The sequence below is a fragment of the Lissotriton helveticus genome, chromosome 5_1, assembly GCF_964261635.1.
Source record: "Lissotriton helveticus chromosome 5_1, aLisHel1.1, whole genome shotgun sequence".
NCBI lineage: Eukaryota > Metazoa > Chordata > Amphibia > Caudata > Salamandridae > Lissotriton > Lissotriton helveticus.
In genome coordinates, this window is record NC_136065.1 from 1,854,635,380 (window position 1) to 1,854,707,468 (window position 72,089).

Consider the following 72,089-nt stretch of genomic DNA (forward strand, 5'->3'; position numbering starts at 1 on the left):
AGTTAAAAGTAGGGATATATGGAAAGAGGTCCCAAGGGGTTGCAATTTCAAACAATAAAGCATTCCGATTGGCTGAGAGGGCTTTTTCCCACATTGTCTGTCTTGTTCCTATAGGAACTAAATGGTCCTGAAGAAGCTTGTGCTCTGATTGGCTGGGTTCAACCTGAAGAAAAATGTTTGGGCTGCAGTTACAGGACATGGGGACTCATTCCCTGTGTCCTGAAAATAAATACACAACAAGGTGTAAAGGGGCTGGGTAGTGTTGCATAAACTGCAACTTTAGCGTAGTTCTATAAGGTTTGCTTTCCCAACACTGGGTGACACAGGTGAACTCAGTTCAATGCACCAGCGCTGAATGTGAAAGACAGGTTACTGTAGCCCTGCAGAACCCAATCCACTACATAATTGGAATAGAGTTATTGTTGTTGGGTTACTATCAATCCCTGCAAATGAATCAGGGTCACCGTAGTAACAGACACAAACCTATTTCCTCGTTCACAATATAACACACACTGCACTAAGAAGAATGAACAATTTTAAGTGGCAGCATTTATTACTACAGGAATAACCTGCTTCTCAGTACATCTAAAACAATGACACAGAATGCATGTTAGAAATAACGAGAATAAAATGCACATTTCTAACATGGTTAAAATGTCATCTAGAACCTAACAACCTAACATCTACTGCTATGTGCTATATTAAGAGAGCATGGAATGCAGAGCTACTTGCAGTCTAGAGTTTCTTAGGGAGAAGAGATGCACTGCATACGTTGTTAACAACAAAAGCCGTCTTTAATAGTGGAGGAGTGAAGACCGTGATGGCTGCGATGGGCAAACACATCCTGCAGTAGTGGTCTTCCGCTGGGACTTGACTTTATCTGCTTCAGGTGAGATGTAACATCTGCGAAGTGTGTTGGCAGCAGGTGAGACCATCTCTGTCTGTATTTTGTGCACTAATCTGGATGAAGACCTCTCCTGACAAGTGATCAGGTGTCAGTTTTTATCTGTGAATTTCTGTTTTTTATATTACACAAAGTAAGTTGGTATTATATATATATATTGTAGCCAGATAGTTCACTGCTGAGAGCTTTGCCAGTTGTCAAAGGCCCTGAACCCTAGGAATAGGCCAGAATCCCAAGCCTTCAGCAACCGTCATTGACCAAAAAGGGCTATAACTCTATAAGAACATTACACCCACTGAGAGTAGAATGTTCTAAATTGAAAAGGGAGAAACAGAAAGACAAACATTGGAACATTTGACCAGAAGGCTTTTACAGGCCATTATTAGCCTGGAGCCACTTTATTGTTTACAATGGAGCTCCCAACAATGCAATGTTTAATTTATATATAACTGGACTATATACTATCTGGCTACAAAATATATACATATTTATATTGTGAAAAGACTCTTGCAATTCTCCAATGAAGAACCAGAACACAAGAAGCGGGTCGAAATCAATTAATTCAGCACTCCAAGCTAAACACATCTACGTGTTTTGGTTTCTAATAGCCTTGACCATGTATAATATTTAAAAATAGCACGTATGCACGTAAGGGCATATTTATCGTGGTTTTTCATTGCCCCTATGCCACAAAAGGCAGTGCAAGGGTGATACAAATCCTGGAATGACATTTACCAAGCTACACAAGGCCACCTTTTGTGGCCCTGCATGGTTTGGTAAATATGGCGTAACACAAGGCAGCGCAAATCACTGCCTTACATTACTCTGTTCCAGGAAGGCATTACATGTTGGAGCTTGGTTGTTCCCACACATCCACCCATGGATCTTGGCGGTACATTCCCAGATTTACCATGAGTGGTAGAACTGGGAATGCGTTAAAATTGTATGCCTCCCCAGGGTAGACATAACAAGTAGAAATATGCTTATTTCTCCTCGTTTGTCCTCTTTCTGCATTCTGTAGCACAAATAGAAAGAGGAAAAAGCGTCAGAGGATTGTTGTTGTGCAGGAAGGTGAAGGTGTACACAAAAAGAGACCTACCTACAACTCAGGCAACCTTGCACTATGGTGCAAGGGTGCCCGCGGTGGCACTAGGCAGCAGTTTATACACCAGCACTGGCAGAGAGCAGGAATGCTCTGTATAATGTTAAATGCAGTGCATTCCTGCCCTCCCCCTTTTACACATTGCAGAGCTGCAAGTTGACTTGCTGTGTTGCGTGAATATTTGATAAATATACCCCAGAATGTATATATACATTAAGTCAGCCATTCAATGCAACTTTATCATAATTGTAAACTTGGCTTGCACCATTGTTTCGTAGGTGGATATAGGTGCCTAGCGAGGACACGCCCAGTGGGGCAGGACCTAGCTACTTTAAATCACCTGGAAAATTAAAGCGCACCATTCCTCTCTTCACCTCACGCCATGCCATGATGAAGGAAATCTTCCGAAACGCATTGGCAGGGTGGCGTCAACTTTACTGTGAGGAATAAAGAGGTGAAAATGAATACGTTGGCTGTGGTGTTTCAACTGCGCGAGCAATCACAGTTGGAAAATATATATATATAACCTGTGTGCCTGTTGCTTGGAACCAGGGGCCACTCCGTTGCACTTAGAATACTTAAGGCTGATGCTAGCACAACCTTAGTGTGTGGGGTGGCCAAATTTCTTAGTTGGGCTTGGCTGATTAGGCTGAAGGCTATTTGATGAGTTAAGTTCTAGCTGTATCTCTTTTTATATGTTTAAATATCCACAAAGCTGTCAACATTTAATACATTTTAAATTATTTATTGTAATATCAAAGGTTTTTATAAGTAATCTTTTTTAAAATGTATTGTTAATGAATTGTGTTTCTATATTTTAAATGTGCTTTTATGATATTATACATATCGAAATAAAGCTTTAATGATATATATATATATATATATATATATATTTATATATATATATATATATATACATATACATAGGAAAACAACAATATTCGTCATAAAGTCAGTCTTGTACTTCTAAAACTAGTTTTCAGGCAACCAGTTCAAACCATTTAGTGCAAAATCTAGTTTTAAAAAGGATTGCATTTTGAACTTTATCAATTTATCCTTACCATAACTGCAATAGTTGGTTTAATGACCAAGGGCATATTTACAAGCGCCTATCACCACAGGAACGTCACTTTATTTGACGTCCCTGTGGCGATAAGAGCTTTGGTTTATTTACAAGGCAGCTTTAAGCCAGTTCACATGGCTTAACGCTGCCTGGTAAATAAGGCCCCGATTCCATGTTATATTTAGCGTGGAAGGGATGGGCAATGGGTGTTGCGGTGAACACCCATTAATTTTGACACTGCCCCCTATTTACAAGGGAGGCGTAAATAGGAGGCAGTGACAGAATTAAGACCAGGGAAAACCTGCCTTATTTCTCCTCGTTTTTACTGTTTCCATGTGTGCATTAAGCAGCACACCTAGAAGTTTTAAAATGCCATTTTAGATTGTTTATGTGCAGGAAGGAGAACTTCCTGCACATAAACAATCTTCCCCTACAACACAGGCACCATTGCACTATGGTTCAAAGGTATCTGATTTGGCGCTAGGCAACTAAAATTAGCGCCAGCACAGGGGGAAACACAGGGCTGCACCGTATCCTTGTAAATACGCACATTTTGGAAGTATGGGAGTTCAGCGTTAAGCCAAGGTGGCTAACGCCACGCTCCGCCACTTCCTAGTGAAAATACGCCCTAATTGGTTAGGAGTGGTGTTAGACCGGTAAATCTGTCATATTTCAGGGACATTTCCAAGGCTCGCGTTACGGCTCGATTACAATTGTAAAAAATATGTTTACATATTTTTTCAACCTTTTCAAAGTCTATGTTTTCAAACTTAATGTAAAACAATAATTTACTGATTTTGAGTCTAAGGATTTCTGACAAAATTCTCCACACTAAATGTATTTGGATCTCAAACTATTTATCTAAATTCCTCAAAGCGCGTCTTTCAGGGCACTGATCATGTCTGCTGAAATTGACCAGTTGTACCTGCAACTAGCAATCACTTAGAAATGCAAGTGCAATTATCCCAGACTGGTAGGTATTTCTGGAAAAAATATAGTGTGTGGATAACCCAGGCACTTGCTGAAAGTATTAGAGCTAAAGCCTGGCACAAGAGAGAGGAAGGAAATCGATGAGAGGGAGGAAAGATTAGACGTTGATGTAAATAGTCTCCGAGGAGCCATTGTGTCCCCTCTGTGCCTCCCCCGGGGAGCTGCTCTGCACAGAAAAATGCAGGGGACTGAATGAAAAATGACAAGGCTTATTTATTCAGTCAGGGCGGAACTGGTATGTTTTTAAGACATAGAAATAGCCTCGCACCACAAACACTAAATTGTTAGTATGACAACATGATAGAGACGTCTGTTTCATTTAGGGACTCTAATCTGCTCTGCAAACAAACTACATACACAAGCTAAAAAGTATTTCTGCAACTGAACTTTGTGTCTAGCACAGAAAAGTGAAACGATTAGAGGTCTTGTAACAGATTACATTTATCTGTTTTTGGCAGAAGTTGTGCTTGTGCGGCAGCCAAAATGCTACAAGTGCAACATAACATTGGTAAGTTGTTTTCCTTCCTTGCCTTGCCTTGCAAATTGATTGTCAGTGCTTGGAAGCAGAAGTGTAAGTGCTTGAGGGGCTGTTCAAAACCCAGAATTCACCGCCTTTGACAGGAGTCCTAGTGAAAAACTAGCTACCTTTTTTCATAAAGTTTACTAAAACAGAACAGCAGCCTCTCCCTCTAACACTCAACCTAACACCTTGCCCACTCATGGAGCTGCCGCTGCAAAGACTGATCAGCTGAACAAATGTATTTTGGGCCCCTCTTTGATTTAGTGAAAATAGTCTGGTCCTGCAAGGACCATGGGGATTCCCCCATCAGTCTTAGGTCTGCCTCTTCCAAATCGTCAAACCACGCTTGAAAATGAAAAAGAAATGTATAAAGTGCGAAACATTCACCCGGAGGTGTCAAGGCGCTAGTTCAGCAGACAGAAAAAGCCGGACAGTCATAATACCACATCAGAGATTGAAAAGCCATGTTTTTAACACCTTCCTAAAGGCCAACAGGTGTGTTTCATCTTTTATCTTCAGTGGGAGCGAGTTCCAGAATATGGTCGTGGCGACCAGAAAGCTTCTTCCACCCCAGGAACTCTTTTTGAACTTGGGGACTACCAGATTTTGAGCGAGAGTTGAGCGAAGATGGCGAGCAGGGATGTATGGCTGCAAATTCTGTTTGAAAAAAGCAGATCTTATGTCATGAATTGTTATACACAGCTATACAAAGAGGCTTGACCTCGATCCATCTCTTCACTGGTAGCCAGTGTAACTCTTTGGGCGCCGAGTAAGCAGATTTATGTTTAGGAATATTCAGCAATAGACGTGCTGCAGCATTTTGCACAATCTGCAACTTAGTCAAACATTTCTTCCGATGGTTAATGAAAAGACCTTTATAATAGTCCGCTCTAGATACAACAAGAGCTGAGATCACTAACTTCCGCAGATTTACCAGAATAAACGTAAGGATCTTTCTAAGTAATTTTAGTGTGTAGAAAGATATGGATGTGACCTGGGTTATGTGGCCTTCAAAGGAAAGCGCGGACTCAAACGTGACTCCAAAATTCTTTACCTTATTCGTAGGAATAGGTAGCGGGCCCAGCTCTGAAGGCCACAAAGCAGAGGACCCGAAATTAGTGTGGTTGCCAAAGAGTAAAACTTTGTTTTTACTGGAATTAAGTTTCAGACAGTTTGTGGCCATCCAGTCCCCCACCTGGCAGAGACAGGTGTGCTGCTGTGTCTGAGGGTGAGCCCGTCACTGAAACCACATTCTGGGTATCATTGGCTTAAGAGATAGCAGAGAAGCCTAGAGATCTGATAAGCCTTGCCAATGGGGCAACCTAAATATTAAAAAGGGTGGGACTCAATGAGGATCCCTGTGGTACAACGCATGGCAATGTAAAGTTTGGCGATTTGAATTCCGAAAAAGCCACAAACTGTTCCCGGCCAGACAGGAATGAACTAAGTAAAGCAAAAGCTTTCCCTTTAATGCCAATCCTCTCCAGGACCATCAGTAATTTTTGATGATTCACTGTATCGAATGCGGCAGAGAGGTCGTGCAGCACACGTGCTGCATTGCCCCCCACATCGACTGTCTGCCTAATCAGTTCGGACGCTGAAATTAGTGCCAATTCGGTACTATGATGCTTTCTAAAGCCAAACTGAGTGGCATCCAGAGGCATGCTTCTCAATGTAGTCAGATATGACAACATTCATGGCTTTTTCTACAATTTATGTGGGCAGGGTGGTCTGGAAATTGGGCAGTAATTATTGGGATCAGCCCCATCTAGGTTTGCTTTCTTTAGAAGTGGGAGAACAGACACCAATTTCCTGTTGGTAGGGACTATACCTGAGGAAAACATTTGGTTGAAAATAGGAGACAGATGAGAAGAAAATACTTCTGGTAGAAGGTGGAAGATTTTGGGGGGAAATCGATCCAATGGGGAGCCAGATTTAGTGACAAAAGGAGGAGGTTAAACCTTGACTTCCTTCAGTATTAGCTCCATCTTGCAAGCATTAATACCAGAAGAAAATCAAATTGACTTAAGCAGCCAAGGGAATTGAAGCCGTAGTGCCCTCTGAGTCACCTCAAAGTACAATCAGGTTGTAATTTACAATGTTGCCCACCCCAATCGTCAGCTGCTCATAGACCATAACCTACGATAAACTACTCATAAACAGAGAGGCAATAATAGCAACAAAACAATAAGTAAAACAATTATTCTTGAGGCTTCTGTGTTGAAGATGCATGTACAAAGTCAGAAAACAACAGCGCAGCCAACGCGTTTCACCCTCAACAGGGCTTCATCAGGGCATAAATAGATCACACTGAATGAACGTTTTTATACAAAACCGTCATTCAAAAGGTACCAGCGACAGGCCACTAATCATGCCTTATAGTCAGAAGAGTCATATCTTTCTATCGGATCCAGATCTGATAGAAACATGTATTTTGGCTGAACACGGCTTATGTATCAAACCACATCGCTGTCATATTAGGGATTTTCGGACCACGTGATAGGACAGACTGCTCCCTACTCCTGTATGGAATTGCCATTGGGTCCTGATAACTTAGGACCATGCTAGACTTACGTCACTTCTGGGTGGTAGATGTGACTCTTCTGACGTCCACTTGTGCTCTATTAGTTCACCCAACCACTTCCTCAGTACTTCCTAAAGAAGTATTTCTGTGCCACACCATTGTACAGCACTCTGTTGCTTGCCAGCATGGTAGGCACCTTATAGATATATACCATATTTCTAAGAAGTAAATCCTAGTTCTTGGTGTCAAACACCACCTAGACAAGAGTGACAAAACTGTGTCCCACTCGAAAACGTTTCAAGACAAGCCCGGGTGTTCTATGGGATTACAGCCGCAGCCTCAACTACCAGGTGCTTTTCTTCCCCCTTCCACTTCAGGAATAATTTCTTAACATCCCCACCTCTAAAAAACCACCCTATAAGTCTTGAGCGCCCTCATTAACTCCTTTTCTACTACAGAATGCTCCTTACACAGGCCACCTCAAGACTAGATCCACAGAATGCAAAAGGTTTTAAATAAAGCAGAATGGCTCATTTGTTGACTAAAAAGACATCCTGTCACGTGTCACCAATGATCACTTCTATGATTCCCAGTGCAAGCCAGGATACTTTTCAAAGATGTATGCCTTTTCGAAAGAATCCTAAGAGCTCCATGCTTACAGACATTCCTAAAAGATTAGGCGCAATACAACTGAGTAGCCTTGTGTTCAGCACACAGGAACCCTCAAAGGATACGAAAGATGAGGTGGCCTCCTTCAAAACGTATCAGAGCCTTCCTCCAACATAATCACCTTCCCTCGGAACTGTGACATTTCTTAACGCAGTATGATATAACCTCGTGATCCAAGTTGCATGCACAACACTAGGATCCACTCCTCATTTGCGCTAAGAGCTTTGTAGACAGACTATATTCTACACCATCGATAGCTTATCAAAAGCAATCTATAGTCTTCTAAGCTGAAAGAAAAACACTAATGGGTGTGAAAAGTTCTCCAAAGTATAGGCATACAAGATTGTGGTATGTCTAAGAGGTTTATTAATAAGCACCCCATCCATCAGCTACCAGCGAGTAACTGACTTCAAGAGAACACCAGCATGCATAACATTCTAGATTCCACAGGACCTTGAAACAGATGGATGAAGAAGACACTACACATCTTCCTTCTTATAACAAAGGATTGGCTCAAAACATAAGCATAAGAAGAAGAACAAAGAAAGGGAAACAATTCATGAAGGGATCAAAATTAAGACATGTCGTACTTAAAACCTCAGCTTTATCTTACATAGTCATTGAGATAAAATGGCACTTTCCTAACACGAGTTACATCCTTTCTACCACCAACATTAGATTCATTAGAATCAGAAGACCTACTTTCAATTGAAACAGAACTAAAATATTTTCATTGACAACAACAACACGATTAACAGTCCAGATTTTCCCATTCTCCAACTTAACAGAATTCTTGAAACATTTCACTACACGCAAAGGAGTAGAATACTTTGACCAAGACATAACCCCAACAGGAGCTTTCACACGAACAAAATCCCCAACTTTCACTACACTATCTTTTACTCTTTTTCTGGAATCATAAGAAAGTTTGTTTTTATTCTGCATGTTCTCTTCTCTTTCTTTCCAAGCATTATAATTTTTATCTTTTAATCCTTTACCCCAAAACATCCAACCAGGAGAGAGACTAGTATTAGGATTTCTACCCTTAAATAGTTCAAAAGGGGTTCTTTTAGTTGTAGTTTGGGGAGAAAATCTATGAGCCAAAATACATTTCTGCAATTCCTCTTTCCAATTCAAACAATTTACCCTTGAGAGTTGAATATTTTCCTTTATAATTCTGTTAAATCTTTCTACCACACCATTGGATTCCGGGTGATATACAGATGTTCTTTTATGTTTAATCCCACATGACAACAAAAATTCATTCATCATATTTGAACAAAATTGAGGTCCATTATCACTTAAAATCGAGGTAGGAAATCCCTCCCTTCTGAAAACATCCTTAAGAAAAGAGATCACACAAAAAGACGTGACCTCCGACACAGAAGAAACCTCAACCCATCTAGAGTAGAGATCTATTAAAACAATTAAATAAGGAGTTTTCTGTTCACCTGAAAGAGGACCTACGATATCAATTGCAATATCCTCCCAAGGACCAGAGGGTAAATTCCTATAAACCATAGGTGCTGTTCTTGGTTGCAAAATGTTATCACTTACTTTACAATGTACACACTCCCTCACCTCCCTTTCAATTTCCAAATCCATTCCAGGCCACCAGAAAGAACTGCGAATTCTTTCCTTAGTTTTCACAATCCCAAGATGACCTTGATGCGCCTCTTCAATTATTCTTTTCCTCAAAGTGTTAGGAGGAATTAATTTCGAACCTCTCAGCAAAACATCATTTTCAACAGATAATTCATTAAATACTAAATGCCAAACTCTATCAAAAGTTTTATCAAGAACCAAGTTTTCCTGTATCAAATTCTTTAACTTAGAAACCACCTCATCTTTACTACATTCTTGCAACCACTCTTCCTCAAGTATAACACCCGATGTAATTTCACACACATTCACCTCATCTTGACAGACCTCTTCCTCTTCAGGAACAACATGAGCATCACCAACCAATCTTGAAAGACAGTCAGCAGACACATTTTCCACTCCAGGTATATAATGTACACTAAAATTGAATTCCTGCAGTCCAATCACCCATTTCCTTATGCGTGAAGAAACACAATCCAAATCTTTTGTCATAAAAATCTCCTTTAAAGGCTTGTGATCAGAGCAAACCTTAAATTCCTGACCCCATAAAAAATTTTTAAACTTTCTAAGCGCCCAGAATATGGCCAAAGCTTCTTTTTCTATGACAGAATAGTTTAACTCTGCACCACGCAAACTTCTAGAGGCACAGGCAATACGTTTTTCATCTCCACCTCTTTTCTGTTTCAAAATTGCACCAAGCCCTTTTGCACTGGCATCAGTTACAACAAATGTTTCTTCAAAGGGAACAAAAGCCTGTAAATTTGGAGCATTTTCTAAATCCTTCTTAATTCCCTCAAATTCTTTTTGACAAAGCTCAGTCCAAACAAATTCTTTACACTTAACTATCAAAGCTCTCAAATTACTGGATTTAGTGGCTAAATCCTTAATGAACTTTCCATAATACTCTACCATGCCTAAAAATTAAACAATTTCCTCTTTATTTTTAGGACATTCCAAATTCCTAATAGTATCAACCAAATCTTTCTTTGGAGATATACCAAAGGCAGAGATATTATGTCCCAAATAATTTACACTTTTCACTGAAAATCTACATTTTTCATACCTCAAAGTAAGACCTGCAGATTCTAGTCTCCTTAGAACTATTCTCAAAATCTTATCATGTTCTTCCTGACTTCTCCCATGGATCAACAGATCATCCTGATAACATTTTACTGACTTAACCCCTCTCAAGATTGAAGCCATAACTCTTTGAAAAACTGATGCAGCAGACACAAGACCAAACGGCATCCTTTTATATTTGTAAGAGCCAAAGGGTGTAATAAAAGCCGTCAAGTCTTGTGACTCCTGCGTCAACTCAATCTGATGATACGCTTGAGTTAAATCCAAAGTCGAAAATATTCTCGAATCACCTAAAGAAGTAAGAATTTCATCAATATTAGGTAGAGAAAATTTATCTACCACAACCTCCTTATTTAGTGATCTCAAATCACAACAGAGTCTAATATCACCATTGGGTTTATTAGCGACAACAACTGGCGCCAACCATTCAGTTGCTTCAACCGCTTCAATAATATTTTGCACAAGTAGTTTATTAATTTCCTCTTCAACTTTTCCTTGAACAGCAATAGGAATTCTCCTAACTTTTGCAATGACAGGAATGGCATTCCTCTTGATTTTAATACAATGTTTGTACCCTTTCAAGCATCCCAATTCTTTTCTAAAAAGACGAGGAAACTCCTTAACAAAAGAATTCCCATCTGATTTTATTTTCTGAATCTGAATCTGTGGATTGGAATTTGGATTCAAAACCACTCCCAACAAGCGCTGATGTGCCCAACTGATTAAACAATCACCAACTTTCGAGACATAAACCTTTCCAACTATCATGTTCTTCTCAATTTCAATTATAGCATTGAAATAACCTAACATACTTATAGGAAAACCACCTAACCCTCCTGGATTCAGATCCATTCTAAAAAGCTTGTTTTTCCTTTGAAAATGCTCCTCATACATTTCCTTGGACACAATGGTGATTGGAGAACAAGAATCAAACTTCATGTCAATTTCTATACCTTCAACTTTCACTTTGCCAACTGGATTATCATCATTCAAGCTGTCCTTAACTTGACAAATAACTTCTTTAATTTCTTTTCTAAAAAAATTTCTTTCCTTTGATCTGCACAATTTCACGAAGTGCCCTTTTTTCCCGCAAGCATGGCAAACAAAGGTTAAAGCTGGACATGTTTTGGAATTTGCCTTATGTCCCGATTTCCCACACCTGAAACATGAAATTGCATTGAAAGAAGCATTCTCTTTGCCTGGTTCATTGGGAACATTCTTTACCTCTTTTACCTGACAAACTATTTCTTTCACATCTTCAACTACAGTTTCAACCTTCACCTTATCACTTTTTAATTCATTTACACATTTTAACATATGCTCAACCCTTTTTGCTATACATACAACCTCTTCTAAAGGCGGTTCGTCTTTCAACCATAATTCCTCTCTGATTTTTTCCTCTCTACATTTCAATACCAACTGATCCCTCAACCGTTCTTCATTCACCGCACCAAATTTGCACGTTGAAGATAACTTTCGTAAAGCAGATAAATACTCTTCAATAGATTCATCTTTCCCTTGTTCTCTTTTCCCAAAGTGATACCTTTCCATAATAGTACTAACACGAGGTAAATAATGTTTATCCAACTTCAATAAACAAACCTCATACTCATCCAAACCCCTTTGTTCTTGTACAGATAGTTCAGGTAAATTTTCTAACACTTCTTGACCTTCCCCTCCTAAACAATGAGTTAAAAGAGAATACTTTCTTTCCGCACTTAAATTAGTCCCACATACACGTGCATAATGCGCACATTTTTTTTTCCACTTACTCCATTTTACCTTTGGTTCACCTGGATCAGGGAGAAAAAACGGTGGAGCAGTAACATTCTGCATCTTAAAATACACACTTTTCCTATAAGAATAGCAAGCTTTACATATACTTAACACTGCTAAGACTTAAATGTATTTTCTCTTCTTAAAACAAACTAAAACACTTTTCTTCTAAAATAGATTCTCTTACACAAAAATTAATTAAAATTGTCTTTTCTTCAGTCAGTTTTCATGTTTCTTAAAATTATGCTATTTTAAAAAAATATATACTTTTTCTCAATAACAGAAAAATATTTTATCAAATCTCCTATGAAACTCTAGTCAATCTCTCGCTTCTGCTATAAAAATAGAAAAGTCCCTTAACGTAGCTTCACTTCACAGATCACTTCGTCTTCACCTCAAAGAGCGCCTTCTTCAAAATCACTTCCGCATTCCCACACGCTGATGCAGATCTCTTCAACTCTCACGTTCGTTCCTTTTTGTCAGTACGTTTTACTTCACCAAGTCTACAATCGCTTCCGCGTTCCACACACTGCTGCAGATCTCCTCAACTCTCGCGTTCGTTCCTTTTCGCCAATACAGTCACAAGCATTCTAATGCGTCATCATTTCCCTCAGACTCTTGAAGACTGAAGATCACGGCAATTCACCAAATGGCCATAGCACACCAACGGTCGAAATGAAAACGACACTCGGCACACAAGCAAGCACCACTCCAACTTGGTGAGTTTCGGCACGATAGCGTTGAGAGATAGGAAGTTTCAATTATGTTTTTGATGTTCTTGAATTAACAACTAAACCGCTTTCTTTAAAAATCCCAATTTTTTTTTTCCTCTTCTCTTATATTAAAATTGACAGCCGCTGGAGAAGAGTTTTCTTCTCTATTTAACACAGCCACTGGAGAAGAATTTAATTAAACCTTGGGTAGATATTCAATTATTTCAGTTTTTAAATTAACAGTACCTTCCCATTAAGTTTTAACTGCCGCTGGGGAAACTAAATTCTTTCCCTTTTTAAAAACCAGCCGCTGGGGAAGATTCTCTCATCTTACAATCACACTAGATTTTCTCTTTTCCTTTTGTTATTCTTACTTCCTTTCTCTTTCAAAAAATTTTTTTTAATCACAGGACTTCCTTTCTCAAATTCATTCAAACTTAGCTTGATGTTGAGGTGTCTTTTCTTTCGCCTTTTCCTCCAATTGTCCTCGTCGCCAATGAAAAGTTCTCCAAAGTATAGGCATACAAGATTGTGGTATGTCTAAGAGGTTTATTAATAAGCACCCCATCCATCAGCTACCAGCGAGTAACTGACTTCTAGAGAACACCAGCAAGCATAACATTCTAGATTCCACAGGACCTTGAAACAGATGGATGAAGAAGACACTGCAGGGTGTTACCTACTTTTTAAAGGCTTTGGAATGGCTGGGGGTTACTCTGCTTACTACTCTAGTTCTGGTTGGAGATTTTCTTTTTTTTATGACTTTCCTGTGTGTGCTTCCCTCACCTCACAACACTAAAATCAGGTTTTGGTAGGTCTGAATCTTTCCGAAGCACAAACCCAATTTATTCTTTGGCCTAAGAGCTGAACCTTATAAAATGGGCCAAGGTGTGCTGCGGGTCTACTCTAAGGTGCCCACTTATACAGCCAAGTGCCTAGAACTGGTTGTGGAGGAGATTCATTGTCAACAGGACAGCATATTTCTAATACTGGATTTTGTTTTATATATCATTCCTATCATGTGTGCTAGTTAAATTGACTTAAAGAAAGCTAACTAACATTATGTCCTGATGACATGATCCTTGGTGCAACTTATTTGCCAAATGGTAATGTCATCAATCAATGTGTTCCTGGCTCAGTGGAACCAAAGAACGAAAGGAGTTTCTTCCTGCTAAATGGGGATGGACTGTAAATACATCCAATGCTGATTAGATTCTTCACTGGGATAATACAACTACAGGTGAGTTCTGCTTGCAACTTGTAGATCACGTGTTGAGCGACTGATATAGGCCCTGCAGACCTGCATCCTTTTTGTAGTTGTAATTACCTTGTGAAATGAGTGATACACTTCTTATGACCATTTGGTCAGTGTAAAAGTTAGTGATAAGCTATTGGGGCAACAAGGCAAGTAGGTACTACATAGGGTATTGTTATAGTGCATCATTAATAATTACCATTATTTTATATACAGCATTACTACACTACACTCTACATAGTCCAACCTCCATAGCCAATCAGAAGGTAATCAGAGCAAAACTATTACCCTCTATCTACTACAGACATATAGACTTCCCCTGGGCTTTATTGGACACTATGGAGCGGGCACAATGCTGTGCCTACAAAAGTATCTTCCAAATCCCCTCATACATCCACAATTGTCAAGTATGCCTTGAGAACTGGGCAACTATAGTCTGGTATTATTGCAGAGTCCATGTTCAATTACAATAAAGAGAATCTTGAAGGACATTTTCAGTAATGAGAAGAACTCTTGGTCAGAGTACCTGGCTGAAGCATGCTCCAAAATAAACCTGGTCAAGGACAACTGAGAAAACCTGGCAAATCACCCCATGGCTATATGATCAAAGGGTACAATCAGCAGTTCATAAACAATCGAATACATACAATACAGATTTCTAAAGTGCATAGTGCCATTATGTATAACTTAGCTATGTTCAAGCACATTAAACTGTAAGCAAGATGGCCTTTATCATATATATATATTTATAGATATATATATATATATATATATATAGATATATATATATATATATATATATATATCTATATATATATATATATACTTTCATACAACAGTGCATCCAAATGTGCATAAGCCCTCATTCTCCTTATTGCCAGTTGTATATACAGAAAAGCAGCATTAGTGATTTTCTGGTTTTCCAAACTGCATATAAAGTAACAAGCATGTTTATAATAAATAAGCCTCTCAGATAAGGACATAAGTTTTTTAAATGGATCTCCGCATATCCTTATAAAAACTACAAAAAAGTAAAAAGTGCAACTAGATTGGGATGACTTTCCGTCACACGGGCAATTTTGAAGTTTGTGGGACCACTTATCTTGTTTGGGGAATGCTACTAAATAATGGAAGGTGCCAAACCTAAGCCTCGTCAGATAAAATCTATGTTGTATATTTCGCACCTGATTAAATAGGTTTGTGTGCCCCTTACAGAAGGAATTTCACAGTAAGAATTAACATTATATTTTTGACGAGCTTCAGCCTCTCTAACACCTTCCATGGCATTCATATAAATCGTCTTCAAATCTCTTTTACTATAATCTACAATCGCTGCTGGGTTCTTTCTATCAATACAGAGTGCCAGAAGGGTTTTTATATGCTCAAGCCAGGGAATGTTTTCACTGTGGCCAAGGGCTAAACAATCTATTATTAGGGGGCATATTACCAACGATTAGTGATATTTATCGCTAACTAGGCTTAGCAACGAATTTTTTATCACTAAGCATCGCCGGAAATTATCGCTGAGATAACTTGCTATTAGCAAGGTTTATCTCCAAAGCGATACATTTTCCGGCGATAGCGTAAATATCGCTGAGAATACAGCGATATTCACGCATTAGCGACAACATTTTCTTAGCCATGTTACCCACCTCCCATTGGATAACATGGCTAAGAACTGGTCTGAGCAGGTGATGGTTTTTGGAGATATTCGCGCTTAGCGTGAATATTTCCAACGCTACGCCTGCCTTGTGAATAGGCGATAGCGATGTTATCGACTGCTTTCAGTCGCTAACGGGTTGGGTACGCCCACTTTGCATGTCATTAGCAATAAACAATGCTGACATGCAAAGCGGGCCCCAAACCGCTCGCTATGGCCTAAAAGCTGTTGCTAACATCAGTTAGCGACAGCTTGCTGATGGGGCGATAGAATTATCGCTGCTTAGCGGCCGAAAACGGGCGCTAGATCGGCGATAATTGTCTATCGCCCCCCTTGGTAATATGCCCCCAGGTTCTTTGTAAAATTAGTCTCATCCTTAGCCCATATTCTGTGCCAAAGAGAGAGACTAGCCAAGTTTATTAAATCTATTAAACATGGTAAAAACAATTATTTGTGTACAATATGATTCGCAGTGGAACTAGGAACTGCAGAAATCTTTTCTAAAAATGTGTTTTCATGAAATTGTAAAGGGGCAATATTGGCTCTCCCTCATAGTGCAGCCCCATAACAGACTGCTGTAACGCACTTACTACGGTATAGTATGAGAATTTCCCGTATAGGTTTATCTCCTATTTTGGCGGAGAACCTTAAAATGCCCTCTGTTGTTCTTAAAAACTTCAGTTTGCACAGTTCAATGTGTGTGTTACATGTACCATTTCTGTTAAAAGTCAGACCCAAGTACAAAAAGGTCTATTTATTGTTACCCCTCCCTGATGGTGATGTCTGTTCCTCGTTTTAGAACCCCCGCATGTCATGACAAATGTTTTTTTCAAGTTTATCTGAAGATCTTTTTCTGACATGAACAGAGCAAAATTATCAATTATATGCTGGATAACAGGACAGCATTGTCTGCATAGAGAAGAACAGGGGTTGGACACGCACCTACTTTTGGTGCGTCTACAACTAGGTTTTACAAAAAAGAATCAACATTATTTATATATAAAGAAAATAAAAGGGGGGCTAAAACACATCATTGCCGGATTCCACGTGTTACTCTGAAATCCTGAGTGCATTCCCCCAGTGTGCCAACCCGCACTCTAGATGTTAAAAGAGTATAAATCTGGGCTAAGTATGTAATTATATCGATAGGTGCACCTAGCGCTTTCAATGTTTACCACAATTTGGCATGATTGACAAGATCAAAGGCGCTAGTTAAATCAACAAAACAAAGGTGCAAAACCCCGTCCTTAGCTAAAGTATACTTCCCTATCAATAGTTCCAGATTAACGCAATGTTCCACCGTCCCAATGTCCTTCCTGAAACCGTATTGGGCCACGCTCAAGATGTTATTGTCGTTGGCCCTGTTTTCTAATCTTTCCAACATTATTCCACCCATCAATTTGGAGGTGGAGTCAAGAAGGGATTTGGGACGGTAGCAATTGGCCTTCCCTCAGTCCCCTTTTTTAAATATTGGTACAATTACACTTTCCACCCAAGATGCAGGTAGCACTAAAAGCATTGGAATTAAAACATTTGATAACATTGGAATCCAGAAGTCCATATCATATTAAAAAATATCAATAGGAACTCCATCCGGTCCTGCGGCTTTGCCATTTGTACTTTTTTGTAAGGCAGTTTTTATTTCATCTGGCATTATAGGGGATGATGTTACTGGTTCCACTAGAATATAGTTTGCATTAGTACTCTTAATTATTTTGGCAGCATCAGGTTTAAAAATGCTCTCAAAATACGATATCCATTCTCCTGGAGGGACAACAGAATCAATGTTTACAGCAATATTTTCCTGGAAAAAAGGCATGATCTATTCTTTTCCAGAAATAGAGCTGCATCACGTGTCTCAGCAGCCTGTATTAATTTATTCCAAGCCTCCTCACGGATTTCCTGTTTCCATTCGTTCATGGCATTGTTATAACTTTTCCTTAATGATATAATCCTAGCACTGTCTCTTGGCCTTAGCTTCAGGGCCTTTTTTAACCCTTTCGCTGCGGCGGCAATTCCGCCGCAGCTCTAAGTGGCGGGGTGGGTGCGCGGCGCTCCGACGCTGGTTACGGAACCGTCCCGTCATGCCCCTCGGGTGGGCTGTGCCTGTGACAGAGCGGTTCCGTCACGGCCCTGCCCGCTCAATAGAACGCGCCGCACTGGCACGGCGAGCGGACCGTGATGGAACCGCTCCGTCACCAGCACAGCCCACCCGAGGGGCGTGACGGAGCGGTTCCGTCACCAGCGTGGGAGAGGTTAAATCCCCATTTAGCTCTGAGCATGCCTGATTGAACCATCTGGGGTTAAGATCACAACCCTTCTTTCTCCTCTTAGAGGTCAAATTACTTGCTATTTCAGTAGTTGTACTGCAAAAAGAATTTATGACAACCAAATTAGTTGAAGTATTGTTAGAATATATAGCTATATCTCACTGTTTTTGGCCTATGAGGGTTTCCATAAAGAAAGTAGGATCAACACCATTCCACCGCATGGTAGTACCATTTATACCCTGGGTCCTAATATTCTGATCCATAGCCCTACCTCTTTCTTGTCGTGTTAGGCTAATCTTCAGGGTCAAGATTAGCAGGTTGTGATCGCTTAAGAGGCTCTCACAAATCAAATGTTTTTCCATCAGTTCCCCGCGTTGAGCCGAGACAATAAAGTGATCAATGTTAGATGATGAACTTTCCCCCATAAATGTCTGTAAGTTTGTTACCTCAACTGGAATAGTAGGATCCACGGCAACTAAATTATATCTATAAACAGCATTATTAATTGCCTCCCCATAGGGCTCATGTGGAAAATGTGGATGATTAGGTCACTGAAGCGTTTGCTATATCGACAAGGAGCTCCCGCTTCAATATAACATTTGTCACAATTAAAATCACCCACCCAAACTGATATATAATCCCTTCCCACTTCCTCCAAAAAAAGGTCCAAATCTTCTTCCATTAGCTTAATAACCCTACTTCTTGTATTATCAAAAATGTTATTATAAATTTTAATAACAATAATGGGCTGTTTTCCCTCCGGACAAAAAAGCAAGAATTAATAAAACTCTGATGTAGTGTTGGCTTTCACTAAGTTTAAAGGTGATGTTATATCAATTAGCGCCTCTAGGCCACCTTTAGCTCTCCTCATTTTTGATGGGGTGACACTGGTGCTAACAATTTGAAAGCCATCAATAAAAAAAGGATCAATATGCCAAGTTTCCGGAATTAAAATGAATGAGTATTCCTGTAATGTTTTTAACCATGTTAGATCATTAATTTTATTTTTAGTCCCTGCAATATTCCAAGTCATAATGCATAGGGACTCATCAAGTTGTTCTGTAGAGGGACCAGTATCTGGTTGAATACAATGACCAGTTGCCAGCTGATCACGGATTGAAGAGGGATCCTTATCATTCGTCTGTGTCTCACCTGTGGCCCCCTTCAAGGGATGTTCCCGTATTTCTGCCGTTGACTGATCGTACGTTGAAGTATGAACCTGGCCCTGAGACTGTGTCTTACGTACCTCATCATTTTGTAAACTGCAGTTAACATTTAACCTGTACAGGTTGCCATAGGTCCAGATTTCTCAACTGGCAAGGCTGATAACCCCGCTGTCAATCAATTTTGCTGCATCTACGCAGTGGCACATACCCATTAAACAGTGGGACCATCGCATTTGGATCATACATGGGTATTGGATTTGCTGTGCTCTGTCTGGGTCTATAGAAAAAACCTAGTGGAGTAGCTATTATATGCTCCTTATAGTTGGAGCCAGACTTAGTTACGTAGTTAGGAAGAACTTCCAACAGATTCCCCACAATTTCTCTTCTTCAGAAATTCACCACAATACAGTCACCTTTATATAATTTTCTAGAACTGCCCACCTGTAGCACATATGTACCAAGGTTAGACCTTCCCGATATCCAGTGTACCACCTAGTTTTTTAATGCCTCATAAGATTCACTATGATATGCCGGTAGTGTTGGAACATTATTCAGGACAATAACATACGGAGTGGCTTGTGGTGGAAGATGTAACGATTCCTCAGCATTTCTTTGCGGATGCTTTACTCTAATTGTTATGTCCTCCAGATCAGATTTTACAAAGCCCAGATAGGGAGCTGTAATATCTTTATTTGTCCTTAAGTCACAATTAGATTGTTCAACCCGATGGCCCCTAATGACTGGAACGAGAAAAGTATCTCTTAAGTTGTTTTAATTGGCACATATGGTTGTGGGCGTGCCTACTTCTTTTGATCAATCCATAGGTTTAAGCATTTTAATGTTCTTATTCGAAGTATGAATGGGCAATAATTCACTAATCAAATCTGTTAATAAGGTCACATCCCTTTGAACCAACTTAATTTCAGCCATTATACGTTGTTCAATGCTGTCTGCTTTACTATGTAACTTTTTAAATAATATATCATATTCGTGTGATCTCTGTGCATTGTTCGATGTAATTAAGGCTTCAATTTAGTTCTGCCTTTAATTGATGATTTCTCCACAGCACGATTACCCTTCAATTGATGTTGTCTCGCTTTTTTTGCTGGAAGAGATGGCAGGACAGAACTAACTGATAAAACTGTAATTTCCAAGGGGTTGTAAGTATGCAGGGGTTTGCTGAATTACATATTTGATCCTTATTAATAGGTGCAGTGGGTTGTAATCATTCTAACTCAGTGACCTCTACGGCCTTATCACTCTCTTTGTTCATAGGGACTAGAGATTCAGGCCTATCAGATGTAGAGACCTTCAGCATCTAGAGCAGATCTAGTGGCTGCCATATGTTCTTCCACGTGCACTATCTCGCTATTACTCAACCGTACGGCATTTTTCAGATACCTAGTTTTAGGTGCACTCTTGGTGGGCCCTTTTTTCTCACAAAACGGCAGTTTCCTTTTCCCCATGCTGTAACGCGGCGGTATTCAGTAGGAATGAAATATGAAGATAGGCTAGACCGGCTTACCAGAGTTTAGCTATGTTGTGCAGCTTCCACGATGACAAGCCAAGGGGTGAAGGTGAAGTCTTTGTGTCCCTGAGACTTCTTAACAGGAGTCAATCTCAACTTCAAGCCCTTGGAGAATCTTCTTTAAGCAAGATATCACAGCACAGTAAAGGTTCAGTCCTTTCCACTGCCCACAGACAGAAGTAGCAACTGCACGCACACCCAGCAAAGCAACACACAGCAAAAGGGCAGCACCCTCCTGTCAGCTCTTCAGCTCTTTTTCCTCTTGGCTGGGCCCTCTTAGTTCAGAAGAAATCTAAAGTTCTGGGGTCAGGGCCCCAATACGTTACTACTTTCAGCCGTTGAAGTCAGCATACTGCAAGGAAAGGTTTCGGTTGCACACAAGAACCAATTCTGTCCTCCCTAGTCCAGCTACACTACAGGGGGTGGAGACAGCATTGTGAAGGCAGACACAGCCCTTTTAGGTGTCAGTGACCACTCCTCCCACCACTCTAGATCAGGGCAGACCCATCAGCCTGGTGTTGGGCCATCAGGATATGTGAGACACACTTCAGCTCCCTTTGTGTGACTGTCTAGAGTGAATGCACAAACAACACAGCTGTCAACCTAAACAAGACGTTGATTCCACAGGCAGGCAAAGGCACAGAATGGTAAGGCAAGAAAATACCCCCTTTCTAAAAGTGGTATTTTCAAACATACGAATTAAAAATCATGTTCACTAAAAGATGTATTTTTAAATGCTGACCTCAAAGAGGTCCAAATCTCTAGCTGTTCCCAATTGAAAGTTACACTTGTAAAATGTTACAAGGCAACTCCAATGATAGCCCAAGGGAGAGCCAGCTTTTCAATAGTGAACAACTAAATTGGCAGTATTTCACTATTAGGACATGTAATACACATCAGCACATCATGCCTTTTACATGGATGTATGACGATGCAATGCAAACGAACACAACGCATACAATAGGATCGCATTTTTTACATCGCATGCATCGTTACATCGCCTGCATTTACTGCGCAACCCATTACATCGCACTCAGCCTCCACATGCATGCAAAAGACATTCATGACGCACACAAATACCGTGCATTTTATTACACTGAAAAATTCTCCCTAACGGCCCCCCAAAACACACTACGACGCCCTGACAAAAAACAGTAAAGTCTAGAAAACGCTCCAACACAGCGACCTAATATATCAACGTACCAAACACACTACGACCCCCTGACACTACCCTCAACCCTAAGGCGTAAATAGTAAAGTCATAAACACTACCATATTCGACCCTTAACCCTAACCCTAAAGCCTAAAATTAATTAATTAATTAATTAATTATGTGCTTATATAATTAATTATGTGCTTATATAGCGCTGGAATCACTCCCGAAGGGGTACCTCCGCGCTTCGACCGCTGCGAAACCCTTCCTGGCTTCCCTGAGAGATGGTCCCTTAATGGGTATCTCCAGGGTGAGACCAGGCATCCCCGGCGGTCTGGTGGGGCCGTTAGTGAAGATGAGGCAAGCTAGTGCCCAGAGTTGCCGAGTGTGATCGCTGATCAGAGTGGGCACCGAGGCGAGAGAATTATCGAGTCCGCTGACCCTGGTCCAGAAACCTGTCGCGTCGGGAATCGAACCCTGGTCCCGGGCCGTCCTCTGCTCTCGGGTCTGCCGCCTCTAACCAGTGAGCCACACTACTCCACACCATATATGACCCTTAACCCTAAGCCCTGACCCTAAAGCCTAAAACACTACCATATACGACTCTTAACCCTAAGCCCTAACCCTAAAGCCTAAAACACTACCCTATATGACCCTTAACCCTAAGCCCTAACCCTAAAGCCTAAAACACTACCATATACGACTCTTAACCCTAAGCCCTAAACCCTAAAACACTATGAGTACAGCGTCGTCCTTACCTGTCCTCCTCATGGTTCCAGCATTGTCTCCCCGCCGTCCATGTCCCGGCGCCCGCGTTGTAAATGCGCCTGCGATATAATGGCGCCTGCGATGTAATGGCATGCATAGTGAACACAGGCGTCTTAATGTCGCGTGCATTGTTATGCCCTTTCACATATAATGTACCTTGCCCATGGAGGTACTTTGGGCCTATCTTAGAGGTGACTTAACATGTAAGAAAAGGGAAGGTTAGGGCCTGGCAAGTGGGTGCACCTACTAGGTCAACATAGCAGTTTAAAACTGTGTGCGCAGACACTGAATTGGCAGGTCTGAGATACATTTTACAGGGCTAATCATGAGGGTGGCACAATCAGTGCTGCAGGCCCACTAGTAGCATTTGATGAACAGGCCCTGGCACACTCAGTGCACTTTACTAGGGATTTACCAGTAAATCAAGTATGCCAATCATGGATAACCAATTATAATCATAATTTACACAGAGAGCTTATGCACTTTTGCACTGATCAGCAGTGGTAAAGTGCCCAGAGTCCTAAAGCCATCAAAACAGTTCAGAAAAATAGGAGGCAAAAAGGCAAAAACTTGGCGGATAAACCTGTCAAAAGTGCCAGGTCCAACAAGGACATGGCATTTTTGACTTCTCATTTCGGCATAAGCTGTCATCGATGTGGTATTTGATGGTAGTTTTTGATAGGCTGGGGGAAGTAGGATCTCTGAGTTGTTTTTACATGAATCTTGTTGTCTGATCTGATATGAATCTCTATTGCATTTATATTTTGTAACCTCAACAAACATGTAGAGTATGAAAGTTAGTATAGGACAGCTGCTATATGCAGTCAGTAGATAGAGAAATGTCGTATTAAGATAGCACATTATGTTTAATAGGGGCATCACCTTGGTTAACATTACAGTAAGGTGCAAAATCATCCGTGATACAAAGTAAGGGCTTTGGATTGTATTTAGAAGTGAAATCACATTTAGGTGCAAAAACGCCTTTAGGTCCAAAATCATTTCATCTCATTTAAAAAAAAACTTTATTTCGGTCAACATGACCTCAAAAGTACATTCACAGTGCAGGCAAATGAATAAAAAAAAAGTGCCACATAAGTCAATTACAACTAAGTTTAAAATATTTAAATAAAGAAGCAGTAATAAACACAAATGACACATATATAACAGTGGATACATTCTGTACAATCATATTTAAAAAGCCTACACAGAATTTAGCGTGGAAGAATATAGGAAACAAAAACTCACACGGGGTGGTTCATAGCAGTCCATAACATTTCATACACGGAAAGTGAAGAGTGAAAATAAATAGTTTACCTAAAAACGTATACCTATCAAACTTTATAAATAGGATGACCCATGATCTACCATCCTGGAAGGATAAAACCTAGCACTAGTGCCTCTCTATGCCTGAGGCAGCGTCCGCAGAGAATGTTTAAATAAAATATAATAATAGAGCAGTTAAATTCCCAATTCTCTACAGTATGACTAAAGTACCACCATACAAGCTTATTTTGATAAAAAATAAAAACAGGGCCTAATATTAAAACTGGCACAAACAGCCATGATAAATATTTTCCTGGGTGTAAACTGGTAGGTGTAGTTGTTTCTTATCCCGAAGAAAGACCATATAACACCTTTTATGACGCTTTTATGAATGTACTTCGAGTGCACCAGATTGAAACAAGTATTAGAAATGCAATCGGGCTCGGATTTATTTGAGTTTGAGCTAATGACATTGTAAATGCCAATGTATTGTTGCTATGTGTTATGGAGTGTGTTCATGTGGTGTGTACTGCCAGTGATCTCCTTGTGAGTGTGAGAATATTGCACCGTTACTGCCTGTGATGTCCTTCTTGTGAGTGTGAGAAGCTTGCACCTCTGCTGCCTGTGGTCTCCTTGTGAGTGTAAGAAGCTTGCACTGCTGCTGCCTGTGATGTCGTTCTTGTGAGTGGGAGAAGATTGCACCTCAGCTGCCTGTGGTCTCCTTGTGAGTGTAAGAAGCTTGCACAGCTGCTGCCTGTGATGTCCTACTCACTACTCTACTCACTACTCTGCACTCACTACTCACTACTCTGCACTCACCACTCACTACTCTACTCACTACTCTACTCACTACTCTACTCACTACTCTACTCACTACTCTGCACTCTCTACTCACTACTCTACTCACTACTCTACTCTACTCACTACTCTACTCACTACTCTACTCACTACTCTACTCACTACTCTACTCACTATTCTGCACTCACTACTCTGCACTCACTACTCTGCACTCACTACTCACTACACTACTCACTACTCTGCACTCACTACTCTGCACTCACTACTCACTACACTACTCACTACACTACTCACTACTCTGCACTCACTACTCACTACTCACTACTCTACTCACTACTCACCACTCACTACTCTACTCACTACTCACTACTCTACTCACTACTCTACTCACTACTCTACTCACTACTCTGCGCTCACTACTCTGCACTCACTACTCTGCACTCACTACTCTACTCACTACACTACTCACTACTCTACTCACTACACTACTCACTACTCTACTCACTACTCTACTCACTACTCACTACTCACTACACTACTCACTACTCTACTCACTACTCACTACTCTACTCACTACACTATTCACTACTCTACTCACTTCTCTACTCACTACTCACTACTCTACTCACTACTCACTACACTACTCACTACTCTACTCACTACACTACTCACTACTCACTACTCTACTCACTACTCACTACTCACTACTCACTACTCTACTCACTACTCACTACTCACTACACTACTCACTACTCACTACTCTGCACTCACTACTCTACACTCTGCACTCACTACTCTGCACTCTGCACTCACTACTCTGCACTCACTACTCTACACTCTGCACTCACTACTCTACACTCTACACTATACACTCTACACTCTGCACTCACTACTCACTACTCACTACTCTACTCACTACTCTGCTCACTACTCTACTCACTACTCTACTCACTACTCTACTCACTACTCTACTCACTACTCTGCACTCACTACTCTGCACTACCACTCTGCCCTCTGCACTACCACTCTGCACTGCCACTCTGCACTACCACTCTGCACTACCACTCTGCACTCTGCACTACCACTCTGCACTACCACTCTGCACTCTGCACTACCACTCTGCACTACCACTCTGCACTCTGCACTACCACTCTGCACTACCACTCTGCACTACCACTCTGCACTCTGCACTACCACTCTGCACTACCACTCTGCACTACCACTCTGCACTACCACTCTGCACTACCACTCTGCACTCTGCACTCTCAAACTGCACTCTGCACTACCACTCTGCACTCTGCACTCTCAAACTGCACCCTGCACTACCACTCTGCACTACCACTCTGCACTACCACTCTGCACTCTGCACTACCACTCTGCACTCTGCACTACCACTCTGCACTACCACTCTGCACTACCACTCTGCACTACCACTCTGCACTCTGCACTACCACTCTGCACTACCACTCTGCACTACCACTCTGCACTCTGCACTCTCAAACTTCACTCTGCACTACCACTCTGCACTCTGCACTCTCAAACTGCACTCTGCACTACCACTCTGCACTACCACTCTGCACTACCACTCTGCACTACCACTCTGCACTACCACTCTGCACTCTGCACTACCACTCTGCACTACCACTCTGCACTACCACTCTGCACTACCACTCTGCACTCTGCACTACCACTCTGCACTACCACTCTGCACTACCACTCTGCACTACCACTCTGCACTCTGCAATACCACTCTGCACTCTGCACTACCACTCTGCACTACCACTCTGCACTCTGCACTACCACTTGCACTCTCAAACTGCACTCTCACTCTGCACTACCACTCTGCACTCTGCACTACAACTCTGCACTCTGCACTACCACTCTGCACTCTGCACTACCACTCTGCACCCTGCACTACCATTGTTTAAACAAGCAGCACAGAAAGAGATCACTTTCGCGATCGCAATTGTTTAAAAAACCCAGATCTGATGCATGTGATTCTCTACATTGCTGGCCGGCTGTTCATGCGCGCACACAGAGCTGAAGGGAAAAAAAACACAGCAATGCACACGCTCCCAGCACCATCTGCCTTCAATTACCGGCACCTCGGACAGCTGGTAATTGAGGATTTATGTGTGTCCGAACACTTTATGCAGGAAGTGGACATTGACAAATTCCTAAGTCCCATGGCGTGCTGCCTTACTTAAACACAGCCTTGCCTGGACCAATTACCATGCACATGGCAAAAATACCACACGCAAAAAACGCGCGCTTTCTGGAATGTGGCAGCCCGGACCCCTGTCAGAATTCTTTTTTTTTCTAATACATAAGAGCTCGGAAACTCCGCCCCCACTTCGTGGTGACGTAGGCCCGAGCCCTAAAAAGGAAACCTGCAACAGAATAGACTATCGGTATACTGGTATCATACTTCAGTATCCTGAACGCATCTGAGCAACATCCAGGGGGTCGATTCCGATCCGGGAAAAAGCGTTCCGAATTGCCGTTCGGAGCGTTTTTCCCCATACGAATCGTACCTGTAAGCGTCCCCGGATGAATCCGCAAGTACGATCCCAACCTAAAGCGTCACTCCGTACGCCTCGTAAACAACGCCGTACAAATCGAAAGTCCATACGCATTGATGTCGGCTGACGCTCCACGCTACGTACGAACGTAAATAGACCGCGTTTTCCGAACCAGGAAGTACGATCCGTGTTGAACACACTCCGTACGGCTCTATTTCTACGAGAGCTCAAAACTACTGTAAAACCACACTCCGGCACGAACCGCACCCTGGTATGCGACAAGCAGGACATGAACGCCATCGTCCGTCTCATCCCAATCCTGTATGGCCACCACCTCGTACTTAGAAACCGACGATGGCGCAGAAGGTGAGTACAATGAAGTACAACATACCTGTACGTGGTGCCACACGGGCACATCTCCATTGCACAACTGTAATGTCTGTGTACGTTGCGCCACACACTCCCGCACATCACCAGTGTAATACGGAGATGTGCCACACCTACGTCATCAACCTCGGGGTACTGTAAGTCACCTCACAACACCAGGGTAATACGGAGACGTGGCGCACCTACGTAATCGACCTCGGGGTACGTTACGTCACCGCACAACACCAGTGTAATACGGAGACATGGCGCACCTACATATCGACCTCGGGGTACGGTACGTCACCGCACAACACCAGTGTAATACGGAGACCTGCCACACCTACGTCATCGACCTCGGGTACGGTACGCCACCGCACAACACCAGTGTAATACGGAGATGTGCCGCCCCTACGTCATCGACCTCGGGGTACGGTACGTCACCGCACAACACCAGTGTAATACGGAGACTTGCCGCCCCTACGTCATCGACCTCGGGGTACTGAACGTCACCGCACAACACCAGTGTAATACGGAGACCTGCCGCCCCTACATCATCGACCTCAGGGTACGGTACGTCACCGCACAACACCAGTGTAATACGGAGATGTGCCGCACCTACGTCATCGACCTCGGGGTACGGTACGTCACCGCACAACACCAGTGTAATAGGGAGACGCGCTGCACCTACATCATCGACCTCGTGGTACGGTACGTCACCGCACATCAACAGTGTAATACGGAGACGTGCCGCACCTACGTCATCGACCTCGGGGTACAGTATGTCACCGCACATCAACAGTGTAATACGGAGACGTGCCGCACCTACGTCATCAACCTCGGGGTACGGTACCTCATCGCACATCACCAGTGTAATACGGAGACGTGCCGCACCTACGTCATCGACCTCGGGGTACAGTACGTCACCGCACATCAACAGTGTAATACGGAGACGTGCCGCACCTATGTCATCGACCTCGGGGTACGGTACGTCACTGCACATCACCAGTGTAATACGGAGACGTGCCGCACCTACGTCATCGACCTCGGGGTACGGTATGTCACCGCACATCAACAGTGTAATACGGAGACGTGCCGCACCTACGTCATCGACCTTGGGGTACGGTACATCACCGCACATCAACAGTGTAATACGGAGACGTGCCGCACCTACGTCATCGACCTCGGGATACGGTACGCCACCGCACATCACCAGTGTAATTCGGAGACGTGCCGCACCTACGTCATCGACCTCGGGGTACGGTACGCCACCGCACATCACCAGTGTAATAGATGTGTGGGACATACGTCTGCTATGTCAGTGTAAGTGTAAGAGGTGTGTAGAAAACACACCCAGCAGTGCCCAGCATCAGAGTGTGTGTGTGGCTAAGACCCCCACCAGTGCCCACCAGTGCCCAGCATTAGAGTGTGTGTGTGGCTAAGACCCCCTCCACTGCCCAACAGTGCCCACCAGTGCCCAGCATTAGAGTGTGGGTGTGGCTAAGACCCCCACCACTGCCCACCAGTGCCCAGACGTGCCCAGCATCAGAGTGTGTGTGTGGCTAAGACCCCCACCACTGCCCACCAGTGCCCAGCATCAGAGTGTGTGTGTGGCTAAGACCCCCACCACTGCCCACCAGTGCCCAGCATCAGAGTGTGTGTGTGGCTAAGACCCCCACCACTGCCCACCAGTGCCCAGCATTAGAGTGTGTGTGTGGCTAAGACCCCCACCACTGCCCACCAGTGCCCAGCAGTGCCCAGCATTAGAGTGTGTGTGTGGCTAAGACCCCCACCACTGCCCACCAGTGCCCAGCAGTGCCCAGCATCAGAGTGTGTGTGTGGCTAAGACCCCACCACTGCCCACCAGTGCCCAGCATCAGAGTGTGTGTGGCTAAGACCCCCACCACTGCCCACCAGTGCCCAGCATCAGAGTGTGTGTGTGTCTAAGACCCCCACCACTGCCCATCAGTGCCCAGCAGTGTCCAGCATTAGAGTGTGTGTGTGTGGCTAAGACCCCCACCACTGCCCACCAGTGCCCAGCATCAGAGTGTGTGTGTGGCTAAGACCCCCGCCACTGCCCACCAGTGCCCAGCATCAGAGTGTGTGTGTGGCTAAGACCCCCACCACTGCCCACCAGTGCCCAGCATCAGAGTGTGTGTGTGGCTAAGACCCCCACCACTGCCCACCAGTGCCCAGCATTAGAGTGTGTGTGTGGCTAAGACCCCCACCACTGCCCACCAGTGCCCAGCAGTGCCCAGCATTAGAGTGTGTGTGTGGCTAAGACCCCCACCACTGCCCAGCAGTGCCCAGCATCAGAGTGTGTGTGTGGCTAAGACCCCCGCCACTGCCCACCAGTGCCCAGCAGTGCCCAGCATCAGAGTGTGAGTGTGGCTAAGACCCCCACCACTGCCAACCAGTGCCCAGCATCAGAGTGTGTGTGTGGCTAAGACCCCCACCACTGCCCACCACTGCCCAGCATTAGAGTGTGTGTGTGGCTAAGACCCCCACCACTGCCCACCAGTGCCCAGCATTAGAGTGTGTGTGTGGCTAAGAACCCCACCACTGCCCAGCAGTGCCCAGCACCAGAGTGTGTGTGTGGCTAAGACCCCCACCACTGCCCACCAGTGCCCAGCATCAGAGTGTGTGTGTGGCTAAGACCCCCTCCACTGCCCAGCATCAGAGTGTGTGTGTGGCTAAGACCCCCACCACTGCCCATCAGTGCCCAGCATTAGAGTGCGTGTGTGGCTAAGACCCCCACCACTGCCCACCAGTGCCCACCAGTACCCAGCATTAGAGTGTGTGTGTGGCTAAGACCCCCACCACTGCCCACCAGTGCCCAGCAGTGCCCAGCATCAGAGTGTGTGTGTGGCTAAGACCCCCACCACTGCCCGCCAGTGCCCAGCATCGAGTGTGTGTGTGGCTAAGACCCCCACCACTGCCCACCAGTGCCCAGCATTAGAGTGTGTGTGTGGCTAAGACCCCCACCACTGCCCACCAGTGCCCAGCATTAGAGTGTGTGTGTGGCTAAGACCCCTACCACTGCCCACCAGTGGCCAGCCGTTAAATCAGAAACATACCATTGTTAACCTCATTACCATCAGGAGATAGACAAATGTTAACATACCCAAATGTGAACATCACACCAGCTCCCAGGCACACAGCAGTCACAGACATTATCACACAAACTAAAGTTCAGAAAATGAAATAAATAGCTTTATTCAGCTGGTTCAAAATTGAAAACGCAAATAAGAGTCCTTGCTCATAAAAGGCCAATGTCCAGTCCAAAAAGAGTCTGATCAAAAGTTTGTGCCTCCATGGGTGTGCTCTCACCCAAACTTGCCTGCACATGGAGTTCAATCCGCAGTGGAAACTATGGGGGCACCATCTGTGGAATCCTCCGACACCGCATGGACAGGAGAGGGAATGACAGGTGAAGTGGATTCATCCACACTGGTTGGTGCATCGCCGAAAGTAGCTTCAAAAACCTGGCTGCACACCTCAGCCAGTGCGGAAAAACTATCACCTGAACCCGGGGACACATTGGGGGTGGAGGTAGAGGGCTGTGAGTCTGTTCTTCTGGGTGTGTGGATGCGTGTGTGAGGTGTGTCCCCTCTCCCTGTGGCTGTGGCTACATCCCCTAGAGATTGTGTGCGTGGAGCTTTGAGCTTTTTCGGCCGTGTGGGTGTGCTGGGTGTGTCTGACCTGTGGCGTCTGTGTGTATGTTGTGTAGGTATGTGAGAGGCAGAGGTGGATGGGTCTGAAGGATGGGGGGGACAGATGCTGCTGGGTGTACAGAGCTGCCGTCAGTGTTGACTCTATGGCAGCCACACTACGACGTAGATCAGACATGGCCGATGACATGCCCTCCATGAACGACACCAACTGTGTAATGAGTTGTGTATGTCCATGGAGGACTGTCAACATGGATGTCTGACCTACTGCAATCTGCCGGAGTAGGTCCACAGACTCAGCACTGAGGGCAGCAGGGGACTCAGGGGCAGGGGCTGCGGTGCCGGAAACAAAGGAGACACGGGGGTAGCACGGACCCTAGGGACACTAACGACAGGGAGGGTGGAGATGGTACTGGAGGAGGGGCGGCCAGCCAAAGATGAAGAAGTGACCATTGCAGCATATTCCCCCTCCTCCTGAGAGTCTGACTCGGAGCTGTTGTCTGCATGGTAGGATGTGTCAGTCACATGTCGTCCGGCCTGCAGACTCTCCTCACCCTCCGAGCCACTGCCACCCTCTGACTCCTCAAAGCAGGTGGCACTGTCGCTGGGTCCCTCTGCCTGGTCCGCGCCTGTGTCTCCTCCAGATTCAGATGATGATGCTGTTGGCAAGGAGAATAAGAAAAACATATCATTCACCTGTACACATCAGACATATCAGCTAGAAATAATTTGGGCACATTTCTAAACATGGCATGCATCATGAGTCACATGACACTGAACTCAGCACAATGCTAAGTCTAGTATTGGCCTATTGTGAGAGACACACCGCTCAATGTATAGTAGGATACAAGCAACTGGCAAGGCAAAAACTTGTATGAGAGACACAATGATGATCCACTGCCTGACAACTGGATAGCTGATATGCCTCACAGTTCATTGACCCACCCTGCCACCCAATCCCAGACCTGGTCATGTTTGATTTGCATTGACCTTGTGCCACATGGGAAAAGTCCTGCCTGAAATGCCATGTGATGCCATCCTGGGCCCTGAACCAAGTGTACCATCACCTCACACTGGCATCACAGATGGCTACACCCAAAGCCACATTGTGTGGCTGACCATCAATATTATTTACAAACTACATGCAACATATTTGGAGAATATGCAGACACGCACTGACCAGTGTGAGTATGCATAAGCCCAAAATAGTGCACATGTACATTGTGCACCTGTAGCTAACACATGACAATTAGAAAGTGTACCATGGCCAAAGGCCACTGAGGCTGACTCGTGCAGAAAACACATGTTGAGACTCAAGATAATTGCCAAAATATGAAGAAGTATTTACAACAAGGGGTGGTGATGGACAGAGTCTCTGAATTAAGCAGAATACTCTCACCCTGTCAAGAGATCAGGGCTAGATCCAACACCTTTAGCTCATTGCACCATCCCAGTTTCAGAACCTGGCTGTATGCAAATTAGTCTGTCCCTGGCCTAGTGCATCATGGGAACAGGGCAGACCAGACTACAAAAGCCAATTCTTACACTGGGAAGGAAACAAGCTTCCGGGGACCGGTTTCTGGCATTTCAGCCGTCTTCGGCCCGGCTTGCTTGAATCCTGATGGTGCAATGAGCAAGGGACTCACATCTGAGTATACCCTTCCACACTTAGGGTGGACAAAAATATTTACAACAAAGGGTGGTGATGGACAGAGTCTCTGAATTAAGCAGAATACTCTCACCCAGTCAAGAGATCAGGGCTAGATCCAACACCGTCTTTTAGCTCATTGCACCATCCCAGTTTCAGAACCTGGCTGTATGCAAATTAGTCTGTCCCTGGCCCAGTGCATCATGGGAACAGGGCAGACCAGACTACAAAAGCCAATTCTTACACTGGGAAGGAAACAAGCTTCAACTCACTCCCAACAACATTGCATCTATCCACTAGACATACACAGTGGCTATAATGACAAACACACAACAGGTTCACACTCCAAGGTATTGCACACATCACTCACCTGATCCTCTGGTCTCCCATACTGCTTGCTGTAGTTAGGCAGGAGGGCATCCAGCAGGGCCTTGTTCTCACCATCAGTGAATGCAGGTGCCCTCTCCATGCTCAGCTAATCAGGGTCCAGAGGATACAGAGACAGCAGCTGTGGTTACCACTACAATGTTGTGCAGGCAAGTGCCCTCCCACAGCCACATGCTGCCTTATATCTGTGCTGCAGAGGGTCTGTGAGTCCAAGGAGTAGTGTGTGATAGGCCACCATAGTTAGCATCCTATGTTCCATCCAATCACATCACACATAAGGCCATGACACACATATGCATGGTTTGAAAAATGAGCAAGAGCTGAACAACTTTTGCAACATTGTATACTTTTGCCCAACTGAATTTTCTAGGACACCTGTAGGAGGCTCAAACCTCTCTGTATCCATGACAACCTGGTTGCATTTTGATCATTCCACTGTTCCCCTAGATGTTCCCTATGTATTTATTTGAATACCCACACAAGTACGGTGCCATTGCCGTTGCTAATGCAACCCATTCAATGGTGTAACGAGGCGTACACACGCACGTACCATTGGGGTACGCTGTGCTCGCTATGGCTAAAATGCAATAGTGTAACGAGGCGTACACACGCACGTACCATTGGGGTATGCTATGCTCGCGTATGGCTAAAATGCTATAGTGAAACGAGGCGTACACACTCACGTACCATTGGGGTACGCTATGCTCGCGTATGGCTAAAATGCAATAGTGAAACGAGGCGTACACACGCACGTACCATTGGGGTACGCTATGCTCGCGTATGGCTAAAATGCAATAGTGGAACGAGGCGTACACACGCACGTACCATTGGGGTACGCTATGCTCGCTATGGCTAAAATGCAATAGTTAAACGAGGCGTACACACGCACGTACCATTGGGGCACGCCATGCTCGCGTATGGCTAAAATGCAATAGTGAAATGAGGCGTACACACGCACGTACCATTGGGGTACGCTATGCTCGCGTATGGTTAAAATGCAATAGTGAAACGAGGCGTACACACGCACGTGTAGATGCATACATCAGCATGGCATCCTTACATCAGCATGCCCTAGGTGTGGCAGACATTGAAGAAGCACAGGGACTGTGACCTTGTGGCTCAGTTGATGTGTGAAGAGCTGTTGAGACATGTCATTAATCATTTAGCACATGTGTATCACATACATTCAACACTTCGCACCTGAGTAACGTCTGCAACATATTGTGAGGCACATCATCACTGGAATGGCACACCATTCAGTACAGGGAACTGTCACATGATGACAGCAACATGCCCACTGTCACAGAGGTCGAATAGACGCACAGCATGACCCTGTGTGACCACGTCATGTGTGTGCCATGTGCGACATTGTACATGCTGTTTGCATATGAAATGAACAGGTCAGTATTATATTCCTCACCTTAGAATATCCCCAAGTGTCATCCTGGATATGGCAATTTCCGCTTAGCAGTACACTTGTGTGTCGGTAGGCATCTCCTGCGGCTCTGCGTGTGTCATTGGTGTTGTGTGCGCCGTGATGACGTTGTCTGAGTACTCATACATCACCTCTGCGTGCTCACGTGAGGTCCTCTTTTTTCACACCACCAGCGCTGTTCCCGTATAAATGTAACCTTACTCAATTTTGTACACAAATCATAGTACGATCACTTCTGACCATTACACTTGGATTGTCTGACTCAGGACGGTGCCAATAGGGATGTTCGTTTCATAGCCTGTGAGGATTGCGACCGACTCATGTCGGTGACTGACCCTCACCGTTGGTGTCTCCACTGTTTTGACGTCAAGCACGACAACAAGAGCTGCTCCGACTGCCGGGACCAGACATATGAAGCCAGGTGTGAGTGGTCCCACAAGCCGCTCAGACTCCAGCAGTTGGCCCTGCACCACAATAGCTCATGGTCTGGACGTAGGACGAGTGCCTGGGCGTGGGTGTAGAGACATCAGAGCCCCGGGATTTTACATCAGTCCTCCAGGGCTAAGTCGTCAGGTAACCCCAAAAAGTCAAAGAGACGTCATCGCACTTCCAAATCACCACAATGCACGTGCAATTCTGCATGTGATTCGGGTGACACCACCCACGCTGCTCCATCAGATTAGCAGCCGTCGTAGCCTGCACCACGACCTCCGGTCCCTGCCCAGCATGCGACGCAGGAGGACTAAGTGCGCTTTCTCATGGCCATGATGTCCCTCACTCCACCAACGGCCTACGCGACGGCATCTGACCCAGCGGACCCCTCTGGGGGCACTAGCGGGTCTGGTGCGTTGCCCCTGACGCCGTCACTCGCTTTGGCTCTGACGCAGGTGGCGCATTCGTCCCGGCCCCGCTGGGACAGACAGGATCTGATTAGTGATCCTGGTCCTCGCTGGTCCACCTCACAACCTCACCGGCAACAGTCCCCCAGGTGTCAGCCTTGGCGACGTCCTTGGGTGGTGCTGTCCCCGATACCACACACTATATGGCTCCGGCGTGGGAACTGCGCGGCAGAACACCGCTGTTAATGCAGCATGTGGAGTTGAACTTCAACGAGCCGGGCACAGCTTATGACAACCCTGATTATCAGGGAATGGGTGATAAGGAGTATAGGGAGGGTTATGAAGACCCACTGACACGTGAGTCAAGTCCAGTCCATCTCGTTCGAGCTTGATCTTCTATCGCTACGGCACAACCCATTAACGTTGGCCCTGGATAAATCTTATATTCTCGGGAAACCCCAACCATACCTGCGAGACTCACTAACAACTCAGGCGAGAAAGAAAATCCTGTATCTGCGCCTCCTGGCTCTCATGATCACGGACTTTAATCCAAAATGGCCACGAACGGACGGTGCCATCGCCTGTCGATTATGCAACTACCGCAGAGAGTCATGGTTACACCTGCTATGTTGCTGTACAAAGTTGGCCAGCGATTGTCATCGTCTGCTGAGCCCGGCCTTACGGAATCTAGGCCATAGAACATGCAGAGAGGCCTCGGACTGGTGCTTCTCAGAAACTACGACCTGCCTATTAGCCAGGGTCGGTAAGTTCACCCACCAAGCCAAAATGGCACTCTACCTCCATCAAAAGGCCATAGATCCTAAGAGTCTCGACACTGTGTAAGGAGCACCATCTGGAGCACAAACGAGTGTCAGTTTACAGCTAACTTAGGGAGCTCCCGCTAAGTAACTGGAACAACTGGACCCAGTAACTATACCAGGGTCGGACAAGGGTCCAATGAAGAACCCATCCTTGGTGATGTGCAGTGAAAACAGTCATGTCAAACCTCCACACTTTCCCAAGACTCTAATTGGCGTGAAGCTAAGGAACAGACAAAAACCTTCCTTCTTCTAATAGAACTTTGATTGGACAAAAAGGGGCAAATTAGCCATTATTCTATTTTAAAGTTCTACATATGGTTTTACTGGGCAACGGGCACATAGGGTGGGAGGGGTGATGTTCTTTGTGTTTTATACTGTAAAGATTTTAAGTAATCGCACAGTTTAATAAATAAATACAAATACGTGAGTGTCAGTCCCAAGACGACAGGACAGGTGGACTGGGGGATGCGAGTGGTCTGGACACCTCGCCAGACACTGGTGATGTCTCAACTCCAAACGTGTCTTTGGATGAGCGGGCAACGTACAGTGTTGCGTTGACGTGGGCAGCCAAAGCCTTGCCCCTTCATCTCCCCTTTGCGGCCGTGAGGACCAACCAACTCACTGAGGTCCTTAAACTGAAGTAAAGCTCCGCTGAGCCTTTGCAGCTGTTTCATTCGGAATTTACTGAATATATATTGGCCAGCATGTACAGGCACGCTGCAGGTTTGGCTGTAGATAGGCACGTTGCCAGACGCCCACACCCCTCCCTGGACAAACCATGTTTCCTGTCCTCCCACCCCACCCCAGAGAGCATGGCCATCCAGGCCTCCAAATCACAGACCACATTCCCGTTAGCTCCGCTGGACAGGGTATCCAAGAGGTATGAGCAGTACGGAAAGATGTCATCATCCTCCCTTAGTCTGGGACTGAGGTCTTCCAACATCACATGCCTCTTTGTCCGCTACACACACTCTCTGTAGGACACGGTTGTGGAACTGCTGCCAGAGTGTGCGTTGTAGGTACGGGCAATACTTGGCCAAGCCCTTGTAGAATGCCAATCAGCGACACGGTATTTGATCCAGTGTGGGCTGGATAGCACCGACTCACTGGGCAGATCGATGACATCCACGAAGGCAAATTTGTCAAAGCCTGGTATGTATTATAAGTTAGGAATATGCTACTAACTACTGTACCTTAACGATATTTCGTTAAAAAAGGTAAGTAACTAGTTCATACTGTTCAGTATATCTGCTGTAGGGGCATCTATGTTGTGTCCTTGCCGTGATGACAGTGTTTCTAATGTACGCACACCATGCCACTTGTGCTAATGAACCGCTCATATGTGTGATGGCACCATTTGTCACAAATCAAACATTTATGCTGTATGATGATGTCCATGTAATAGTTTGGGAAATTTCACACCGCAATAGAAATATGTCAGATCTGTGCAAATGATGGCACATGTGATGTGTGTGTGTGTATTGCTGTCAGCTGTCTGGATGTGCAGACAACCTCCTAATGCCATTCTCATGACGTGTGTCACTGACATGACACATTGTCATGCTCACTCAGATCTTTCCATCAGATCATTTGTATGCATGTCATATCCATTCCACAGACCACAGGTCTTTTACTTTTCACGGAGGAGTAGCTGGCAGCTGGCACATGTTTCCTCAGTGTGTATCCCAGGCCACACTCAAAATTGTCTACATTAGTTGAAGCTGTGTTGCTTGTGCCATGTACATTGTTATTGTCTTAGTCAGACAGTTCAACACATTTTCTCTTAATTTTGTTTTGCAGGGCACCCCCTCTGGAAAGGCTGTTGCCAGACTTGGAAGCCATGAGGGAACGTAATTACATTCGGCGTTACCGCTTCACCAGACAGTTGATCAAGGACCTGACGGACAGGCTGGAGGTTCACCTGCAACCACAACATAGGTATCCAACTGCGCTGACACCCAAGGTAAAGGTGATGGCAGCCCTACATTTCTTTGCCACAGGTACGTTCCAATTTACCATAGCTGATTGGGGAGGGATGTCTCAGACAATGTTAAGCCGTGTATTGACGAATGTATTGGCAGCTATGTTGCTCCACCTTGACGAATTCATTACATTCCCTACTCCAGAACAGTTGACAGATGTCAAGGGGGAATTCTATGCCCTGGGACGCATACCACATGTAATTGGTGCAATTGATGGTACACATGTTACTCTGGTGCCACCACAGGCTCAGGAGCAAGCGTATCGCAACAGGAAACACTACCACTCGATAAATGCCCTGGTGGTGTGTCTTGCCAACATGATTATCTCACATGTTTCTGCACGTTTTCCAGGATCGTGCCACAATGCTTTCATCATGAGGCGTAGCAGAATACCACAGATGATGCTGCAGCTGCACAACCACCGGGCATGTCTTGTTGGTGAGTAAACTCTGTCAGCTATGTATGTCAGTATGTCACAACTTCATGAACTGCATCATATGACACACTCATTTCCATGATGTCAATTTGCAGGAGACGCAGGATATCCAAACATGCCGTGGCTAATGACTCCGCTACGCAACCCCAGGACAGCTGCAGACCAGCGGTACAACAATGCTCATGGGAAGACCAGGCGGGTTATCGAGCGAACATTTGGACTCCTGAAGAGCCGGTTCAGGTGCCTGGACAAGAAAGGCGGAGCCCTCCAATACAGCCCACGCAAGGTGTGTGACATCTTCACCGTGTGCTGCATGCTACACAACATGACAGTGGAGAAGACCGTGCCACTCTACCTTGATCCAGATGAGCTGGAACATCCGCCCATTGAGGATGGAGGCCTTGCCCAGGATGCCAGTGACGAGGAGGGTGAAGATGATATCCGGAGTCACCTCATCCGCAAATTCTTTTCATAATGGTGAGTCATAGTTACATTTAGGTAATACATTGCTAGTTGCCCTGTGGCAGGGGGCTAACGCGCGATTGTTGGAGCGCTGTCTTATTTTAATTATAACTTTTGTCTCTGCTGACTATGAGCAGCATTGTATTCGACTTGGTCCTGCTGACGACAAGCAGCGACCCCTCTCTTTTTAATCACCCCACCTCCATTCCGCTGACTACTAGCGGGGACTCTTACCTTTAGAGTGGATCCCCACTCGTGCAGAAGCCCAGCCGCCTGCTGTGGGCTCACCGCCTAACGGGCTCCCCAGCGGCCGCGGGCGCCATTTTGGAACGGGTTGGTGCGAGCTAGAGCCTCGCCACACCCCCCTCGCCACCATACTATTTTAGGACCCTCCTTTCCCCTCCTAGTGATTGCTAGTTGCCCTGTGGCAGGGGGCTAACGCGCGATTGTTGGAGCGCTGTCTTATTTTAATTATAACTTTTGTCTCTGCTGACTACGAGCAGCATTGTATTCGACTTGGTCCTGCTGACGACAAGCAGCGACCCCTCTCTTTTTAATCACCCCACCTCCATTCCGCTGACTACTAGCGGGGACTCTTACCTTTAGAGTGGATCCCCACTCGTGCAGAAGCCCAGCCGCCTGCTGTGGGCTCACCGCCTAACGGGCTCCCCAGCGGCCGCGGCCGCCATTTTGGAACGGGTTGGTGCGAGCTAGAGCCTCGCCACACCCCCCTCGCCACCATACTATTTTAGGACCCTCCTTTCCCCTCCTAGTGATTGCTAGTTGCCCTGTGGCAGGGGGCTAACGCGCGATTGTTGGAGCGCTGTCTTATTTTAATTATAACTTTTGTCTCTGCTGACTACGAGCAGCATTGTATTCGACTTGGTCCTGCCGACGACAAGCAGCGACCCCTCTCTTTTTTATCACCCCACCTCCATTCCGCTGACTACTAGTGGGGACTCTTACCTTTAGAGTGGATCCCCACTCGTGCAGAAGCCCAGCCGCCTGCTGTGGGCTCACCGCCTAACGGGCTCCCCAGCGGCCGCGGGCGCAATTTTGGAACGGGTTGGTGCGAGCTAGAGCCTCGCCACACCCCCCTCGCCACCATACTATTTTAACGGCCCACATGTGTCAGCGCAGCGGACGAGCGCAGCGGGCGCGTCGTAGGCGCGCCGGAGTTGCGCCTGAGTTAAGCCCGTCTGCGCCCGTCCGCGGCCGACCGGGGCTAGGGGCACGGCACTCTGCTATCCTTACCACCTACTCCTCGGAGAGTTTGAAACACCTACAAGGTAATTGGCCGCTTCCTGTTGCCATTAGCAGTAACATCTCTGCCCTCGGCCTCAGCCCTCCTACTTTGGTGTCTCGTCCTTCCCTTCCTACTCCCCCTTCCTCCCTGTCCTTCATTTTATTAAACACTAGATCAGCTGTGAAACACCACCAGGATCTGTTTATCTTGCTTGACTCCCAGAAGCCAGACATATTGTGTCTAACGGAGACGTGGTTTTGCGACTCGTCTTTGCCCTCTCTCCTAGCGGCTCTCCCCCCTGCTTACGCGGCCCTTCGGGTCGATCGCCCTGCAGGGAAAAAAGGAGGCGGCGTGGCACTCATCGCCAGATCAGAGTACAACTTTCAGCTCCTCCCTTCCGTTCCTATTAACTCTGTTGAGTACCTTGTGGCTCGCTCTGTCACTTTTTCCCCCCCACTTATCTGTTTACTTACTTATCGACCACCCCAGAATACTCCCCACTTCACATCAGCATTTCAGGACCTAGTGGCCACGCTGGCGGTCAATCATGCCTCTATTCTTATATTGGGTGATTTCAACTACTGGCCCAACGATCCGTCAGAATGCCCTGCTTCAAAGCAATTTACTGATTCGCTCCACTCATTAAATTTTATTCCCCACATTCATGTCCCCACACATACCGGTGGACACGTGTTAGACCAAGTCTGGTCCCTTAATTACTCTATCTCCTCCATATCAGTGTCCCCTTGTTCATGGTCTGACCATGCTTTTATTTTCTTCTCTCTTCACCCTAGTCTATCAGTTAAGATCTCGCGGGAAAAAAACATCTGGGCACGGAACTGGAACCGTGTCGATCTGACCTCATTGTCATCCTCCCTCCTAGCCTCTACACCTGACTTAGCTGGCTTACCATCGTCATCACAAGCTACTGGGATTGATACCTGGCTTGCGGGAGGCTGTAATTTATCAGCCCCCCTGCGCCGGATATCAATCAAAAGAGCTAAGGAGGCGAATCGATGGTTTGACATAGACTTAAAGGAAAAGAAATTGGCTCTCCGGCGCGCTGAAAGATTATGGAGAAGGGAATATTGCCCCCTACTGAAAACCTGTTATCTAACTCTACGGCAGGAGTACAAAAAAGCCATCGTAGAAACTAAAACCACCTATTTCTCAGCCAAAATTTTAACAGCAGAAAATCAATCGCGAGAAATTTTTTCTATCGTTCACGAGTTAGCTTTTTCAGAAAGGAGCATGTCTAAACCCCCTCCCACTCAATCCCTCTGTGATTCTTTGAATTCTTATTTTCTTGATAAAATCTCTAATATCAAGAACAACATTCCCCCTCCTTCTGCCTCTTATGTTGACCCCCGCCCGCCAACCCTGCCGCCTTGTCTATTTTCAATTCCCCCTATTACGGGAGAAGTGTTCCGGGAAACACTTCTTAAAGTCAAGTCAGGTTCCCCTGCTGATATTTGTCCGGCACGCATCCTACAACAAATCTACTCAGTTTGCATACAGCCCCCGATCACTTTTCTTAACAGCTCCCTCTCACAAGGGATTGTGACCCCGGCTCTTAAAGCGGCCACCATCGTGCCCATCTTGAAGAAACCAGGTGCCGATCCAGCTATCCTAACCAACTATCGGCCTATCTCCTTGTTGCCATACTTGGGCAAGGTGCTCGAGCGCCATGTTGCCTCGGTGCTCGGTGCCCATGTAGAGGCTACGGGAGGCTTGGCGCCCTGCCAAGCGGGTTTCCGTCCCAAGCACTCTACTGAGTCCGTTGTGGTGTCAGTCCTGAACAACCTCAGGGAGGGCCTGGACCAAAATAAACATCAAGCCCTGGTGCTCCTCGATCTCTCCGCCGCTTTCGATACGGTGGATCATTCCATCTTGCTTTCACGTATCGGAGCGGCGGGAATCGGGGGCTCAGCACTAGTTTGGCTCTCGTCCTTCCTGCGGGATCGCACACAGGCGGTCCGGCTGGGAGAGTTCACGGCAGCCCCTCTTAAGATCACTTGTGGTGTCCCCCAGGGCTCCTCTCTGTCCCCCTTATTGTTTAATCTCTATATCTATCCTCTTATCTTTGCGCTTCAGCAGCTGGAGGTCACTGTATATAACTACGCGGATGACCTCCAGCTTGTCTTCAACCTCTCTTCTTCCCCTCACGCTATTTCCAATTTTCAAGCTATTATGATTTTCATCAGGGACTGGATGAGCCACAACCATCTGAAGCTGAACCCAGATAAAACCGAGCTGGTGCTCACTGGTGGCTCCTCCAGTCCCTGGAACTCTTCTTTCTGGCCCTCCACTCTTGGTTCCCCTCCTATTCCCTCTTCTACGGTCAAGACTCTGGGCATAAAAATTAACAATCAGCTCACTCTCCACTCACAAATCAGCTCTGTCGTCTCTTCTTGCTTTCTGATGCTCCGCACTATCCGCACTGTCTCCCGGTTTTTCTCCCCTCTGGCTCTCAAACTTATCATGTCTGCCCTGGTGATCTCCCGGCTAGACTATGCCAATGCCCTGTACAACGGCATCCCGGCATACAGCCTACGTAAACTCCAGCTTGTGCAGAACCAGGCAGCTCGGCTGGTGTATGGCCTCCCCCGTTTCCACCACTCTACACCACTACTGCCAGCGCTGCACTGGTTGCCTGTTCTGCAACGGTCTCTCTTCAAGACTGGGTGCATGGTTTTCCAGGCACGGCAGGGAACAGCCCCTGCCTTCATTTCCTCCCTTTTAAAAGATTATGTCCCCACTAGACAGCTTCGATCATCATCTCAGTCCCTTTTACAGGTTCCTCGCTATACCAGGAAAAAATGGGGAGGCTCCAATTTCTCAGTTTTGGCCCCCGTATTTTGGAACTCCCTTCCTGACCATCTACGAGCGATTAAACAATACTCCCTCTTTCGCAAGGGCCTGAAAACTTTCTTGTTTGTTCAGGCCTTCCCACACTAACGGTCCCTTCTTCCTTTTGCTCTTCATGCCTCCAAAAGCGCCAAGAAACCGTTATGGTGTATGTTGCGCTATACAAGCTTTTTAAATTCAAATTCAAATTCAAATTCACATGTACTATTGAGTTGCGTGGTTAGCATGCTGTGTATGCAACTGACTGTATGCAATGTCACTTGGATGTTTGTTGTGCAGTGTCACATAGCTGCAGATGTAATGACACACACGTATGTGCTATGTGTGTACTTGGAATGTACAGGTGTACTACTACATCAGGCTATTCAACTGGACAATGTCAGAATGACATTATACGGAACTTGACCCCTTGTGTGCCTCTCATCCCCAGCTCGCCCTGCCTGTTGTCCGTTGGTGTCATCGTGGTCAGCCTGCTATTGCTCATTATGATTGCAACGTCAGCCGAATCAACGGAGCATGCATGGACATGTGGAAAAGTCTATTTGGGTAAGGACTCATATGAGGCTGTTTAGCGTTGGTATGGTTTCTAATGTGTGATACATGTTCATGCGCATGTTGTTAGACCATGCATACATGCAACAACATCATGTTTCTCATTACATGTAGGCCCACTCCCATGACAGGATAGTCACCCCATCTGACAGTCATCTGTTGTAGTTGTAGACTCTGGTGAATGCATCAATGTGTGCAGACATTGACACTGCAACATTGCATATACCATGGTTTGACATTGTGTTAGAGGTCACAACCACTGACTCTGTGGTGGATTGCAGCCTCACTGTGTGCATTAGAATGTGTCTGGTTCCTCACATCCACCTTGTGGCACAGTCCAGTTAGTTTAACACAAAACCATGTTGTGTAGGTGTTGCCCAGTGTATGTTCCACATGTTAGGACAACTGTTCTGTGATTCTGTTAGCATGGATGCATTGCCCCTTGTTGCAGTATGTCATGTCACTGTCATGTCGTTACCTCAGTGCAGGTTGAGAATACTGCTACGCCATCCTTCAGTGAGTAGCAGTTCTGTCTAAAATCACATGATGCCAGGCATGGTTTGCTTTAGACATGACAATGTTGGGATGATGCATGTGTGAAAATTTTTGGTGCACCAGTGGAGTGCAGTCATTCACATGATTCTCTTGTCCCATGCAGCATTTCTGTGCGACGGTAGGGTATCATTATGTCGCTTGGATCAACATCACTTGCTGTTGAGTCATTTTCAAACTGCTTGTCATGTTTAGCATAGTGATGCAAAGTTGATAGAGCAAAAGACTGCCTACAGAGTGCCTTCATTGCATGTAGGTCAATAGCTTCCTCATCATATGTGATTCTTACAGCTGTTGTGGGTGATGTCAAGTGTGCTAACATGGCCCTTCCGGGTACACATTATCTAATACAGCTATTACAATTTGCGTAAGTAGCATTGCCATATGTTTTAATTTGTTTGTAGGGTCCACATCATCAGAGAAAGTGAATTATTAGTTATTTTTAGTGTCAGGGACATGAAAAAGTACTCCTAATGGTTATTTGCCTCTGTTTCAGGTCTCCCTCCCTGCAGTTCCCATCCTCTCCTTCCCTCGCCTGATCACCCTTTTGTGTCTGTCATTTGTACTCAGACCAAGGGGCTATTTGGAGGTGGAACCCTTTGAGCATCACACCACTCTGATGAGGAAAGGTACGGCCATTCCCTGGCAGGGTTGTAGCGAATTGTTATGCTGCATAACAGGTGACATCATTCATAGACTTATTTTTTTGTCCTCTTGCCAATGCCAATGCCCATGTATGTTGGATAATGCCCCATGGCCTCACAAGGTAAATCATCATGTTGTGCATGACGTGTGATTTCAAATGATTATTGTGCCTCCTTGATGTCAACGCACATGTCCTTCTATTGTGCATGTATACTATATGGCATGAAGTAAGCTTATGCTTGTTATGTGTTTACGTGTACAGTGACTACATGCATGTGTTCGTGAAGGCTAAATACTATATTGTGTGTGAGGTAGATGGCTGTGTAGCTGCTGGTTAGCTTGGAACACACTAGCTGTAGTCTATACCTGCTGACGCTGTGTGTCCTGTGCCCCACTTGTCCCTAAGGGGCCTGATCCCGTGACCATGATCATTGGTGATTACTGTGCCATATTATTTGCTGTGACCCTGAGTGAAGCAGACACTCCTGCATTCACATGCACATGTCACTTTATGGCTTGCCAATGCCCTTGTGGTATGTGCTTGTTTTGCTAGTTGTCACACCCCTCCTGCCATCATGTCTTCACTCATTCCTGGTGCTGCATACACAGCCACAATGCAGCACACACTATCCAGGACCACACACGCCTACTGGATACCCCTCCTTCCATCCATTTGTAGAGCATGCTCCAGCCACCCTATACACAGAGAACACCAGACAATCATCCTCCTGGTATCACGATGCCTCAAACTCAGCCATTACAGCTTCTATGCCTGTGTGTGCAACACATACTGGCAAGACTATGCTGAGCCACATGACATTGTGTCTACGTACCACCAGGACATGTGCCGTGTACAGCACACACACACCTTCCATAGGCACAATATTGTACAGTGTTGCCTTGTCAACACCACAGCAGGAAAAATCGGCTTCCTTACAGTCACGTGGCAGTACACGGCCTGGTAACACCACTTCAACATAGCCGTCACAGTCAGTCAAGTAGCCACAGGGGACACACACCATGACCACGTCTCTTGGGTGTGGGGTGATTTGGACGTTCTGGTGTAGATAATTGTCAGACGTGGGTAGTTGTTCTGGATGCATTGCACCCATCACAGGAGTATAGTACTTGTAGCTCCATAGGGGGAGGTCACCTCATCAGGTGAGTTTGGCTAGAGTGCTACAGCCCATTGCCCACAGTCTGTCCTGCCACCCTTGTCCTGTGCACCATTCATCACATCAACAGTACAGCATCATGCTGATGATACTTCACATACCTGATGACACAGATGTAGGTACTCCCTACGCGGACAACTAGTTTTGTCACACTGATCTATACACCTCAAAGTGACTCTCCTGGGCCTGGCTGTTATTGCAGTTTTGTGATCCAAAACACCCTCCAGCATTTACTATCCCTCACAGGTGTGTCTTTCCATCCATGTATCTAGTTGTTAGGAATTTGTGACCAATGTGTGTCCTCACCCGGACTCAAATCCAAGTGTGTGGATGGCTGCAGTTTGTTGAATAGCCTTGTATTTCATATATTTTCAGACACATATCATTTTATACTGTGGGTACAAGAAAAGTCACCAAATGCGTATGATGTTTAGATTAATTATTGGGTGATCTTGTGCAGGAAACGTGAATAGGTGCTGTACAGAAAGGGGTGGAATCCAAAGTTCACTGCTGGAGATGAGATGCCTTACAGTTTCAGTCAACAGAGTCCAGGCCACAGTGCTTGGTATCACTGGGCAGACTGTGACCAGCAAGTCCATGTGGGAGAGTCTCATAGGTGATGCTGTTGCACCCAAGGGCAATATGCCAGGTCCAGTGTCCTGGGAGTTGTGCATGGCCCACTGCCACTCAACGTCTTAGCCGTGGACGACCCACCTTCCTTGGGGGACCCTCACGTGCAGGCATGGACGATGCATGGGAAGCTACGTCAGACAGTTCCTCCTCCTCCTCATCCTTCCCTGTGGCTGGTGTTGCACTTTGCCTAGATGTAGCTGGTCTGGTGACACAGGGAGGGTGCTGCATGTTGGCAGCAATCTGACGTAGCGAATGGCTCATTTCCCGATGCACCGTCAAGAGCTGAGCCAGACTTTCCTCCACCCGTCCATAATGTAGGCCTTGCCTGGCTATTTGCTCTGCCTGCTGTTGTTTCACCTGGTTGAGGGCCTCCGCTAGCTGGCTTACCTCCCTGGTGTCCTGCCGGTATGCCTCCAGGATGTTAGTCAATTCAGGCATACCGGGCCCTGCAGCTGACTGGCCAGAATCTCGCCTCCGCCTTGCGCCACTCCCACCACCCTGACCAACACGAGCACGGCCTGCGCTTGTGGGCACATCCGATCGACGGGCCCCCCGAGTGCTGGCAGGGTGGAGGTTGTCTGCCACCTCAGGGGCGTCCGACAAAGGGTGTCCCTCATTTTCAGACAGGCTCTCTGGTGGATCATGGGCAGGGCTCTGACCTGTCTGCTGGCATGTGGTGGGAATGGTTCCGGTGGTTGGCAGAGATGTAGCTGGTACAGTTGCTGCAGGGGTTTGGGATCCAGAGGAGCCAGGTTGGTTGGGGTCATCCACAGTGCGTTGAGTGGCGTCGCTGTCGGTGGGGTCTGGGTCCTGCTGAGCCTGGGCCTGGGATCCTTCTCCCCCCTGGTTGGGGGGGGCTCCACACGTTGCCCTGTGTGTGGGAGAGACAGACACTGTTAATGCACTATCAAGTGACATCTTAATTAGTTATCCATTATCACCATCACAGTTCCACAAGCGTTACATTGATGTCATTGTTCAGTTGTGTATGTAGTGGTAGTAAATTGACTTGTACTCTGGAGTATTTTCCTTCTTCCATTCTCTTGACTATGACTGACACAGCCATTGCTGTGTCTTGTCTTGCCGACACAACACATATACAGCAGTGCTCAGGTTCACGCAACATCCAGGATACGGTGTTAATCCTTATGTCTGCGTCAAGCATGCACAGAAGATGCAGCATGTTCATGTAAGAGACAGAGCATTATCTGTACTACTATTATGAAGTGAGAACTGTGTCCTTCGAGCCAGGTAAACTCGAAAAGTACACCACCAATCACAACACCCAATACAGCGTTAGAAAGGGGATGTCCAGAAGATGGACATAGGCTATATGAATTGACACCATATACACTAAAAAGGGGGGGCGCCATCAGTGGTAAAGTAGTCCCTTCTGGCCATTAGATGTGGGCGTTAACATTCAGAGAGGCAAGTTGTGGGCGTTAGATGGAGAGGAGAACATTGAGATGCGAGGAGATGTCTCTGTGCAAAACCAAACACACCATTCGCGCTCACAGTGCAGAGTATTTCAAACGCGCAATAATCACAGTGCAGCATATTGCAAACATGAAATATTCACTCACACACACATTTTCGGGGAGCCAGAATCATTGACCTGGGCATTACCGTTGTACGCTGACATCAGGGACGGCCCGCGGCTTGCATTCACAGCCAACCAATCACGCCACATAACTCGCATGACACATGCAAGCCTTGCGATGAATATTTTAGTAACGATTTCACCATTGGACACGCTCCTGTTTGTCACAGTGGGAAGACCTCAAGCAAAAGAGGTGCGGCTTACACGGTGTTTCAGGGCTTAGGCGAGTATGCGTTCTGCCGGACTGAAGCTGCAATATTTATTGCACGGAGATATCATACATCAAAAAACAGGCTTTCGCATGGCCCTTAAGCGAGTCAGCTTTCACCACAGTACTTGCATCCTAAACCTAAGAACAAAGCTACGGATTCACTAGCCGCTAACTGTTTTACCACTGTGACACTCCCACTTATTGCGGCGCTAAGGAGAAAACTTGACTTAGACAAATGTTTAACTCGCCAACATCAACATGTGCTACATGAAATATCGCCTTGGCAGAAGCATCAACATTCTCACGGGGGAGGGGGCAAGGACAAACAAGGAAACACAAGTGACATTAAGTGGAGGGACCTTTTGCCAACAAGATTACACAATTTACTTTTCGAACCGGGACAAAGTCGGGACGGGCTGCTAGTTTAATTGCAAATAATCTTCTACTTTGGATAGGTGTTGTTCCGTGATGGCCAACCAATGCCAACACCCCTGGACCTGTACACCCACTTCTAGATCATGGCTTTGGAACGTGGCACTTCTCTAAGACGCATCACCTTGTCAATACCCATGTCCATGTTGATACTTAAGTGCATCCACAACGTTCATGAGATGGGGCACGTGCATTGTGTGAGAGGCACAATGGACTGGAACATCTGCAATGTGCATGTAAAAGTTGTATGTGTATTTATATGAGTGAGTGTTTAGTTGTGGTACATGACAATTGGGACAGTGTTGCACTCCATTGCCTGTCCGCAGGGGTTTAATTTCTGTAAGGGGGTGTATGACAGGCCATGCTAGTAGTTTGCGTGTGATTATCAAGCATCCATCCTTCATTATTTTGCTGTCCCCTCATGTTGTATGCTGGCATAATCGTGGTTGTGTGTTTCTGCACAGGATGTGTGACCTTATCCTGGTGTTTGTGTTTGCAATGATCACCGGAGGGACTTGTGCTGCCTACACCTGTACCCATTGTGTACTACAGAGCATTCCAGACTGTGTGTCCTGACACAGTACAGTGTCGCCTGCAAATGGTGGTTGGGTTGCAGGCACTTAGTAGATAACTGCTGGTAATTAGGAGACATCCCTCAACACTCTGCTCTATGATCTTATAAGGCCTCTGCAGTGCTTGGGTGAAACTGTGTGTGTGCCCAGCTAGCTGGGGTGAGGTGACAGAGGGAGGAACACTGAGGGATGGATACTGAGGGAGGGAGACAGAGGGAGGGAGGGAGACAGAGGGAGAGGGCGAAAGGGATGGAGGGAGTCAGAGGGATGGAGGGAGACAGAGGGAGGGAGGGAGACAGAGGGAGGGAGGGAGACAGAGGGAGAGGGCGAAAGGGATGGAGGGAGTCAGAGGGATGGAGGGAGACAGAGGGAGAGGGCGAAAGGGATGGAGGGAGTCAGAGGGATGGAGGGAGACACAGGGAGGGAGGGAGACAGAGGGAGAGGGCGAAAGGGATGGAGGGAGTCAGAGGGATGGAGGGAGACAGAGGGAGGGAGGGAGACAGAGGGAGAGGGTGAAAGGGATGGAGGGAGACAGAGGGAGGGAGGGAGGGAGCCAGAGGGAGGGAGGGAGACAGAGGGAGAGGGCGAAAGGGATGGAGGGAGTCTGAGGGATGAAGGGAGACAGAGGGGGAGGGCAAAAAGGATTGAGGGAGTCAGAGGGATGGAGCGAGACAGATGGAGGGAGGGAGGGAGACAGAGGGAGACGGCGAAAGGGATGGAGGGAGTCAGAGGGATGGAGGGAGACAGAGGGAGGGAGGGAGACAGAGGGATGGAGACAGGTTGTTTGTGCTCGCTCACTTGCTACACTGCCTTACTGTGTCACAAAATGATGCATCTCAGGAAGGTGTGTCTGCAAAATGACATTGTTTAGAAGCTGTGGTCTACTATCTTGTGTGATATTTCCCTATTCCTGTGCATTGGGCATGGTACTTGGGTGTGTCCCTGGGACATATGGGATGAGAGCAGCCTCCTACCCTCCACCTACCACCCTTTGTGCCTCCCCCTTGCAACTAACCCCTTTCTGTTGTCTCCTGCTGGGACTCATGGCCACCCACCCCATGCTGCTGGGCACTGTTGTTAGTCCACCCATGTAACTTGTGTTTTTTGTACACTCACCAGACTCAACGGCTCCTTCAATTCCATGTACTCCCACTGGTGGCAGCAGGGCCATGACTTTCTCCTCCCAGGGATGGTATACAGGAGGTCTGCGGGGACCACCACCTCCAGTGTAGTGTGCAATGGCGTAGTCCTGGTCCATTTTTTTCTTGACCATCCTCCCGCAGATCATACCATCTGGACTGGCATTCCCCCCTGGTGCGCCTGATGGGTGCAACAGCATTGACCCGGTCTACGATCCTCTCCCACAGGCGTGTTTTTTCTGCCATGCTGGTCTGTCTGACCAATGCACCAAACAGCTGAGGCTCGACTCTGATCACTTCATCTGTAAGTATCTCATTCTCCGGGTTAGTGAACTTTGGATTCTTGGGTGTGGTCATGGTGTGGGGTGTATGTGATTGAGGGAGTGATGGTGTGTATGGATGAGGGTGTGTCGGTCTGATTGTGAAGGGGGTGGTGTGGGTGTAGATGAGATAGGGTGTATGTGTGAAGGTGTGTGGCTGCAATTGTTTGTGAGATGTCTGTATCTTCGCAAGGATGTGTATGTTGCAAAGGATCCTGGGTTGTATGTGTGGACCCTTTTATTGGTCAAATGGTGGGTGTGGCTTAATTTGAATTTGTGGTTTGTGTGTTGTATGGGGTGGGTGTTAGTGTTGACCTCTGTTTGCCAGTTTGGCTGTGACCAGGACATAGATTCTCAATGGTGTGTACACAGGAGACATGTTCAGTGTTGTTGTGCGACTCGTTAGCAAAGTCCTTGTGCTGGTTTTGGTGTTGGCGTTATGTGTGCGTGTCGTACTTGTGCGTGCGATTGACTTGTACGGGCCGTTGGCGGGTGGGGGGCTTCGCGTAGGCTTGTTGGGGGGTAGTGCGTGTCGTACTTGTGCGTGCGATTGACTTGTACGGGCCGTTGGCGGGTGGGGGCCTCCCGTAGGCTTGTTGGGGGGGTGTGCGTGTCGTACTTGTGCGTGCGATTGACTTGTACGGGCCATTGGCGGGTGGGGGGCTTCGCGTAGGCTTGTTGGGGGGTGTGCGTGTCGTACTTGTGCGTGCGATTGACTTGTACGGGCCATTGGCGAGTGGGGGGATTCAGGTGGGCTTGTTAGGGGGGTGTGAGTGTCGTACTTGTGCGTGCGATTGACTTGTACGGGCCGTTGGCGGGTGGGGGGCTTCACGTAGGCTTGTTGGGGGGTGTGCGTGTCGTACTTGTGCGTGCGATTGACTTGTTTGGGCCGTTGGCGCGTGGGGGGCTTCGCGTAGGCTTGTTGGGGGGTGTGCGTGTCGTACTTCTGCGTGCGATTGACTTGTAAGGGCCGTTGGTGGGTGGGGGGCTTCGCGTAGGCTTGTTGGGGGGGTGTGCATGTCGTACTTGTGCGTGCGATTGACTTGTACGGGCCGTTGGCAGGTGGGGGGATTCGCGTAGGCTTGTTGGGGGGGTGTGCGTGTCGTACTTGTGCATGCAATTGACTTGTACGGGCCGTTGGCGGGTGGGGAGATTCGCGTAGGCTTGTTGGGGGGGTGTGCGTGTCGTACTTGTGCTTGACTTGTACGGGCCGTTGGCGGGTGGGGGGGATTCGCGTAGGCTTGTTGGGGGGTGTGCGTGTCGTACTTGTGCATGCGATTGACTTGTAGGGGCCGTTGGCGGGTGGGGGGCTTCGCGTAGGCTTGTTGGGAGGGGGTGCGTGTCGTACTTGTGCGTGCGATTGACTTGTATGGGCCATTGGCGGGTGGGGGGATTTGCGTAGCCTTGAGCGAGGGGTACACATGTGGAATGTGTTGATGACGCTTGCTGTGAGGCAAATATTCACCTACGAATCAGTCTTCATGCGCGATCACTTTGGGCCGTACGAATCGCGGACAGGCTTCTCATACAGGATCGTACTAGTGTGTTTGTACGGCCTGGTTACGAGTCGTATGGTAGGATTCCCGATGATTATTCGTACGGGTCATCGACTGTGGTTCGTACGGTTCGGTGATATTCGTACGGCATTCGACGGAAATGGATCGAAATTCGCTGGTCGGACGGTAATTTCCCATTGGTACGGATTAGGATCCGAATGCGAATCGTACGGCGGAATATTTTACCAGATCGGAATTGAGGCCCTAGTACCAAGGTTCCTACAAATCTGCACCAGCCATCGTTTTCTTGCCTTGTGATAGTCAGAGCAGCTAAACAACACATGAAGTACTGACTCTTCAGGGCAATCATATGCCGGGCAATTTAGAGCTTGCATATCGCCACATTTGTGCGTACAACAGCGCAGAGGAAGGGTCCCATGCCTGAACTGGAGATAAAACTTTTTAGCAGCTGCCGGTTTGATTACATCTTGGACCGCCTCGAACTTGAACCTATCTGTGATTTCTTAGAAGGCTGTAGTTAGTCTGCCATTACGAGAACAACTATGAAGCTGTATCAGGTTATACTCCTCATAGTGGGCCTTCAGGAATTACCTCAATAAAGAGGAGCAAGCGGTCTCTGGATGATCCCAAAGCTCGCCCAACCACAAATTAACTAGCCAGTGTTTAATATAGGCAAGCCATGGCAATTTAGCAGCCCCTCGTAGATTCAATATTTCCGCTAGTTCCTCCCTGTATGGTAAAAGTTCAGGGGTAACCCACAGGCAACGTCAGTATAGTAAAGGTTTCAATTTTACTCCATCCGCAATTGCCATAAGGCCCAAATCTAATCATAGTGGAATAAGTGGAGTACTCCGTGGGAGTTTTAGCAAGTGTCTAACCAAATTATTCTCTACCTGAGTGAGGTTTTCTTGGCTAACATGCCCCCAAAGTTCCACACCATATAACGTCCTCCCCGGGCTTGAACCTTGTATATTTCAATAGCTGGACTCAATGGTTTCTGACTAGTCTTGCAGAAGAGCTTTATGATACCTCCTGATGATTGCGCTAATTTTAGAGAAGATTTTTTGATCTGAACTCCTCAGTCCATAGTTTCTGCAATTGTTATCCCAAGATAATCGAAAGAAGTAACTCTTTCGAGGGGTTTACCATTTAATGTAGGGTTAGCTCTTGTACTTTTAGAACTATTGAAGATCATAAATTTGGTTTTCTGTAGATTGATTTCAAGACCTCTTTGGCAACAGAATGCATCAAATTTATTGAGAACCCTCTGAATCCCCATGGGTGATTTGGAAACTAATAAAGTGTTGTCGGCAAACATCATTGCCGGAGTGGCTCGGGAGGCTAATTTAGGGGCATCAAGGTCTTTTTCTGCTAATAAAAAATCTATTAAACCATTGATGTAAAGGCTAAAAAGAGTGGGGGCAAGCACGCAGCCCTGCCGTACACCACGCTTAATCGGGATCGGTGCAGTGAGCTTCCCATCTTTGCCAAACCTATTTTGCGCAAAATTTTCCTCATGCAGCAGCTTAATGAGATGGATTAGATATACAGGGGTCCCCATCTCGTAGAGAACTGACCACAGTTTTTCCCTTGGCACCAGATCGAAAGCTGACCGAAGGTCAACAAATATTAAATAGAGGCTGCCACCCTCCATGCATACGGTCTTCCAGTGCAACATTTGAAGCCTAAGTATCTAGTCCACAGTGGACAGTTTTTCCCTAAACCCTGCCTGAAGGGGAGTTAAAATCTTTTTTTCTTCCATCCAAGATTGTAACCTAAGCAACACTACACGGGCAAAGACCTTTTGTGAAATATCTATCAGGCTAATTGGCCTATAATTGTTTGGGAGGAGTGGAGATCCTTTCTTATAAATCGGAATTATTTCCGCTCCCGCCCAGCTATGGGGAATTTTCATACCCTGCAATATTGCATTAAATAAAACCCAAAAATATGGAGCCCAGACAGATGGTTCACTGCAAAAAAGATCCCCCGGGATTTTGTCTAGCCCGGTTGCTTTGCCGGGAGCTATTTTCGCTAATGCTCCCTTAATTTCATTTAAGCTTACACTTATATTATTGATGGCATCAGGGACTTCTTTACATTCCCCTACACCTGGGGAGCGATCAGTCCCCCCCAAATTGCCCTCCACTGACTCAGCGATCGAGGTTTCTTCCTTTGAATGAAGGGATTCAACATATTCCCGCCAGACCTCCTCTCCCAAATTCGGGTCTACAGATGCTCTAGGTCCTAAGCTATCCAAATTGACAACTCTCCAGAATGACCTCATATCCCTGGCCCCAGAGCACTTCTCAAGGCATCCCATTTGTCTGTTTTCCACCCTTTCTTGGCTTCTGAAAGCGCAATTTTATAAATCGTCCTCTCAGATTTAATTGACGGACGATCATTGACCTTGATAGACAATATTAGTGCTCTTTTGGACTTGCGACAATGATCATTATACCAAGGGTGTGGGGCTTTCCAATTTGGCTGACTGTTTTTTTTATATAGAAGAAGTCCCGAGTAGTTTCTTCTAATCTAGCATGATTATTCTTCACCATCTCGAGGTTTATGTCATCTCCGTTTTGAGTGATTAATTGCGATGCCTTCTGGAGGACCGGGATCAAGATTTCATATAGAGAGCTCAATTTGGCTTCCGATTGGCTATAATCAGACCGTCTCGCTATTCGCCTGCAATTAGAGAGAGTCAGCCGAGGATCGATTGAATTTTCCGAATATGGTGCTCTCTCTAGATCGAATGCTCTTAATACCAGTGCTAGCGCATGGTGATCACTATCTAGGTGTGGGACAACCCTAAAATCAATAAACCTTTCCCAAGATTTAGAGTCGACTAAGATCTAATCTAATAAAGAGCCTTGTTCATTATGGTGGAAAGTGTAACTGCTGGAGGTTTCAGAGGGGGATCTGCCATTGCAGGCTCTAAGGGAGTGTTTCAATACGAGGCAATTCATTTGAATCACCATGGGGGACCATTTTTTAACTGGTTGACATCTGGACTCCGGGATTACCCAGAATTTATCCTCCTCATGTATGCTATCCTTATGCAAACCTTCCTGTGGCTCGAACTGACAATTAAGATCTTCTCCCAAAATGACCATGTGTTTGTCAGCAATGGTACCTAAGAAGGTAGATAATTCTTCCAGCGTGTATGACTCTTTACCCAATACTGTAGGTCTTGAATATACATTTATAAAGACTACCGAAATCTTTAAAGGAAATTGCAATAAGACACATAATATATCTTTGGATCCTGTGTCTAACTGCTCAGCCCTACATCCTAGATGGACTCCCACCCACGTGCTAAGACCTCCAGATGGTCTCCCTTTACCCCCAGATGTTGCGGGAATGCTAAAGATGGCAAAACCCAATCTCGAGATCTCCCCTCTGACCCATGTTTCCTGGAACAGATCTCGAATAGATTGATGAAGGTGCCCCAAGCAGGGTCCTCTATCTTGCTGCTCAATCCCGCAATGTTCCACGATAAAACTCTTATTTTTGGGCAAATAGGGGGCTTTAATTTTTGGGGCTCAAGGGCGAGTGGTTGCAGTGAGACCTCTATTTCCCTGCTATCACACTCCAGATTTATCCCTGGGGGTGATCGAATTCCCGCATTGTTATTCAAGACCTAATCACCCCCGTCGTGGATGCAAGCAGGGGAGCCGCACATGCTCTCACTGCTTGGGCCCACCCTGGGTGTGATACAAAAACTCACTTTGACCACATCCACCTGGGCTACAGTTCGTATTGGACACAATTGTGTTTTGACATTAGATTGGTTTGCCTTTAGTCAATCTATACCATCTAAGCAACTATATCTGTTAGCAGTGGGAATATTGAAAATAAGTTGCCTTTGGTGGTGTTGATCTGAGTGTGGCAACTCACAATATTTAGTATAATTTCTCCAACCCTGCCCTAGATGCCTGGTTTCACGATGGTGCATATTGGGAGGGTAAAAGTAGTCTAATGGGAGTATTTGAATACCCCTTGTTATCCTCCCATCTTCTCTAGATAGAATATTTTGGGTCATCCGTGGGTTTCTAAAATTAATTACTATGCAATCCCCGTGTATGTCCTTATGGCGTCTGCCTAACCCTCCCAACCTGTGTGTAGTTAAAAATTCTTCCACATTCTCGAATCTAAAATGTCTATGGTTCGCTAGCCAGTGGACAAATTTGTTCTTTAGTTCTGCGTGAGATTCCGATTGATCCCTCCTAAGTGCAGGGATACCTGCAAGAATGAGGACATATGGTGTTGAAGCGGGGGGCAGATTAATGACTGGTGGGGTGTAAAGATAGTTGGTATTTTCTCTAGTTTTGGGAACACAGCCCCCATCCTGCCTAGGGTTTATTACTAGTTGCCCTGATAGTGTGTGCGGCGGGGGTAAACTGGTGGGTTGGTTAGAAATGAACGGCAGAGGCTTAACGCTGCTTTCCCCCTTGGCCCACTCTGCATTTACCACCTCCCTTGTATTTGGAGGCAATGTTTGATCACAGGGTATAGGAGGAGCGTTGGCTGGTAGATAACTTGAAATAGTCTGAGCTCGTGACATATTAACTAAACTAATAGAACCATGAGCTGTTGCCCTGTTAGTTATCCAGTCATTAAAAAGTACAGTCAACCCATCAACCTTCTCTTGTAGGCACTTAAGTTCATCCTTAACTTTGACCCTCATTTGAATCTGCAAATCCACTATCAACTTAGTGGCCCACACCGGCTGTTCACTTATAATTTCCCTGTTCTCCATTTGATTCTCCAACCCAAATTTTCCTTTAACCGAGGTTACACCCTGGGCCTACTTTCTCTTTGCAACTGATTTCGCCTTTGGAATAGATTTACTTTTAATACCATATTAAGTTTGTGGGGAGTCCCCGAGTTGGTTTTGGGTTACTACTCCAGTTATTGGATGTTGGTCACTGGAGGAATCAGTTAACAAAGACTCTACATTTTCAAGAGATCCGGGGTCAATTGTTACAATTTCTTAATTTGGGGTAAGGGACAAACGTCTCTCAGTCCGTTCAATTTCAGTTGTCACAGCTCCTAGGCCTTTTTCAACATCCTGTCAATGGAAGTGGGTTTAGGGGTTGGTTTATCCATTGCCAGACCTGCTTCTTCTCCACACATGCTCTTCTCCCCATTCTAGTAGCTCTGTGGCTAGAGTCCCCCATTGGCCTATGCAATTTAAGTTCTATATAAATGTACAATATTTTTTGTAATAGCCCAAATAGCAAAAATGCACAGCTATACCACTACTTAATAAATGCACTGGAATCAATATTCAGGGTGGGAAAATCAAACTAGGAATGCGTGTGCCTTGCTGTTCTAAACCAGAGACATCTATAGTATGCACAACATCAATTATATACCACAGTGGGAAGAAGTGAATCAATGCTGGTTTAACGGTCCAATGAATTTTGGCAACAGTACCTTGGTTACAAGTCCCAGGAAACCAAAGTAAGAGAGCAGGCCCAGCCCAGCCTCTTCCGGCCTCTGACGGGCAAGGACGGGCCGGCCCTTGGCCCAGGCTTCGCTGCGGGGTGAGCAAGCCGGTTATGTAGCGCCTCCGGGCGCAGACTGGCACGTCGAGAGTGCGCCACCAGTCACAGGGTGCAGCTGGGAGTCGTAGTCTTCGTCCCGCGATGGACGTTCATCTCACGGCGTCTCGGAGTGAACCCAGCCGTACCCCTCACGGCGATGCACCAAGTAAATGAGCCGTTCCCCTCACGGCAACAGGAGATGGAAGAAAGTGCGGTGTTGCACGTCCCACGCTGCAGGGTGAGCAAGTTGGTTATGTAGCGCCTCTAGGCGCAGACTGGTGCGTCGAGAGTGCGCCACCAGTCGCAGGGTGCTGCTGGGAGTCGTAGTATTCGTCCCGCGATGGCTGTTCATCTCACGGCGCCTCGGAGTGAACCCAGCCATTCCCCTCACTGTGCTGCACCAAGTAAATGAGCCGTTCCCCTCACGGCAACAGGAGATGGAAGAAAGTGCGGTGTTGCGCGTCCCGCGCTGCGAGGTGAGCAAGTTGGTTATGTAGCGCCTCCAGGCGCAGACTGGTGCATCGAGAGTGCGCCGCCAGTCACAGGGTGCTGCTGGGAGTCGTAGTCTTCGTCCCGTGATGGCCGTTCACCTCACGGAGTCTCAGAGTGAACCCAGCTGTTCCCCTCACGGCGCTGCACCAGGAAAATGAGCCGTTCCCCTCACGGCAACAGGAGATGGAAGAAAATGCGGTGTTGCATGTCCAAAATCACACATGGGGACACGTCAGTAGGAGCGTGGAAATACTTTTAGGATATGAAAACGCATGTAGGCGAAAAATTACTTAGTGCAGTATTCTTTGGAGAGGAAGAATACATTTAGGAGCAAAACTACATTTAAGTTAAAAAAATATTTAGTGTGAAAAGAAATGTAGGAGCAAAATCGCATTCAGGTGTAAAATGATCATTGGTGCTATATCAGCAGGTGTGTGGTATCATATGTGCAAACTTACTAAGTACTGAGAAGAAATATGATAGTAATATGTCACATGTATTTGCAAAATCACTTCCTTTTTCTTTTTAGCTCAAGTATCAGCCTTTATCCAAAATGAACTGCGACTTAGCCTGAAAATTGTGAGAATGGTAATTATATATAATATATATATATATATATATATTAAAATACCATACATTAAAATATATAACTAAATGCACTTTCACAGTATTAAATGATTGTTTATCCAAAGCAACTTGCTGTTTACTATTCTAAGATGTATAACGCTCTTGCTTTATGAAGCCACGTTCAAATCAAGCCATGATTGTAGACCCATGCCATGGGTCATGGGTCAAGAAAACCGTATTGGAAAGGTGGCACCCCACCAAAAGTGTAACATTCTGTCTTCAAATACAAACTACGTGTTACATTGAATATCATATAACTACGCATGCAGACACACTGTAATAATTCCATACATAAAGTAAAGAGACAGGTTCTGTTAAAGAGCTTGGTGAAGTCGTTCATGTTCCTCTTCTTTGTGTTTATAACAGAAGTGTTCCTTTCTGAGAAGTCTTCTTTAAAAAAGAATGCAGCCCATCCCCTAGACTAGGTGGCAGCCACCATCATAAGGGTGCTCCATCGCCAGCACCAATTTGCGCTAGGTGGGTTCACCCAAAGCTCTTAATTAGAAGCAATTTATTGGACGTGTGAAGGATCGTGATGAATTCAACTTAAAATTCTTTATTGGAGATTCGCTGTATTTCATACACGATTAAAACCACAGAAGGAGTGAGGTGTGTGGTATTGATTATGATACCTCCTTCACTTCCTGCATCAAGGTCAACATACTTCAACACTATCGTAAGTTCCTTCCTCAATAGCCTTGATCTGCACCCATTAAAGTCTTCCCTAATCTTCCCTAATCTTTAACCTATCATGAAGTTCCTTCTATAGCCTGGAGATTGTCCTAAAAAGGCTAGCCTTAGCTACAAGTGACTGTAAGGTGGAGACACCTGCCTACCCTCTGGTGTATGGTATAGGCTGTTTTCAGGTGGTCTCCCGTGTCATTGAACCTGCTCACGTCTTTCCTGTATACGCCATGTAGACAAATATAGTTTGGAACTACCAAACTTTAAGATAACCTCCAGAGTATTAGTAGAATGTGAGATTTACACTTCTTTTAATCTAAAGTGATATTTCTGTACTTTGTATATTTGTTACCTTACTGCTACTAAGTTTAAGTGGCTTTCAATAACGTTGTCTAAATAATCACCTCTATTCCCCTCTAGGCCTGTGTCCAGTCATTACACAATACATACCTATTTTGAATTTAGTCGCTAACGACACCAAGTGGATTACGTTGGAAACTTCCTCTTGATTTTTATGAAATTCACACTTGTTTCATTATTGGCTATCCTTTTGAATAGACTCCGTAGTTCCTTACTCATGTACTCCAACAATACACTAATTCACATAAAAGCTTTGCGTACTGTGGGAGTAATGGCCTAGTGAGAGGTGCCAATGCTTATTCTGTTTCTGTTTATTTATTTGTTTGATTCGAGCCAAACACGGCTCACAGACAATACATATATTTACACCTACAATCACATAAAACCACACCCTTAAAATTAATCGAACATTCCATCCCTCTGATCCAGTAAACTACTCATTGATTCCCTTAGCATAAAGTGACCTTGTATTTATATAATACATAGAATAAATAGATGATCAAACTACAGTTTATCTTCATCAAAGTCATGTAGACTTTAAAAGCAAGATTATGACAGTATAGTGTTTAAAGTATTTTAAATCTATGATATTTATATCACACTTTCAATAGTTTATTACCACTAACATCTGCACCGACCATTAATCTAATTAAAATTCAACTTTTGTACTCAACCTATTGTTCTCCATCTCTAAAAATGTGTCCACTTTCTAGCATACTTTGACGTTGCTACATTCAAATATTAGAGATAATAAGGGCCTGATTACGACTTTGGTGGTCCTCCTGAGGCAACGTTATCACTTCTTCCACAGAAGGGCCACCAAAGCCCGCCAGATTCGAAGTAGAATCCAGGTCGGGTGGGCGGTGCCTCAGCGGTCTCACAGCGTTGAGCTGTTAGGCTCATAAGAGAGCATTACATGTAGTCCGCTGCTGTGACAGCGCCTGCAGTATGTTTCTTCACGGTATGGCATGCTTGCCACAATGTGCAGAAAAGGGGTGCAATTATAGGGGGACCACAACATGTGCCACCCCCGCATTCACCCCGAGGCCCATATCCGGCAGGGGGCCCTGTTAGGGCTCCCTAAGTTGCCGCTCTTCCACCCGTTTCGCGGCAGGCTCACCTCCATAAAAAGGGAGGTTAAAAGGTAACTCGTAATACGCTTGGCGGTGCTAGCAGTGACACTGCCAGAATATTCATGCCAGTTACAGACTGCCGGCTCAACGGAATACAACATTTTCTCGCTATCGCAACAAGAATTTTAGATTCTATTAAGGACACGGAGGCGAGGATTATGCTTTTCATTTCTTTACTGCACAAACAGCAGCCAATGAAAGTAAAACTACAATGATAAAAAACAACATTTCCCATGAGGCTTTGAACCACGCCTCCAATACTACAACCAATCACATTAGTAACAAGCATATAAAGTATAGAGACACTAATCTGGCCTCCTCTTTCTTTGCGCGAACAGTCTTGTCGTAGTAAATCAAGTCTTGAACTCTCAACGGAGAGAAAAAACTGTTCCTTAGGAATTCTCAACGGAGAACAAACCATAACCACGGAGGAATCATCTTCTGCCAGGAAGGGACAGCAGCACAATCCAAAGAAGGCACTCAACTCTTGTTGGAATCATTTCCTGAAACAGAAAAAGAAGTCTGAGAAAAGGAGCTCACCAACTACATTTCTCATAGGGTGGGTACAAGTTGTTAAACAACATCATTTCAAACAACTTACAGTTACATAACTGTCCCAACGGGTGGGATAATTCTCGCCTCCGTGTCCTTAATAGAATCTAAAATTCTTGTCGCGATAGCTAGAAAATTTAGTATTCTATGGCAGGACCGGAGGCTTCTGATTATGCTGGTTCAAAGCTCATCAATCACAGCATCAGAAATATGAGGAAAAGGTTTATAATAAAACACTTTAAACATTGAATCAGAAGACCAATCAGCCGCTTTTAGGATGTCCTCTAAGCGGGAACCTAATAAATAGGCTTTAGAAGCCATCGCACCTCTAGTTGAATGAGCACCATAAACAGAGATATCGATGCCAGCCTCTGACATAATCCATCGGACCCATCTGGCTAAGGTAGCCGCAGCGACTGGTTTGAAGGGTTTCTGAACAGAGATTAGCAACTGGCCTAAAGGATCCGTCCTGTGTGCAATAGTACGCTCTTCATAGCATTTAAGACACTGCAACACACATAACTTGCTGTTATGTGGAAAGGCGGGATATTCCACTGAGCGTGACATGGTCTTAGTCCGACATGTAATAACAAAGGAGACACCTTGTGGAGAAAACATTCTACCAGCCAAATCTAACGCTCTAACGTCTGAAACTCTGCGACATGAAATGAGACACAATAACATAGTAAGCTTGGCAGAGAACTGTTTTAAAGATAAATCACCATTATCGGGCCAGGTTTCCAACAGATTAAGCACTTTTGTAACATCCCAAAGCGTGGAATATCTGGGCCGAGGAGGGTTGGCCACACAAACTCCTTTAAGTAACTTACAAACCAAGGGATGCATCCCCACAAGCTTACCATCGATGTGATCGCGACCAGCAGAAATTGCAGACCTGAAATTATTAACCGACCTGTAAGCCAGGCCTGAAGCTGCACATTCAGACAGAAAATTCAGCACATCAGTCACATTTGATCCCACGGGATCCACCTGTTTTGAAAGGCACCAACCCACCCACTTCTTCCAAGATGCAGAGTATCGTTTCCGGGTGGAAGGAGCCCACGTCTGCTGCATAAAGCTGGAAGCTTCTCATGAAAGACCTGCAAGGCATTCATGTCTCCGGAGAGCGTCCACACCATTAAGGTAAACTGATTCTGCAGTATTAAGGGGTGGCAAGCTCCCACTGGGTCCTGCAGAAGCGTCGGGAAAACTGGGACCCGGAAGGGAAGATCCACAGATAACTCCAACAGTGTGGGAAACCACGACTGAGTCGACCAGAACGGAGTCACCAACACTATTGTCGCCCTCTGCCGGCGCACCAAAGCCGCCACTCTCGGGATCAGAGAAAATGGGGGAAAGGCATAATTCCTTTGTTGCTCCCAATGGTGTAGGAACGCGTCCGTTCCCATTGCCATCGGATCCGGTTTCCAACTGTAAAACCGGGGGAGATGAGCATTGAGGCGAGAGGCAAACAGGTCTATCTGACAGGGGCCTCGCATAGTCATGATCTGAGTAAACAGCGATGGGTGAAGCCTCCAATCGCTGAAGTCTCGGAGAAATCGTGAATTCCAATCCGCCACCTGATTGAATTTCCCAGGAAGGTATTCCACCACCACAGAGATCTTGCGATCCAGGCAAAAGTGCCAAAATTCCTTCGCAATGTGGACCAGCATGCGGGACTTCGTCCCCCCTAACCGATTGATGTATCTCACCGCTGAGACATTGTCCATTCGAAGGAGAATACAACAATTGCTCTTCAGCGGTGAGACAGACCTGATGGCAAAGGACCCTGCCAACAACCCTAGACAGTTTATGTGTAGTGAGAGTTTGTCCGCTGACCACCGTCCTCCTGTGGTAAAGTCTCCACAGCGAGCGCCCCAGCCCCATTGACTGCCGTCTGATTCGACTACCACATCTGGGGCTGCGCCGAAGATGGCTCGGCCATTCCAGGCTGACATGTGATCCAGCCACCACTGAAGCTCCTCTTGGGCCTCGGGGGAAAGTGGAATAAGGTGATCGTAATGAAATTTCCTCTGTAAATAAAAGATTTTCAGTCTCTGTAGGGCTCTGTAATGTAAGGGGCCCGGGAAAATGGCTTGGATTGACGAAGCCAGAAGGCCCACAATCCTCACCAGCACACGCAAGGAAATCTTCTCCTTGGTCAAAGTGGATTTTATTTCCCTCTTGATGGACCTGATCTTGTGAAGAGGAAGGAGCAGTTGAGCTGACACAGAATCTATCAGAAACCCTAGGAATTCCATCTGCTGGTTCGGTATCATAACCGATTTCTTGGTATTGATAACAAACCCCAGATTCTGCAGCAGGGACGTCGTCCACTCTAAGTGGGTGAGAAGAAGGGACCGATCTTGGGCTAGAATAAGCATGTCGTCTAGGTAAACAATGAGATGCACTCCCATCTCTCGGAGGCGAGAGATCACCGGTTTGAGGAGCTTGGTGAACACCCAAGGGGCTGAGGACAGACCAAAGGGAAGCACCCTGTACCGGTACCACTGCCCTTTCCAAGGGAACTGTAAGAAGTTTTGATGAGAGGGGCAGATGGGGACTGTCAGATAGGCATCTTTTAAATCTAAACGGACCATCCAGTCGTTCTCCAACAGAAGGTCCCGTAAAAGATGGATACCCTCCATCTTGAAGTGGCGATAAGTGACATAGGGGTTGAAGTCTCTTAAATTTAAAACCAGGCGCTGGCCGCCTCCTTTCTTCTGTACCAGGAAGACGTTGCTGCAGAAGCCTTCGGAAATGAAGGGTCCTACAGCAATAGCCCTTTTGGCTAACAATTCTTCCAGCTCTGAGTCGATAAAACTCTGTTCTAGATGGGGAAAAAAGGAGAGGCTGAGGGGGGGAAGGACTGAAGGGGACATCCTAACATCTCTATCTGGTAGCCCTGGGCGGTCTGTAGGACCCAAGCATCTGAAGTGAGACTCATCCAATTCATCACAAAGTGACGCAACCTGCCCCCTAAAGGGGCCAATGGGCACACGTGACTTACCAGAGGACTGATTGTCGAAATTCTTGTAACCTCTGTTGTAACCTCAATTATAGCGGCCCCTGAAGCTGCGGGATCTTGACGGGTAAAAACCGGCCTGGTCCGGTTCTTGTGTGTATCCTCTGCCCCGTCTAGGTGCATACCCCCTTTGAGGACTGGTAGTCGAATAGCGGCCGGTCGAGCGTCCTCTGCCATGCCCGGCCCTATTAGAGACCTGGTGCAACACCCTCTTCAAGGAGGCCTGAGATTTATCAAGGGACGCAAAGGTATTAACAAATTTCGCAATGTCTTTCACAAAGTTGTCCCCAAACAACTGCCCTTCCGCCAAAGGATCCGGCTCTGACGAAGCCAACTCTACCAACTGAAGGTCAATCCGGAGCAAGACTGACTTCCGCCTTTCAGAAGCTAAATCGCAGTTGGCGTACCCCAGCATGCAGATGGCACGTTGCGCCCAACCCGCTAGGACTTCAGGATGAACGGCATCCCCTGTCTCTTGAGCTTGGAGGGCCAGTTCCAGGATCTTGGCCAACGGCCCCGAAAGGTCAAGGACCTTATCTTGGCACCCTCTGAGCGTGCGATCAATCCCTTTCTTAGGGTCTTTTTTATATTTCTTGAGGAAAGTAGTCATGGAAGGGTCAATGTCGGGGGTGACGGCCACCTTGTGGGCCAAATCGGGACGGGGACACTCGGACTTAAGGCGTGCTCTCACCTCTTTGTCAAAACCTTTACGGAGGTGAGTTTCCAGGTATTCCGCCACAGCCGGGGGAGGGACCCAATCAGAGGACCTAGGGTGTACAATGTCCGATGGGTCACAGGAGAAGGGCGAAGGGTTGACAGGTGGGGAGGCATGCTTACGTTTCTTAGTGCGCTTGCGAGGAGCAGCATCTGAGGAGTCCGTATCAGTATCAGTGTCAGTAGTGGTATCTTTCAAGGGGGGGTATGGGGGGCACGGGACAGTAAGGCCTTGTCCCCAGTGAAAGACTCCTTGGATTTATAAAGCTTATCATAGGACTGGGCGTGGGGCCAGGCCGGGTCAAGAGCCACCTTCTTAGGGGGGGGACGTGAATGATCCTGGCCAGGAAGAGGAAGCGGCTTACCAGGGACCAACAGCTCCAATTTTTTGGCTAATGGAAGCAGGGCCGAGGAAAGGGCCTTATCTAGTTTAGCGTCCAGCTTTTTGTCAATAATATCTTCCATGGACTCCTCATCGTAATACTCATCATTGCCCTGGTAGTCGCACGCAGTAACCTCCTCTTCGCAGTACTCTGTATCTGCCATATTCACAAGGTAATTGTCAAGTTCCCCTCTAAATCCCCAGAGGGAAGCACAATTGCCAGCCCAGGCAAGGGCGTCGATCAGGGGAAGTGCCAGGCGCAGGAGCCGGAAATACCAAGTAATATCAGGCGTATAAAGTCCAATTCTAGGACTAATGGAGGGAAAAAACCCTTATCCAGCTTAGGAAAGGGTTTCCAAAAATTGCCCCACTTCCTCAGTCACTGGGAAGCTAGGGGATAATGTCCAAGACCTCCGATTGCCAAAGGGGATAAAAACGCTGCTTTTCTATTATCAAAAACGGCCTCTCGGCTCCTGGCCAAACTGCGTGATTCCCCCTTTTCAGTCGGGGGCAGAGGGTCTTATCGGCACAAATGGCGGGTTGCGCACGCACACTGGCGTGCGCGAGTCCCTGAAGACGCACGCCGGGCCTCAGCCGGGCTCCGACGTGCACCTCCTTCCCCGAGGGGGGGGGGGCAAGTCCCTCCTAATCGCGACCGCGATTACCAGCGGCCGCAGCCGCAAGCAGCAACCAGGGGCATAAAAAGGGGACCTACGGGCGTAACACGTGCTCCACACACAGCTAAAGGGACACGGAGCGGGCCAGGGAAGCTCCGCTCCAAGATCGGGAGGGAAGGAACGCCGACAAGGGCGTATTTGAACGAGGTGCAACAGCGCGTTCTGCTTAAAATACACCGTACAAGCAATGTATTAAACAGTACCGTCAATGTCATAAACAATACGATTAGAAGCATTAAAATACACACGCCAGGGGCGATATCTGTAACATGAGATCGTACAAGCATAGAAAGTAAAGAGCACTTATCTGGGCTGCGAAGCAGCAAAGAAAGAGGAGGCCAGATTAGTGTCTCTATACTTTATATGCTTGTTACAATGTGATTGGTTGTAGTATTGGAGGCGTGGTTCAAAGCCTCATGGGAAATGTTGTTTTTTATCATTGTAGTTTTACTTTCATTGGCTGCTGTTTGTGCAGTAAAGAAATGAGAAAGCATAATCAGAAGCCTCTGGTCCTGCCATAGAATCCTTGACCCCGGTGGAGCCGGCGGTCTTGTGGCGTGCGCAACCCGCCATTTGTGCCGATAAGACCCTCTGCCCCCGACTGCCACACTTTGAATACAGCGGTCAGACCTGCAGTGTGGGCGTGATCGAACGGCCACCAAGAGTCCTGTGTCCTGTGGACTGTCAGACTTGTAATTAGGTCCTAAGTCTTGGATGTGTCGTATCTAAAGCTCTCTAAAAACAGGTAATAATATTTTCCTTTTTTCAATTTTAAAAGCAGTGTAGAAAGTTACATAGAGTTAAAGCGCCTTATGGGCAACATGGACGAAATCCTTTATTTGATTGTCCACCTTGCAGCTCCCAAAGCTGTATTTTCGTTTTTATAAATGAAGGCACTTGACCTATTGTCTGCTTCTGCCTCTAACGTCAAGTATTTTGTGCTTTTATATCTTTAAAATACAGTTGTAACTTGCCTTTATAAGCTGAGTGAAATAAGTGTACAATTTGTGGTCTCTTACTGCCATCCTTAATTTCCGCTTGCAGAGAGTAAATTTTTAGCAAAGTTTTTATATCATTCTTAGTAGTGCTCTACTGCAATTCATTATGGGTCAAAGCTGACGACAAATTCAGGGCCTGCAGGAATTCCCTAGATTCAAAATCCAGCGGTTGCACTCAGTTATAACTGACATTTTATCAGATACCTAAATGACCCCCTTGTTGATGACTATAGTGTCACACCCTAGTTTCGAATTATCTGCCAAATATCTTTGTTTAATATTATGAAAGCCCAGTTCCAGCATAAGCGCACTATTAACCGCATGCGTGCGGGCGGAATTCCGCTCGTACGCTGACTTTTTCAAAAGCGCATGTTACGTGACGAGCTGGGCTCGTCATGAGCGTGCGAGGAGGCTACCTCATGACGAGCCCAGCTCGTCATCAGCGTCGAAGGGGTTAATTGAACATTTTGACAGGTTCAGCCAGTTTTTCCATATTACCCTTTCTATTGATTGCAGGTATAATATATCAGTTTCCACCATTATTTCCGAGTCTTACAGCAGAAGGATCACTGGGGCATATTACCAAGCAATAGAGACAAAATTTTACCGCTGAGCTGCGACGATTTTTATCGCAAATAAACCTTGGTATTATCAAGGTTTATCGCAAATGCGATAAAAATCGGCCGCAATGCATGAATATCGCTGAAAAGTCAGCGATATTCATGCATTACCGAGCTAATGCTCTTAGCCATGTTATCCACCTCCCATTGGATAACATGGCTAAGAACTGCTCAGGGCAGGTGTTAGCTTTTGGAGATATTCGCGCTTAGCGCAAATATCTCCATAAGTTGGTAATAGGAGATAGCGATGTTAGCGACTGTTTCCAGTCGCTAACATCTTGGCACGCCCACTTTGCATGTCATTAGTGATAAATATCACTGACATGCAAAGTGGGGCCCAAGATGGTCGCTATCTCGTACTATCTGTCGCTAACTGGTGTTAGCGACAGCTAGGTAATAGGGAGATAATTTTTTTTCTTGGCTTTTAAAGCCAAAAAAGCGGATATAAACCCTGTTGATAATATGCTGTTCTTTGGGTGCACGTTTCTTTCAATACCTTAACAGATTTGAGACCCACAGCAGAGTCCAATTTCTCCAAAGACCAAGCTACAGCCTTCGCCCTCTGTTCCTGTGAGGCCTTATGAGCCTTAAAGTTAAGGTTATCTTTATAATGCCTACCTAAATATTTGTATTCCTTTACGACTTCCCGTTTACTTGATCTAAGCCACCATTTTAACTGATTTAGCTTTTTCCTTGCTTTTGAGAATATCAAGACTTTTGTTTTTGCAATATTAATTTTCAAATCATTGAAAAAGCATCCAGCTTCTTCTGGAGGCCTCATGGAGTATGATCCAACAAAATGGTGTTGTCCGCATAAAGTATCACTGGAATTGACTCTCCTCCTAATTTTGGAGAAAATATCAAGCTAAGGCATACAGTTTCCAGGCGATCTGATACATATAAGGAATAAAGCAGCTGAGTCAATATACAACCTTGGCGCACCGAATTTGGAGTGTATATTTTCCTTGCTAAGGCTCCATCAGCTAGATTCATGAAGCCAAATTGCGATCGCAATAGCTGCGAATTCGCTATTGCGATCGCAATTTGACTGAAAGGAATTTAAGAAACAGAAAGTACCAAAATTGCGTATTCGCAAAATAGAAATTGCGAGTTCGCAAATAAATTCGCAGAATCCTGGAGGATGGGCATTAGCGAATCTGAAATAGCGAAAATCCATGGATTCTGCAAAATCAATTGCGAATTCGCAAATCAGTCGCAATCGACATTCATGAAAAATCGCTAAAAGCGAAAAACGAGAAAATCGCAAATAGCGACGCGCAAATTAAGAAGAACTCAAATCAGGTGGTAACCAGTAAGGAAAAAAAAATATTTTCAAAAAATGGTTAACTAACTCCCACCTGGTGCAGGGCTGGCCAAACACATTTAATGACATGCAGCTGGAGCCTGTGGATTCCCACAATGCCTGGACTCTACATGCTGGTGAGGCGGTGAAGGCTGCTGCGAGCTGCATGGAACAGACGGAGGATACAGGAGCGGATATTCCGCCAGAGGGTCACCCTTCTGGGCCAATCCAGGGAGCAAATCTATGCTAAGTACCGCCTGAGTGGGGCTATGATAATCAAGCTCATCCAGGACCTAGACCCCCTGATGCAGCACCCAACAAGGAGGACCAATGCCGTGCCCACACATGTGCAGGTATTGTGCTGCCTGCACCTCCTGGCCTCCGGAAGCTTCCGGGGGATGGCCGCTGTTGCAGGGGGAATATCTCAGCCCACCATGTGTCGCTGCCTAAGGAGTTTCCTGGAGGCTATGCTGACCCGGCTACACCACTATATATCATTCCCCACCAGCCAACAGGACCTCAATGAGACCAAGATGCAATTTTACAATGTAGCTCAATTCCCACACGTCATAGGATGTATTGACTGTACGCACATCCACATTTGCCCACCTGCAGAAACGGAGTACATGTACCGCAACCGGAAAAGCTACCACTCCCTCAACATCCAGATGGTGTGCAATGCAAAAACATTCATCACGGATATTGTGGCACAGTATCCGGGGAGCACACATGACTCCTTCATCTTCAGGCACAGCGGCATCCACACACGACTGGCCAGGGGAGACTTTGGGGAAGGTCACCTACTAGGTAAGTACACATGTTCCAAAATTGTACACTGTGAACATGTAGCTGCGCAGAACAGCCACTCACCCTCTGCTCCTTTCATTCAGGTGACAGCGGCTATGCTCTCCGTGAGTACCTCCTCACCCCATACCTCAACCCTGCAACACCACAGCAAGGGCGATTTAATGCATCACACATACGCACAAGGAATTGTTTTGAGAGGACATTTGGCCTGTTGAAAAGCAGGTTCCGCATACTGCACAAGACAAGTGGGGCCATGAAATACAATCCTGAGGCCTGCTGCCACATCGTGGCCGTGTGTGCAATCCTTCATAACATTGCTACCAAGCGCAGGATCCCTGTTGACATCTCTGGCAGTGAGTCTGAAGGGGACCAACGCCCACCTGCACATGCGCGTCATGCACGCGGGGAAAATCCTGCTGAAGGACACAGACGGCGCAACCAAATCACAATGAACTGTTTCTAGTGCACCCACTCCCCTCACCCAACACTTCACTCATGCATGAGATTGGAAATAATGACATGAGTCTGATGTACTATTATAGAATAAATATTATTGTTGGTTGCATAATAATATGGCATTATTTCAAACTCTAACATTAGAGGAGTATTGCGTCATACTACTCGAGATTTTGTAGTGGGCATGCTTATGTCAGCAGCATGTCCCTGCCCTATGAACATCAATGTCATTGGCGCCTCCGGCGCGCGGCTCCCAGTCGCCTCTCGGGTTCTTCCTCCGGCTGAGCACGTGATGTCGCAGTGGGCCTGCTGCTGCGGCGTGGAATACTACCCTGTGACGAAGACAGGCTGCTGTGAGTAGATGTCCCCTCACTTGTGTCATCCCCACCTGCATGGCCATGGCCATTTGGCTGCAGAGCCTGAACAGCAGTGGTTACCTGCTCGAGTGCCCGTGCCACGTCCTGACTGCATTGGACCATCTGGAGTTGCATGGCCAGAGACCTACGGGCCAGCTGGGAAGTGGCGTTGCCAATTACATAATTGGAGCGCTTGTACGCCGTGAGGCGTGTGAGGAGCTGGCGGTGGCGGCGGCGGCAGAGGTTTCGTTGCCTAACCATGGCCGCAGTGTTTTCCTCCATAGCTGTGGTCATCCGGTCCATCCGGTCGGACAGATGGGCTATATTCCTGCCTGTATTGTGCAGCTGCAGGTGTATAGCTGCAAGGTGTTGTGCCTGTAATTGGTGCACGCGCAGCATGCGTTACTCTTTTGAGAGCCCTGGCACACGCACAGTCATCCCCCTCCTGGCGGTGCGTGATGTATTTTGGCGCCGCTCCCTGACCTGCCTGCTGGGCTGGGTGGGCACAGTAGGTGTGCA